The following is a 72,089-nucleotide window of genomic DNA, read 5'->3' on the forward strand; positions in this document are numbered from 1 at the left end:
CTTTGCAGGCACTCACTTAGGGTGAGGTAACGCCCATTCATTGAATAGAATTAGAGAAAGGAAAATTATCTACCAAACCAGTAAGTGAAAGAAAACAAACTGTTTCTCTATAAAACCATAAAAAGGAAAGAACTGAGAGAAAACAAAAGAAATAGTAACCTCTGAAAAAAAAAGATGGTATTTGAAGGTTTTAAAAAATGCACAGAATACCCTTTGACCCAGCAATAAATATCTCTTCTAGGACTGTATCCCAAAGAGATCATAAAAATGGGAAAAGGTCCCACATGGACAAAAAGGCCTGGAAAGACTTATATGGACTGATACTAAGTGAAATGAACAGAACCAGGAGAACATTCTACACAGTAACAGCCACAGTGTTTGAGGACTATTTCTAATAGACTTAGCCCTTCACAGCAATACAAGGATCCAAAACATTCCCAAAGGACTCTTGAGGCAAAATGCCATCCATATCCAGAGAAAGAACTATGGAATTGAAAGGCAGAACGAAGCAGACTATTTTCTCTTGTGTTGTTTTGTTTTGTTTTGGTTTTTCTCAAGGTTTCTCCCATTATTTTTAATTCTTCTATGCAACATGAGTAATGTGAAAATGTGTTTAGTAGGAATGCATGTGTAGAACCCATATAAGATTGCATGCTGTCTTGGGGAGGGAGAGAGGAGGGAAGGGCAGAAAATTTAAGATTTATGGAAGTGATCGTTGAAAACTGAAAACAAATAAATTAATTTATTAATTAAAAAATGCACAGAAGAGGACAGAAGGAAGTTCACAGGAAATTCATGTGAGTAAGAGAGCCTTCAAACTGCTGCATCTAAAAACACCCACATACACATATTTTAAAGTAAGTTGTATACAATAAGAGTCACTGTTTCAGATACAATCCTCCTTTCCTATCCTTTGTATATGGAAACATTACTGTTGGTGTTTCTCATGTTCAGAACAACAAAAAAATAAAAATTACTTAAAAACCAGACAAAGAACCAAAGAAAAAGACAGTGTTTTTTACTTTTAAAAAATGTAATTTAATTTTTTTACATTCTTTTTTTTTGTGTTCCAAATTCTCTCCATCCTCCTGGTCCCTCCCCCACCCATTGAGAAGGTAGGAAATATGACACCATTGGACATGTAAAGTCATGAAATTGTTTTCCACTCTTTCTCTTCTCCTGCCCTTATACTAGAAGATTTCAACACTTGCTGAGGCTCCCTTAGACCTCAGTCCCTCACTTTCTGAGATTCTATAGCCAACTCTTCTTTTCGATGTCACTCACATAGATACGGTCACATCCTAGATCTTGCCATCATCCACGTATTGTACTTCTATGCCCCAAAGCTCTGGACCCTCCTCTCTATAATCATCACCTTCAATCATTCCATCTCTCCTTATGATTTATCCTTATTAAGTGTTTTTCATTACAATCATAACTTCCTGTCCCTCTCTACCTGCTTAGTATTACTTTCTCAGGCCATTACCCTTGCCTCAACTTCACTTTCCTCCCTTGCTAACTTGGTCTGATTCCACAATTCTACAACTTTGCAATCATCGATTTAAAGCTGTACAGGACCTCAGAGGTCATCTAGTTTAACCCTATCACTGCTCATGCCTTGTCAAACGCCAACAATCTATAACTTCTATCATCCATCTTTTATGGTGTGACTCACAAGCTGAGCTGACACTATAAATTCATGTTATCTAGACTCAACTGGGAGTTCACTGGAGGAAGGCAATCCTTTTTCTCTAAATGGATTAAGGTATCCCACTTCGAAGAGGCTGTTCCAACTCCTCTTTCCTCATACCTCCCACACCTTCCTGTTCTTCTCATATTTTACTGTTTCATATTTTACTGAGAAAATAGAGACCACTTGCCATGAATTTTCTGTTCTCTCCTTATCTCAAAACTCCTTGGCATCATCTCTCATGTTCTCCTCCTTCACTCAGTTCTCTGATAATGAGATGGACCTTTTCTTAACCAAGATCCCTCCTTCTACATGTATACTTGATCCCATTTTCTCCAGGTGATTTTCCCCTCAATCTTCCCCCACTTAAACCTCTGTCTCTTACTATTTACTGCTTCCTTTCTTACTAACAAAAAATCAGACATACATTTTAGACCATGACCAATATGCCAACTTGTTTTGCTCACCGGCAAATCCAAAAGCTTGTTGTAAAGGATTTTTTTTTTTTCGCTTGAGTCTCTACCACCCTGAAAAAAATTCTCACCAGACCCTTTTTATCCCCTCAAGTTATCATTCTATATTTCTCCTTTTCTCAGCCAAACTGCTAGAATAGGCTATCTCCAACCATTGCCTCTGTTTTATCTCCTCTTACTCGCTGCTCAACTGAAATTACTCTCTCCAAAGTTACCAGTCTTAACTTCTCAGTCTCCTTACTTCCTGATTTCTCTGTAGCATTTGACCCAGCTGATTATCCTCTCCTCCTGGATCTCTGCGCTGCATCTTTGTGACACTGTTCTCTCCTAGGTCTCTTTTTTCCTGTCTCATCCATTTCACTGTCTTTAAATAAGACGTATCCCAGGGCTCTATCCCTACCTAGCCTTTGGCAGTTCTCTTTCTCCACCTCTTACCAGTGACCTCATTAACTATCAGATCTATCTGTCCACTCCCAGTCTCTCTCCTGAGCAGCAACTTTCTGTTAGACATTTCATACAGGATAGCTCCTAAATAGTTCAGTTTCAATAACATCCAGAACAGAACTCAATCTTTCCCCACAAACTCATCCTGATTCTGAACTTGTCTATTTCTGGCAAAGGCACTAACATTCTTTCAGTCTCCCGAGTCCATGACCTTGGCACTATCTTTTGCTCCTCATTCTCCCTCATCCCACATTTCCAATCAGTCACTGTATCTTGCCATTTCTCTCTCTACAACATCAGTCACCTCCCTCCGCTTCTCTCTACCCTACACATCACCATGTTGGTTCAGGCCCTCATCTAACTATTGCAATAAACTTGGGCTTCCTTCCTTGAGTGTCTCCTCATCGAACCCACTTTTCACAGAACTACAAAAGCGATAAGTTATTCCCTTACTAGATGAATTCCAGTGGTTCCATATTAATTACTTTTAGAATAAAATATAAGCATCTGGTTGGCTTTTAAAGTTCCTCATGACTAGCTCACTCAACCTACTATTTCATCCTCATTGTATAACACTTGCCTTCCCTCACTGTCTAGCCAAACTTTGCTTTGTACTGCTTCTCAAATAGACCACTCTTTCTCCCTTGTCTTTGCCTTTAGCCAAGTCATCCCTCCCTTCATCCCTGGAATGCTTTTTCTCCTTATCTGTGAGTATGGACTCCCCAGACTTCCTTTAAATCCTAACTAAAATGTCATCTTCTATAGAAAGGAAGCCTTTACCAATAAATGCCTCTTAATTCTGGTGTGTTCCCTCTGTTAATTATTTCCTGTTTACTTGGTATGTAGCTTATTTGTACACATTTATTCGTCTTTTGTCTCCCCGTTGTATTGTGAGCTCCTTGAGTGCTTCCTATTGCCTCTTTTGTATCCCCAATTCTTAGTGCAGTGCCTGGCACGTAGTGAGCATTTAATGAATGTCTATTGATTGACTCAGTTGAAGCCCTGACCTGTTATGTGAAGCCTTTCCTGAACCACCCCTGCCTCATCTTTGTGCCATTTGGTAATGTTCTCTCTCCCTAAGCTACCTTGTATTTCTTTTTATATTCATTATAAGCATATATATGTATATATGTGTATATGCACAAACGTATATATACACATAGGTAGTATATGTATACACATACACACACAGAACATCAGTTCTTTGAAAACAGAAACTTATACATTTTTATCTTTTTTGTCTCTCCAGGCCTAGCACACGGTAGATGTTTATTTAATGAATGCTTGTGGATTGACTGACTGATTGGCTAAGAGAACAAAGGTCACAACAGTTTGATGCAAGAGCATTAACTAGCTGAGAACCGGCAAAGAAGTATTAACAGTCTTATGCTTTAACTGTCAAATGAATGGACAGATGAGGAACCAGCATCAAGAAACGGGGATGAGGTTAGGAATGGAAGTCTAGATGGACTCATCATCAGTGCTTCTGAGCCCATCTCACCTGGATTCATAGGAACCTGCACAGATGTGTCAGACTAAGTTGGAATACACAGCTGTATTGGACGATAGATTTGAAAGGACTATGGTATTTCAGTCATTCTAATGAGAAACCTTGGTGAAAATACCTTTACAACTTTGAAAGAACTAGTGATTGATAGGCTGGATTATCAGATCATAAAGGGACTTCTGAGGTTATATGGTCTTTGGTCTTTCAATTTATTTTACAGATGAGGAAAGTTAAGGTCTAGGGAAGTTAAGTGTCTTGCCTAAGGTCATACAGGCATATAAGTATTAGGGGCAGGGTCTGAACTCAAGTACCCTAACTTGATTTTTTCCTTCCAATTTGGGACTGTCACCTACAGAGAGATCTTACTTTGTACTTATACAGATCAGGTTCAATTCTGAGGACGTTCGGTGCCAAAGAGATCAGGCTTAGGTGGCATGAACAATGATGATGATGATGATGATGATGATAATGATAGCTAGCATTTACAGGGTGCTTTGAGACAAGCATTACCTCATTTGATTCTCACCGTAACCCTGGGGTGATAGGTGCTATCCCCATTTTACACATGAGGCAGGTAGAGGTTAAATGACTCAGGATCACACATACAGCAAATGTCTGAAGCTGGATTTGAACTTGTGTTTCTGACTCCAGGAATAACAAACACTCCATCCACTACTCTATCTAGAGGCAGAAAGACCTGTGTCCAAAGCCCTTTTCAGACACTTACTAGCTGCCTGCAAGTGACAGTAATCTCCCTTTGCCTCCATTTCCTCATGTGCAAAATGGAAATGAAAAGAGTACTTAGCAACCAGGGTTATTGTGAGGATCAAACGAGATAATAATTGTAAAATGCTCAGATATAGTGAGCTTATATAAGCATTAGTTATTATCCTTACTTCCTAGAGTATTTTTTTAATAGAATGAAATATTTGTAAAGAGTTTTTCAAACTTTAAAGCCCTTTATAAACACTAGCTATGATGATGAAGTCTTCAACCTGGAGTCCCAGGGAACATCTTTTCAAATTTAAGTCTGGCTTATACCTAGGGTTTTCCCAGAAGAGATAAGTAGAGTCCCTTCCAGAAACTGTACCAAAGAGTAGATGTCAGGTATAAGACAACTACCTTTTTTTCTCTTACCACAAAATAAATGCTTAAAACACAAGAAGTCTCAAAAGCATAAACTGAAAACTGCTTAAGACATGAAACAGTAATCTATTGCAAAGGACTCACTAGAACCTATAAACATACACAGGAAGCAGAAAAAGAATTCAAAAGACTTAGAGAAGCCTATAATAAGCCACAGAAACACATGTTACCTATTCTGTTTATTATACTTTCCCGTGGGCAAAGACTCCTAGGAGACTTGGGGGACTACTGAATAGAGGGACAGATGGATAGATAGACAGACAAACAAAGCATCTATTAAGCATTTGTGTGTCAGGCCCTGCACGAAGCAAAAAAATGCAAGAAAACAAGATGGTGGTCCCTACCCTCAAGCAGCAACATAAAGAGGAGCTAGAGAGTGGGTGGGGGACACCAGTTCATATATTTCCAAACCAAATTCCCTGTTACAGCTCCATTTGGGCCAACTAACCTTTTGTACTTTATTTTGCTTTCTTGTTGGCTGGCTCGGATGAAGAGTTTCTGGGGCTTTTCCCAGTTTGCTTGAACACTTTGGAGGCCTCAGGTTTCTTTCCCTTGCCTTTGGATTGGGCTTTAGAGAAGACAGCTGGGAAGGATGTAGTATAGTCCAGATAACAGATTTCACTTTCATCTCAGCTTCTACTGTGAAAGCAACAACTGAAGACCAGGGTTTTCTGAATTCCCGGAAAGCTTTTTGGCTCTTGGATGACCCCATCACTAGTGGTTCATCTCCAAGAAGGTGAAGGAAGTAGTAATTCCTGCTGTTAGTCAGCACTGGACTTTGAAACTTGTAAGATTCTTGAGCCCATGAGGTAGTCGCCAAGGCTAGAAACATCCACGTCAGGATCTCTGCTTAGAGAGTAAACACAGTAAAACCACGAAGCAGAAGAAGGAGCCAGGTGCTAGATCAAGTCATGTGTTTGAAATAGAGGAAAAGAGAGAATGGCAGACTTTGTGCCCTTTGAAAGACTACTCAGTGGTCTACTCTTCCTTGCTCAATAGCCGGTTGTTTAAATTGAACAATGGATAGTGTGCTGGACCTGAATTCAAATCTTGCCTCAGCTACTTATTAGCTCTGGGCAAGTCATCTGCCTGACTCATTTGTAAAATGAGGATAATAATAGCACCCACCTCCGAGGGTTGTTTTGAGGATCAAATGAGAGGGTATTTATGAAGTGCTTTACAAACTTTAAAGAGCTGTATAAATCCAACTTCTTCTTGAAGTAGGGGCTAAACAATTCAGTCTAGTACCTGGAACAAAATGGAATTTCTAGTCCATTTCACATCTAGCAAACAAGTTTTCTTAACCATAGGAAGTATATGTAGTGAGAGGGTAGTTCTGATTCAGCAGAGCTCAGCTTTTCCATGACCTGGGGTTGGTCATCCAGAGGTGTGAGGGAGGAGCTGCAGTTCCTAGTGTCTCAGGATTTTTATCTACTCAGGCAACCAGGAAGTCAAGAAACTATGTCATTGGCCTGAACTTTGCCCTCAAAGCTGATTAAGTCTCCAAAACAATTTCAGTGCCTTTAAGGAAAAAGAACTAGCCCAACCCACAAGGCAAGGGACTGGGATAGACATTCAGCCAGTCAATCCACAAGTATTCATGAAGGACACATTGTGTACCAGGCATTGTGCCTGGCTATTGGGATATTCCTATTACCACATCCTTCCTCTTGGTGTCAATGTTCTTCTAGAGAGCACTCCATCACTTAAATAACTTCAGGGACATTATTATTGGACAACCCTAATCTCAGGGCTGCAAGAAGTTTGTCATAGGTAGTAACACTGGGAAAAAAAAAAACAAATCAAGACTGATTTGAAAACCAAAAGACAACAGACAATGTAATGATTCCTGAAGGGGTGACCAAGTAGGGGAGAAGGAAGACCAGAAATCCCAGGCCTTGACCCACCTTCCTAATAGATGACCAAATCCCAGATCTAAATTGGAGATCACAGTGGCTCTCCTGATATAAAGAGTACATACACCAGGAGCAGGAGAGGCCTAAGGACTGCTAAGGCCCTGATAAAGGTTATGATATCTCTTTCAGACCTTTCCATGGGACTTGCCTCAACTGTGGCGTAGATAAGTACACTAAAAGCCCCAACCCAAATATTCTGCTCAGAGAAGCTGGTAGAGATGATGGTCCTCCTTAGCATCTCCCCCTCTGCCTTAGCTCACTCCCACCAATCTTTGCTTTCTCCTTTTGGTAGCTGCCTCAAGGCTTTTGGTTCTTGCCTGTGCTCTTTTCTGTACTATCTGATTTTAGACTCTCTCTGATCCCTCCCAATCCTTTTTGATTCTGAGATATTTCCTCCCATTTATACAAATATCTGTTTGACCAAATATCTCAAGCAAGGGCTTTCATTAATTCAAGTCAACAAGCATTTATTATGTATTTCCTGTGGGCCAGGTACTGGGTTAGCTTCTGGGGGATACAGAGGCAAAAACATGTTTCCTGGGCTCCATGAGCTCCCATTCTAATGGAGAGATAACATGAGCAATTATGTTCATACAAGACATATATAAGTTAAGTGGAAAGTAATCTCAGCTAGGTGGTGAAGTGGATTGAGTGCTGAGCTTGAAGTCAGCAAGACTCATCTTCCTGGGTTCAAATCTGGATTCAGACACTAGCTGTGTGACCCTGGGCAAGTCACTTAACCCTATTTGCCTCAGTTTCCTCATCTGTAAAATGAGCTGGAGAAGGAAATGTCAAACCATACCAACATCTCTGCTAAGAAAATCCCAAATGGGAACAGGATCATGAAGGGTCCGATAAGACTGAAACAACTGAACAACCACAGAATCTCATCAGGAAGGTTCTAACAGTACAGGAAGAGCCCAAGGGAAGCACCAAGAAAAGGACTACTCTTTCTTCAACTTCCTCATTAGATGCCATCTGACTGGGCTCTCTGCCTAAATTAACATTTATAGCTATCTCAAGTTAACTCCTGATCTCTCTATGGGATAAAGCAAAATTCAGGTCCCTAAAAATGACAAAAATCTAAGCCCCCAATATCTCATTTTATTCTCACAATGATAAAATTATTATTTTTATTATATTTTATTATTATATATTTTATATATATTTTATTAAAAATATAATTATATTGTTATCCCCATTTTACAGATGAGGAAAGGTGATGAAACAGCAGCTTTGTTTATCCTGCCTGTGGATAGGCAAGGCCGATCACCTGAACCTAGATCCTTCGATTCCAAATCCAGCACTTTTTACATTGTACCAGGTGCGGCCATGTACAAAATATATTTGTGGAAGCACTTTCTGTTTATGTAAATTCCTGGAAGGAAAGAGGGTGATCCTTCCCAATTAACAAGCTTTTATTAAGTTCCTACCGGTAAGCTAGGTACCGTGTTAGGTGTTGTCAATACAAGGACAAAATGGAAGTCAAAAGAGTCATCAATCAATGAGCCGACATTTTGCCCTGGGAGAAAATTGCCACATAAACAAAATCAATACAAGGTGATAATGTTTAATATAAATTTTAGACTTTAATAAGGGTCAAAGTTTGAATTAAGAAGAGCATAGGCCTAATAGTCTTCTTTATTTAACTTAGAGGATACCTTTTGATGTCAAGCAAACAAATGGGACTTCCTTACCAGACCCTTCTTCTGGCATCTTAGTGATAAGGCCTGGGTTGTAACTTCAGCTTTGTCAACTCTGTTAAGACACCACGGTTTCAAAGGCCTGATTAGGACAAGATATCTGTTATCTGGGTGATGGGACCTTTTCCTTATCTTAAATCACAGAGATATGCTACAGAAAGAAGATGCCCATAGCTTGGGATCATAAAACCCAACTGATGCTACTTTGTTTACAATGTTTTTATCTAAGAGAACTCCTTCCCCATGGCAAAATGTACTTAAGACAGTCAATTTCTGTACTAAGTCAGCCAGTTCTGATCCTGGCTCCATAGCGCTATGTAACCGTTTTCTTTATGGGGAATTGATTAATTAATTAAATCATAAAATGTATGCATTTAGCCTGTTGCCTTTTCTTAACAAAGTTTTCAGGTCAACAAAGGTAAGGTAGGAGGGAGGTATCAGCAGGTGGGGAAATTGGGGAAGATCTCATGTAGGAGCTGGCAACCAACATAAGCTTTGAAGTTAAACTTGAGAGTTTTAGAGACAGAGGTGAGGGACAACCTGTGCAAAATCACAGAAACAAAAGAGAGGGTGCCAGGCACCAGCAGCATTAAGGAGGCCAGTTTGGCTATATTACAGAGTACATGAAGGGGGGGGGGGGGGGGAAGTTAGCCTGAAAAGGCAGGTTCAAGTCACTTTGTGAAAGGCTTTAGCCTAAACCAATTGGATCATGATAAAAATAATCACAGCTAGCACTTACATGTAGCATTCTAAGGTTTGTGAAACGTTTTACAAATACCTTATTTTGTTTTGCATGACTGCACATACATAATCTATATCAAATTGCTTGTCTTTTTAAGGAAAAGAAAGAGGAGAGGGAGAAAATAGGGAACTCAAAATAAAAAAAAATGTTCTTACAAGGAGTTGAGAAAATTAAATTAAATACAATTAAAATCTAACCCCAGTATCTCATTTTATCCTCACAATGATACTATTATTATCTCTATTTTACAGATGAGAAAAGTGAGGCAAGCAGAGGTTAAGTGACTTGTCCAGGGTCACAGGGCTGAATTTGAACTCAGGTCTTCTAGACACTAGATCCAGTGCTCCATTCGCTGTGCTCCCTAGCCTTTGGAGTTTATTGAATTGGGGAATGGCATGGTTAGACTAGGACTTTAGGAATATTTCTGCAATTTGGAATTATTTGTAAAATGACTGAAATGTTTATATACTTTGGCCTAGAGATCCCACTGCTAGGCATGAATATTAAGTAGGTCAAAGGCAGAAAGAAGGGTGGCATATACATTAAAATATTTAGTTAATCAGCGGCTTAATATGTGTCAGGCATTGTGAAGTGCTCAGGATACAAAGAAATGCAAAAAAAGCAGGGGTTACTCTCAGGGAGGTTACATTCTAATGGACAGACGGATATGTAGAGTTTGTGGGGGAGGTGATCTTCTAGGCAAGGTACTTGTCATGGGGGTGGGGGTGGTAGGTGGGACTAGGAAAACCTCCAGCAGTAGGTTGGATTTTAGTTGAGATTTGAGGGAAGTCAGAGGCAAAGGTAAGGAGGAAGAGCACTTCGGGAGACTTTGAGGACAGCCAATGAATGGGCACTGACTCAGAATGGAGGAGGCCTGAGTCACTAAAGGTAGGAAGGGGTCGGGTTGCGACAAACTTTAAATGCCAAGAAGCATTTTATATTTGGTTCTGGAGGTAACTGGGAGCCATTACATTTGATTGAGGAGTGTGGTAGCAGGGTCTGATCTACACTTTAGGAAAATTGATTTGGCAGCTGAACAGGGAATGGGTTGAGTCAGCTGTTCAACCCGGGGCCCCTGGTCACCTAATCTACCTACCCTCAGGCTTCCTACCCCACCCACCTCCCCACCCACTACTACCCCACCTACCACTCCACCTCTCTAGTCTCTGAGATACTTTTGGTGGTAGACTACCTTGAAGGATATTCCAATATTCTTGGTTTGGGGTGATGTGAACCTACCCCAGGGTGAGAGATTTTATAGCACCTTGGTAACTGATTAGATATAGGGGAGGGGGTGAGAGTGAGTGAGGAGTCAAGGATGGAACCTAGGTTGGCCTAGGAAGATCTTAGTACCCTAGACAGTAATAGTGAAATTAGGAAGCCCCCCCCCACTCCCTTCACCCCTGAAAGATAATAAGTTCAGTTTTGGACAAATTGAGTTTAAAATGCTTGTGTGGCTGTTTTTTGTTGCCTGTAGGCATTTGGAAATGTGAGACTGGAGGCCAGGTTGGGCTTGGATGAGTAGATAGGAGAATCGTCTGCATGGAGATGATAACTGAATCCATGAGAGCTGATGAGATCACCCACTAAGTAGTATAAATGGAGAAGAGGGCCCTGCACAGAGTCTATGGCTGGAGGTGCTGTGCTGAGTTTAAAGTCAGAGGTTTATCAGTGTATTGATCAGAACTCCAAAGTCTATCATAATTGCTTTTATCTATTATGTATAAATTGTTCTCCTTGTGCCAAATTTTCTCTGCATCGGTCACAGAGGTCTTTTCCAGTTTCCACTTTCCATTTCACTATTTCCTATGGCAAGATAATAATCTTACATTCATATACCATGATTTGTTTAGCCACTCCCCAACAAGTGGACACCTGAGAGCTTCTAGCCTTTGGCCACTACAGAAAGAAGTGCTGTAAATACTTTTCTACAGGTACATCTGTTTTCCTCTTTCTTGTATTTCTTTCAGGTCTAGGCCTGGGCTGGTATAGCTGGATTCCAAGGGCACATAAGAAACGTGGTAACTTTCTGGGCATGGTTCTTAACTGCCGTCCACAATGGCTAAACCCCGTCACGCTAAGAACCTCCTGGAGTGCCTGTGATACTGAAGCTTCTCCAATGTTTGTCATTTTCCTCTTGTATTTCCCAGTTTGATAGGCGTGAGGGAGTATCTCTGGGCTTTTGTTTTCCTCCCTTTGTACTTCTCTAATTATTACTGATCTAGCGAATTCTTGCACGGCTATCGATGAGCTGGGATGTCTTCCTTTGAAAACCTCTTGGTCCTATCCTTGGACCATTTTTCAACTAAGTAACGGCTCATAAAGAAATCTGAATCAGTCCCTTATGTGTTTTGGACATGGAACCTTTCCCAGAGAAACTTGCAGCAAAGATTTTCGGCAGTTACCCATCTTCCTTTTCACTGCATTAATCTGTGTGAATATTTTTACAGTGGATGTGATCCAATCTCTCCATTTTACCGGAAGTGGTCACCCTTAGACCGTTTGATCATGCACCCTATGTGAAAGGCAATCTCTTCTGGGCCCCCTTAACGAACTCGGGGTATCATCTCTGGCTTCTAAGGCCTACAGCCCTTTGGAATTTACCTTGGCACGTGTTCTGCAGGTCCATCCTTCATTGGTGTCAAACCGCTTCCCAGTGTCCCTAACAGTTCTTGTCAAATAGAGTGATTTTCTCTAGCTCCATTCCGTGGCACATGATCAGAGGCTGGGGGGGGGGGGGGGGGCAGGCTCTTCTTCCCTACTGGGCGGTGGGATCCTTTGATTTTAAATTTATTTTAAATAAAATCCTGGGTGCCCCGCCCTTAGACCAGCATTTATGGAGCACCTACTAAGTCCTGTAAGTGAAACACTCCCTGGCTTCTCTGAGGAGGTCACAGTCTGTACGAGCTGGGATCCCCCGCTCTCGGGGGGGCTCCCCCTTGGGCCCCAAGCTCTCCCGCACGCACCCCCACGCCAGGCAGGCCCTAGGCCCTCTCCGGCTCGGGCCTTGGCCGCAGCCTCCTCATGGATCCCTTCTGCTGCTTCCGCAGGCCTCACCCAGACTGTCTGCTGGGACAGAACTACAGAAAAGGAGGAGAGCCTTCGGGGTGCCCCGGCAGCTTCACTGCCTCCCCTGGCAGACGGGGTTCCTGGGCTTCCCTGAACTGTCCCCGGCCTAAGGGAGGTCCTTGATGCTTCCCCCCCTTCCTTCTTTCCTCCCTCACATCCGTGTGCATTTTACTCATCTGAGTTAATCTGGTTTTCCCTCGTTCACAGTCTTATGACCTTCAATAACGTCGATGTACTTGGTGACCTTGCGTCCCCGATTTCCGGCATAGTTTGGATTGATTAGGGTGGAAGCCGGCGGAGGGGACTTCCCCAGGCCTTGTTCTGTGGAGGTACTCGATCTGAATTTGGTTCGATGGCGGGGGAAAGAGGGAGCCCCGCGTGCCCAGAGCCTAACCAGGGGTAAAGCTGGGGTAAGCAGAAAGGAGGACGGAACACGTGCCAGGAGCGACCTCCGGCTGCCCCTCCCCCTCCCTCCTTCCCTCCTCCCTTCCCCCCCCCCCCCCCCCCCGGAGGGCCAGGCGTGGGACGCGGCGAGGGGGTGGGGGTAGTTTCCCAGAGCTCCAGTCCCCGCACGGGCCAGGGCGGAGCAGGAGCAGGGCTAGGGGGACGGAGCGAGGAGGAGGAAGGGGGCGGGTGGGCTCCCCACACTCCGCCCCCGGAGGCTAGAGCCCCGCCGCCAGCTCGCTTAAGGCTCGTGAAGACGCCTAGGTAAAAAAACAACATGGCGGCAGAGGACTATTGGCACAACCCCCCATTCCCTCCCCAGTACAAGGCGCCACTGGCCAACGCCCATTGGCCAATTTAGGGCGGTGCCCGGCTAAATCTGTTTCCTCATTGGTGGAAGGGATTCAGGGGAGGCCGATTCCGCTCTCTCAAGCTCTGACTTCCCTCACAAAACTTATTTCGTGGTTTATTGGTTGTCCTGTCACGTCAATGTAAATTTAGTCCCGTCCGCTTCTAGGAATCTTCCAATGATGGCTTGCCCAGGCACCTTTCTGGTTTGTGATTGGTCACCTTCAGATAAATCCGCCCCGTGTGCGCAAACCTGTACTTTGCGGAGCCATGTCCAAAACTCTGATTGATCCTCCCTCTCGTCATTTCTACAAAAATCACCCAATCCTTGCGCCGTAGAGAGCCCGCCTGGTTGTTGATTGGCGAATTCACAAGTCCATCTTTAAAAGGACCCACCTCTCTCTTCGAGACCCATTTCTTATTGGTCTTTCGAAATGGAGGGCCGATCCTATGAGGCAAACGCCAGCCACGCAACGCCCTTCTGCACAGCGGGTACCGCCCTAGCGAGCCAATAATCCTTCCCATTGGTCGATCGATCCGCCTCTCTTCCGTAAGTCCCTCTTTTCCCCCTCCCTCATTGGGCGGGGCAGCGGCCGATGGGCGGGGCCTAGGCCGGGCTTGTGGCGCGCTGTTCCCTCCTCCTCACCCCCCCCTCCCTGTCCGGTCCAGGTTCGCTTGCCTCGTCAGCGTCCGCGTTCTCCCCGGGCCCCCCCTAACCCCCCCCGCTGCAGGACCCCCCCTCCCAGAGCTCGTGCCCGCGCTGCCACCATGAGCGGTAAGGATCCGTGCCCTCCACGCTGGGGGCTTGGAAGCGGGTGAGGGGGCGCGCGCGCGGGCCAACCGGGCGGTCCCCGCCGAGAGGGGGGGCGGGCGGGAGGCGGCGGCGGCGGCCTTGGTCCCGCCCGGGGCGGAGGGAAGGGGAAGGGACGAGGGAGGGAGCGAGCGAGAGCCGGGGCAGTGGCGGGGCCTCCGAGGGGGAGGGGGGATGGGCTGCCCGCCCCGGGGGAGGGGGCAACGCGGCCTCGCCCGCCCCCTGCCCGCCCCGGCCACGGGGGACGGGCCTCCCCCGGCCGCCGCCCGCCCGCCGGGCGGCTCGCCCGCCCCAGGCTCCTCCGGAGGGGGCGCCGGAGCCCCGCGGGCCCCGCCCGGGCCCTCCGCCTCCCGCCCGCCCGCCTTGGGGCCGCTGCCGCCGATGCCGCCGCCGCCGCCGCCGCTGCTGCCCCCGGCCTCCTCCCCCACCCCGCCGTGGATCCCCCCCACCCCTTCGGGGGGCCCCCCCACGGGCCCGCCCTCGTCCCGCCCATCCCTCCGAAACCGCCCTGGCCCCCCTCGGCCCGCCTCCTCTCCGCCCCCGAAACCGCCTTCTCTCCTTCGGCCCAGGGACCCCCACCCCATCCCCACCTCGGGCCGCCGCCCGGGCCCCCAACCCCTCTTGTCCCCCCATCCCCCGGAGGGCTCCCGGGCCCGGCTGCCATGCCCAGCATCCCGCCTCCCGCCTCCCCGGAGCACTGGCCCCTGCTCCCCGGCCGCCTCCTCGCGGCGTGCCCGGAGACCCCGCTGCCGCCCCGAGGCCGAGATGCCCGAGAAAGGGGCCCCCGCAGGCCAGCCCGGCTCGCCCCCCTCCGCCCCCCGCCCTCGCCGCCTCTGAACGTTGTGGCCTCTTTCATCTTCTCCAGACCAAGATCATTCCGTGGATGAGATGCCCGTTGTGGTGAAGATTGAGAAAGGCGTCGGCAGCAACGGGGGCGGCGGCTTTTCCCAGACCCGCAGCAGCAGCACCGGCAGCAGCAGCAGTGGAGGAGGCGGCGGGCAGGTGAGTGCGGCCCGGACCTTGGGCCTGGCAGCGGGCCTGGGTGCGCTTGGGCAGCGAGCGGACGGGAGCCTGCCACTGGGGCGTCCATTGAGCGGTTCGGGGCATTCTCTCAAGCGCTAGCACGTCTGGAGGCCAGGGCCTTGACACGGAGCGTGAGTGGTTCTGGCCTCAGATTGTGTTCCGTGGTAGTGCCTGAGAGACCCACGCCTTGGTGTGCTTCTTCAGACCGTTCTGGACCGCGCACTGGGTCCTTTTTGGACTTGCCTGACTCCTGTGATATGTTAGTGTTTATGTTTCATGTAGTAGACCGTATTTTGTCTTGTGTTCTTGGTGTTTGTGTGACTGACACGTGACACATCGATAATCTCCTTCCTTTCCTCTCTGACCAGGAGTCCCAGCCATCCCCACTGGCTTTGCTAGCAGCCACTTGCAGCAGAATCGAGTCACCCAATGAAAACAGCAACAACTCCCAGGGCCCAAGCCAGTCAGGGGGCTCAGGTGAGCTGGATCTCACAGCAGCCACACAACTCACCCAAGGTGCCAATGGTTGGCAGATCATCTCTTCCTCTGGGGCTACCCCTACCTCAAAGGATCAGGGTGGCAGCAATAGCAATGGTAGCAGTAGTAGTGAATCCTCCAAGAACCGCCCAGTTTCTGGTGGACAATATGTTGTTACCACCACCCCCAACATACAGAACCAGCAAGTTCTGACAGGACTTCCTGGAGTGATGCCTAACATTCAGTACCAAGTAATCCCCCAGTTCCAGACTGTAGATGGGCAACAGCTGCAGTTTGCCACTACTGGGGCCCAAGTGCAGCAAGATGGTTCTGGTCAAATTCAGATAATACCTGGGGCAAACCAGCAGATTATTACAAATAGAGGGAGTGGAGGCAATATCATCGCTGCTATGCCAAACCTGCTCCAGCAGGCTGTCCCCCTCCAAGGCTTGGCCAATAACGTCCTCTCGGGACAGACTCAGTATGTGGCCAATGTCCCAGTAGCACTGAATGGGAATATCACCCTGCTGCCTGTCAATAGTGTTGCTGCGGCCACCCTGACTCCCAGTTCCCAGGCAGTCACAATCAGTAGCTCAGGCTCTCAAGAGAGTGGCTCGCAGCCGGCAACCTCAGGGACGACTATTAGCTCTGCTAGCCTGGCAACCTCACAAGCCAGTTCTGGATCCTTTTTCACTAATGCCAGCAGTTACTCGTCCACAACCACCACCAGCAACATGGGCATTATGAATTTCTCCACCAGCGGAACAGCCGGGACCAATACTCAAGTCCAGACACCACAAAGGGTCAGTGGGCTTCAGGGCTCTGACTCTCTGAATGTTCAGCAGAACCAGACACCTGGGGGTACGCTCCAGCCTACCCAACAGAAGGAGGGAGAGCAAAACCAGCAGTCACAGCAACAACAGCAGATCCTCATCCAGCCTCAGTTAGTTCAAGGGGGACAGGCTATTCAGGCCCTCCAGGCTGCCCCACTGTCAGGCCAGACCTTTACAACCCAAGCTATTTCTCAAGATGGTCTCCAGAACCTCCAGCTTCAGGCTGTTCCCAACTCAGGCCCCATTATCATCCGGACACCAACAGTGGGGCCTAATGGGCAGGTCAGTTGGCAGACTATTCAGCTGCAGAATCTTCAAGTCCAGAACCCACAGGCTCAGACAATCACCCTGGCACCAATGCAGGGTGTCTCTTTGGGACAGACTGGCAACAGCAACACCACCCTTACACCTATCGCCTCAGCTGCCTCCATCCCTGCTGGCACGGTCACTGTGAATGCTGCTCAGCTCTCCTCGATGCCAGGCCTCCAGACCATCAACCTCAGCGCACTAGGTGCTTCAGGAATCCAGGTGCACCAGCTGCCAGGCCTGCCCCTGACCATAGCAAATGCCACAGGTAAGGAATATTCAGAACAGGACTGAGATGTTTATGTTGTAGAACTGACCTTGGCACATCAGTGGAGGATCTCCAGCCTAGGGATAGGACTATTTTCCAATTGCTTGCAGAGACCTGCCTGCCTAACACTTCTGTCTAGGCAGGTCTACACTAGAGAGTGTGCAATGGTGTCTCCAGATAATTTGGAATTAAGTATTAATAATCATTCTCTACTCCCCTCAGTGCATCTAGATTCAAATTATTTATTGGTTGTCATACTTTTTATTGGACTAAAACTTCAGTTACCTGGAAACCTTAAATCATAGCATCTCAAATGAAGACATTTTGAGCTAGAAGAGACCTGAGATCGTTTACTAAAGTCTTATCTTACAGTTGCAGAGACTAAGGCAAAAATTAAGTGACTTGCTCGGGCACACAACCAGTTATGACAGAAACCAGTACCAGAACAAAAGTCTCCTGACTCAACTTTGGTGCATTTTTCTTGGTTAACTGATTTTTTGGAGGGGTAGCATTTGATGAGAGTTGCATGTCACAAAAAAGTTTATACTATGAGTTTTAAAAATTTCCAGGGAATTTTTGGGGTCAGTAGAGGTTGAGCCCATTTTCTCACACCTCATACTTTTCTGCATTTATAGTAGAATGCCACAGTTTATATTGATTATATCTCTGATGATACTGCAGTTGTCATCAAAAATTTAAATAATAGTTGATGTGCTGTACTATCAAGGGAGAAAAAAAGTGTACATTAACACCTTTTAGAGGCATTTTCAATGGGATGCTTATTAGTTAACAATTAACTAGACTATCTAGTTTAAAATTCCCACTTTCTTAGATGGTGTATATTTTTGAGTATGGGTCTTTGCCAGATGTCCTGATTAATGAAGAATTAACTAGTAAACTTTTCATCAGGGTTTCATTAGCATATTTAAGTACTTCAGGGCTTCCCAGAAAGAGACGTAGTGGGGGTAGGATGAAGTGCAGTTGTGGAGATAAGCTACAGTGTTCACTGGAACTTGATCAAAACATAAAGTTCAGTTGCCTCTCTTTCTTGGTGTCCATAATGAACATATTTTAGGAGTTAAATGATTTAAGGAGGTCAGTGGGTGAGAACATTGGTCTGTTCAGAATAGAATTCAGCAACTTGTTTTCGGTTGTATTTGTGTTGTTCCCTTTAATAGAGATAAGTGGTTTCACCCTCGATTGTATACCATTGGGAATGTTCATTTAAAAAAATTATGGGCGAAAAATATCAAAATTCCTCCAAATCATTGAACTTCATGACTCAATTTGGAATATAGTTAGGTGTTGTATGCACTAGGCAATTTACTTTAGAAGAAGAAAGGTGCCATAGGGGACAGAAATCTGGCCTTGGAGTCCTGAGGACTGGTTTCAAATCCTCCTTTGACACATCCTAGCCACATGACCCCAGGGAACCCTCAACTACTAGAAATTATGCACCAGTTGTTGATCTACATGAGGACTAGAGGGAATTTCCACATGAGGAAGTTCCCACACTAATATCAGGTCTGTACACTTTGAAATTATTTACTTTTATTGTAGACCATCATATCTCTTCTTACAGTGTGAGAACATTTCAGGAGAAAGGTATTAAAGCTTCCCAAGCTAGTAAGCCTATGTCGTTTGTTTTAAGAAATGTCTAAAGTGTGATTATTTTACTCAGGGAATTAGATATTGTGAGGGATCAAAACTCTGGTGCCATTTTCTGTTAAAAAAAATAATTGAATCCTAGGTCTATTCCAGCTCTTAAAATTCTTTGAAAGCCCATTTAATTTCCATTGCTAATGCTTCTCCAAACCAGTTTTACAGATAAGAAAATTAAGGCTTGTTGAGGCCATACTCAAAAAAGGTGGGATTAGGACCTGTACTCTAACCCCTTTGTCCGGTGGAAAAGAACTGATTTCAACTACTTTTACCTCAGAATCAAAGTATTATTTCAAATAAGGTGTTTATATTACAAAATTTGGTTTGTTGTTCAGTTGTTTCAGTTGTGTTGACTCCATGACCCCATTTGGGGTTTTCTTGTCAGAGTAGTTTGCCATTTCCTTCTCCATCTTATTTTACAGATGAGGAAACTGAGGCAAACAGGGTTAAGTGATTTACCCAGGGTCACATAGCTACCAAGTATCTGAGGCTGGATTTGAACTCAGGAAGATGAGTCTTCATAACTCCAGACCTGGCATTCTATCCGCTATACCACCCAGTGGAACTTTAGTGTTCTATTTGGCATCACACTTTTTACAAAAGAAAATATGGAAAGTTGTTATAGAAAAGTTGAGCTTAGTGTAGAAATCTATAGGTAACATCTACTTTATTTTCTCAGTTCTTAGATTTTTCTAGTGTTTTCAGGGAAAAGCATGATTATTTTTAAGTCTGAAATTTAAAGAGTTTTTGGCTTGTGCTCAGGATATTAGTAATGGAGATTTGTTATTGCTAAATTCTGCTCTAGAGGAATCTGCTGTTCCTTTTGCCACAGGACAGAGCTACTATGTTATTGAAGGTCTCTCAGCTAAAGACAGAGGTCACATTAGATATCCCTAATGAAAGGATGGAGCACCCACAGGCCATTTTGTTGGTCTTGAGATTTAGTTTGTTTCACTAATGGTTGCTTCCAAAGATATTAGTTCCTCCCCCTTCCCTTCTAGTTAGTCATAATTGTGCAACATTCTCTTTACCTCTCATTCATCTGACTTTATCCTCCATGAAGGATAATAAAGTTACTTCCTGGAAGCTTAGTGTTGTTCGGATGTTGCCTGGCTGCTGTGAATTAGGTTATTTTATCCTACTTTCCAGGGTATTTGGTAGTTTTGCTGGAAAATCAAGCTGTGTTAGCTCCCTTGTGGTATGCTGCCTACCTGGTTGGTGGGCTGTAGCTTTGCAGCTGGTTTCCCTTGGTCTGTTTACAGTCTCCCTGTGAAATCACCCCGAAGGACGAAGCTCTCCTGTTAACTTGTTGAGTTTGCTTATCTGTGTGTGTGCTAAAGAAAAGGAGAGACAGGGCACAGACCAGAACACTCCTGTCCTTGTGGTTGCTCTGCCCCCGGTGGGTGGTGGTTGAGGAAGGAAACGCCTCAGATGCATCACCCACTAAATTGGGGTTAATTTCCAGACGGTGAAGTGATCTGTGAGGCTCTCTCCTGTATTTTTTTTTCATTCAGTAACAGTGGTATTTTAGCAAGCACCCTATCTCTGTTCTTATATAGAAATTGTCATCTCTTCCTTTCACTTTGAACCTCTTGGTCTTTTTCTCAGCTGCGGCTAAATCTTAAAACTCTTGCGTGGCCCCAGGTTGGAGAGAAAGTTTACTTAGGCCTGTAGTTTCTGTATAATACACTTTGGATGGCTTCGTGGGAGTTCTGCCTTATAAAGAGTTTCAGGGCTAGGCTCTGGCAGTAAAAGAGACCGTATTTCATTAATATCTGTAAGAAGCAAATTTCAGACACTAAAAATAAAATTTTCACATTTGTTTAATTTTAACTGTAGCAAGAGAATGTTCCTTTTTCAAGGGAAGTTAAAAGAATGTGATACTAGAAGCTGGTTTGCCAATGGTGTCAATAGATTTGAGGTCATATTGCTGATAAAATTTTAAAGAAAGTTGTATTTCAGCATTTAATGACAAGTTATTTTAGATACCAAAAATAAAGCTTACATGATTGAGTCTCTTTCAAAAAAGTCACACACCCAGAAATTTTCCATAGTTAAGATTTTTGGTATTGATTTTTTTTTTTTACATTAGTTTTATTTCTCAGTATATTCCTTCCTCTATGTGGAGAGCCATTCCTTGTAGTAAAACATAAAAAAGGGTGTGTGTGTGTGTAAGCAGGTCAGTAAAATTGACTAATTTGTCAGTCATATCTGATATATATGATGTTCAGCATCCATAGGTCTTTACTCCCTCAAATAAAGGGAAAGAGGTGTATTCTTATGTAAGCTTTTACATTTTATTTTTTAAAAAATCTTTTGTATTTTTTCTTCCCCTTCTTAGCTATCACTTTTAAGTTTTTTTTTTAATTAGAGAAAAAGAGGAAGAAAAGAAAAATAAATCAGTTTTAAAACCAATTAGAATATTGAAAAAACCTGAAAATATAATCAGTGTTCCACAGTGTTGGACCTCCCACCTCTGCAAAGAGTGGTGTGGTGAGTGTCTTTTCATAAGATTTTCTATTTTAGAAGGAAAATGTTTCCTCAGTTGAACAAGTGAAGTTTACAGCTTACTTGAACAACCTCTCTCTCAATGTTGCTGAATATTTCTTTTATTATCATCTTAGTTCCCAATGAACAGGTAGCTTAAGACTTGATTTTGGTTTGTTAGTAAGAGTGACAGCTTCTTTAAACTTAGATGCCTTAATTCAGATTGAAAATGAGTTGAATAGATTAGAATTCAGCCTGTAAAATCTTTTTTATTGGCCCTGTTTACTCCCAGTGACTTTCCGGTAAGTGACATCATCTTTAAAGCATATTGCATTGTGTAATGTGACCATTTTAGTTCCTTATTAAGTGACAAGAGCACACAGTTATTTGAAGTGTGCACTGTGCTCAAGACAGGGCTCAAATCTAGAATTCTCTTTGCTTGTATCAATTTGCTTTGGTTTTGTACAGTTTTGTAGAGTTTACTTGTAGCATACAGACTCCCTGGGAGAACTCAGCTCCAACTGATTCATTAAATATGTTTTTAAATAGTAAAATTGATACCAGAGAAGTGTCTTTGCTCTCATCCTGCCACTTGATCTGAGAAAAACATCTATTTAATCATGAGGATGTTTGTTTTTAACCCTCTGGGACACTTGGAACACCTTTTCTCTCCATATTAAACAAGCTTGTCATGTCAGTGTTCCGCTCATTTTTCTCTGGAGCATTCTGGGAAAATACCATAAATATTTAGCAATAGCCTATAGAACTGAGCTTTGTTGTTTTGAAAATACACTGTACTGTGTCTCTGATGCTGTGCTATCCTTGGAGAAACTGTTTGCTTTAATAATAATGGAGGAGGAGGATGACAGTGACAATGAGGATGATGATGATGATGCTAAGAATGTTGATAATGGCAAAGACTAGCGCTTAGGGCTTTAAGGTTTGCAAAGAGCTTTATATATATATACGTATGTATATATCCAACACTGTGAGTGAAGTAGGCACCATACTTATTCTTTCCATTTTCAGCTGATAATTGATAGACCCTGAAAAAAGTGTTTGAAAAAAGCAATTGAATTTCTCTGGCAAATGGATCTTTCAGGGTTTTTTTGTAAACCTGGATTGCGTTTAAATTTCTTTTGCTCGACTGTCTTACAGAAATTCAGTTTGTATGGTTTGTATGACTTATGGGGATTGAGCAATATTACTTGTTCGACAGGTTTTGATGTGCCCTTCAAGTAGCCTGCACTATTTACTATTTCTTTTTTCCCCTCAAAATAAAACAAAATTTCCTGTAGAGAGCAAACAATACTATTAGCTTATCTGACCTAGGAGTTAGAATATGAAATGCCTTGTTCATTAAGTCCAAATGAACACTTACCCCTTTAATAGCTGAGAAACTGACTTAAAACATAGAAATTGCTGAAGAAAGATCAAATAACTGTTTTTTGTGGGAAATCACAGATGCATGTTGGCTGCAAAAAAAAATGTGCGATAAAGAATTTTGAATACTCTTGAAATAGACCTTTGCAAATTACTTAGCATGAACTTTAAGGAATGACTTGCTCAGTATATGGCCTCAAAAATTGATAAGGCGGTCTGGCATAGTGCAAAAAACAGTATTGATTTGGAGTCAGAAAACTTGGGTTTGAATTCTGGATGGCTTTTGGCACTTCACATTTCTCACTCTTTTCTCACTATTAGTTTCTATATATATGAAATGGATGAGGAGGTGGTCTTAAAGCTCTAAAAGCTTTGATCTGATGAGTGACTGTTTGGAGAGCTTGAATGCCTGTCAATAGTACTTATTTACAATGCCAAAAATATACTATTACAGCCTAAAAGAGTGATGGAGTAAGAGAAGGAGACTCTTTAGATTTGGAAGAGACCTTAGAAATTATCCTGTTCAACTCCCTGATTTTTTATTTTTATCTTTTTTTACAGATCAGTAAACAAGCTCAGAAAGGTTTTCTTTCCCAAGGTCATTCATTGAGTGGCAGAGCCAGGACTAATCTTCAGGACTCCTGGTGTTTCAAATAATGAAAGTGATGGTTTTATTTCCCTTTCTTACCTAACACTGTAGATCCTAATCATCTGATAATAATAGCTGATATTTATGGAGTGCTTTAAGGTTTGTAGAGCAGTTTACATAAATAATATCATTTGATCCGAAGGCAAGACCAATCAGAGAAACATAGAGTATGGATACTCTGCATGTTGGATTGTCTCATTGATAAAAAACCTAAATGGATTAATTTTAATTTTACCTGTGATCATACTCTCATCTACTTATGTAGATAATTTATCATCAAGATGACCCAGACATGAGGGGTGAAGGATTATGCAGAATGGTGGAAAGACAAATCTGGGGCTTAGATAAATTAAACTTCTGCAGAATTGAATTTGAGTTTTGTCACATTTTGTGTAAAGGGTTTTAGCTTTTTGCATTTAGAGGAATGTCTTCTATTAACGTGGGTTATTTTTTAGGTGCTCTTGAGACTTCGATAGCTGGCTTTGTCTGCATTGTGCATGTTGTTTTTCATGTCATTCTGTAATGACCTTTCAGATTTTTCCTTTTAAGAACTGCTCTCTTCCCTTACTAACAATGGGGATGATGGGGTTAGGGTTTAATTGCCCCAAGAGAGCATATACAAGATTCAGTTTTATCTAGACTTGTACATAATAACTGTGAAGTGTGTTGTTGATGGTAAATAGTGGTGGATATGAAAATACCATGCATAGACAGACTCCTTTGTCATTTTGTTGAATTCAAGGTACGGACATTTTGCCTAGACCAGCAGCAGCCTTGGGAAGGTAAAGAGTTTTTCTGAATTCCAGGAAAGAGTTTTCAAATATTATAAACCCATTTTTGTTGTTTTTAAGAATACTTATGGGCCTTCATACATTTCTTTTTAGTGTAATAATTTTTAGCTTTAAATGGAATCTATACCGGTGCAGGATACTCATGGTTCAATTAAACAAGCATTTTTGTATTCACCTACAATTTGGCGGTCTATCAGAGTATCATCTGAAAATATTTCAGGGAGCTAAGTAGTAGAGGTTTTAATTGCAACTCATTTCTTTAACGAAAATAATTGTTCTGTCTTGTTTCATTGTTTAATATTTTTGTATATTTAAAAAATTTTAAATCTAATTTTGATTGATTCCTTTTTAAAAGCATCACATGACAATTGTTTAAATAACTTGCCCACGGGTCACACAGCTAATAATTAATTGTCTGAGGCCTTACCTGAGCCTCAGGTCCAGGGCTGGGGCTGTATCTACTGTGCCACCTAGCTGCTCCCAGTTTAGCAAATTTACCAACATGTTAATGACAACTACTGACATTTACATAGTGCTTACTGCGTGCCATGCATTGTGCTCTAAAGCGCTTTATAGTTGTCTCATTTGAGCTTCACAGTCTTGGTGGGGTAGGTACTATTATTATTCCCGTTTTATAGGGAAATGAGGCAAACAGATATCTGAGCTTGGATTTGAACTCAGGTCTTCCTGACTCCAGGCCTGCTTCTCCATCCACTTTGCTACCTGGCTGCCCACTGTATGCAATATTGTCCCCTAGGACCGTTGAACCAATGGTAAAAAAAAGTATAAAAGCAAAGTGGTAGAAAGTTTTCATCTTAGACCTGGAATTTCTATTCCTAAGGATCATGTTCATGATTGTGAAGTAATTGAGAGGACTATGATAACCATTATTAGATTTACATTTCTGTCTGCATGTCCTTTCTTCATTGTCTGGTTAAAAATATTTCTGCCTTCAAAGTGGATATTCCTGATTGCCCTTCCCTTCCTATTCATGCGTAAATTCGAGCCAAGTCTTTATTAACAAGTGTATTCTAGTGAAAGAGAAAGGGAAATACGGCCGGCAGAGGCTGAAGGCCACCAAAACTGAATTTTCCGTTTGAAAAAAAAACTTTTCTACTTAATGGTTTAAGAGCCAGCAAGGGATTTGGGTTTTCTGGGCTCATAGGATCATAACTTTAGAGCTGAAAGAAAGAGTCCAGCTGCTTCATTTTGCTGATAAGGAATTTGAGGCTTAGAGGGTAAATAACTTGCCTGGAGTCACAGAGCTAGTAAGTGTTAGTATTAGAACCCAGGTCTTCCTGACTCCTGATCCAACTCTCTATCCACAATGCTGTGATAGCTTTTCTGTATCTTTACTACAATTCTTTTTTCAAAGTTTATTATTTTTATTTTTCAAGTAATAAAGTTTTTTAAATTATTATTTTCCCTCCCACTACTTCCTTCTCCATTTGAGCAAATTAAAAAAAAACAAACCTTTCAATACATATCTACATGATCTGACAAATCAGATTTTCACATTAGCCACATCTGAAAATATATCTCTCTGCGCATTTGAAGTTCATCACCTCTTGTCAGAAGGTGAGTGATGTGTTTCCTCTTCATTCTTTTGAATTTGTGGTCTATCATTGTGTTTGGAGTTCTTAGGTCTTTTAAAGTTGTTTTTCTCTATAATGTGGTTATTGTATAAATTGTTCTCCTACTTCTCACTCTGAATGACTTTATAAAGGTGTTAGCAGTTTCCTGAAACTGTCTATTTCATCATCTCCTAGAGCACAGTAATATTCCACTACATTCAGCTTGTTCAGTTATTTCCCAATAGAGGACAACCAGCCTCCTTAGTTTCTGGGGGTGTTTTTTGACTATCCCCCAAAAGTTGCTATAAATATTTCTGTACACAGATTCTTTTCCTTTTTCTTTGATTTCTTTGGGGTTTAAGCCCAAGAGTAGTATAGCTGGGTCAAAGGGTATGAACAGTTGGGTCACACTCTCTGGGCATAGTTCCAATTGTTGTCTGGTGACCAGACCATTCCACAGCTCTGTCAACAAGGAGTTTGTATACCTGTTTTGCCACTTCCCTTCTGGCTTTTCTCATTTTCTCGTTTGTCATCTGATAGATGTTAGGTGGAACTTCAAAGTTGTTTTTTCATTTCTCTAATTTATTATTGTTTTTGGAGCATTTTTTTTTTTTGGTGACTAATTGAAAACTCCCTATTCCTATCCTTTGGCCTTTCATCTGTTGGAGAATGACACTTAGTCTTATAAAATTGAATCAGTTCCTTACGTATCTTCAAAATGAGACCTTTTTCAGAGAAACTTGTTGCAAAGATATTTTCCCCCCAGGTACCTGTTTCCCTTCTAATTTTTATAACCTTAGTTTTTTTAAAATTTTGTTTAATCAAAACTATCCATTTTATCTTATGTGATCCTCTCTGTCACTTGTGTAGTCATGAACTCTTCTCCCAGGCATAGTTCTGAAACGCAATTTCTTCTTTGCTCCTTCTAATTTGTTTATGATGTGACCTTCTATGTTTAGGTGATTTATCCATTTGGCTTATCTTGGTGCATGGTTTGAGGTTTTGGTCTAAATCTAATTTTTGTCAGACTGCTATCCAGTTTTCCCAGCTGTTTTTGACAAATAGTGAGTTTTTCCCCCAGTAACTGATGTCTTTGGAGTTTGTTACCACTGTGTTTGTTGTATACTTATCTGTACTGCTCTTTTACCTCCTTTAAACCTATACCAAATCATTTTAATGATTACTATTTTGTACAGTTTGTGATCTGGTACTGATAGACCACTTATTTTCATTATTACCCTTGAGATTCTTGATCTGTTTGTTCATCTATATGAATTTTATTTTTTTTTCTAACTTTATAAAATATTCTTTGGGGAGTTTAGTACAGCATTGAATAAGTAAATTAGGAGTGGGTAGTATTACAATTAGGTAGTATCATTTTTATTATATTAGTTCAGCCCACGCTTGAACAATTAAATGTTGTCTCCAATTATTTAGGTCTTTATTTTTCAAAGAGTATTTTATAAATTAGATTTACCTAATAGTCTTCAGATAAATCTTGGCAGATGCCTCTCCTGAATCTTTAATCCTTCTAAAAACAATTTTATGGTGAACAAAATTGCATCTTAAAAATTGCTGAACAAAATTGTTATCTTAATACATTAGATTGATTTGGAGACATGAATATTTCTTAGCCTGATTAAGGAAGATATCAGATACTGGTGAAATTTGGCGTATAGCTTTAAAAGATTTTTTAAAAAAATTCTAAATATAAGTAAAGTGTTTAATGTAGCACAAAGTTTGGGATAAGGATTGTTACAGGCCTGAATTATACAAGAATACTTGTGATGGATGATGTGTGTTCAGCATGCTTTCAAAGTAAATCATTCTTCCATAACTGGTAATTGCTTTTTGCCTTGTTTTAATTACTGAGGCATAAAACAACCAAAGAAAGCAAAGATGGATTGTTCTTGGAAAGCATTTCCCCTTGTTGGGATTTATTCAGTGACCCCCTGAGGCCCACAGAATTTCATCCTCCTGTCATCCCAGACAATGGATACCTCTCATCTCTAGATTGTTTAGATGCTTAGGGAGCTACATTGTGGCCTAGCATCTTGGCACTGATGGTGAAGCTTTTTACTCAAATGTAGGCAAGTCATATCCATCTTAATAAAATCATTAATGTGCTATCACAGAGTATTTTGAAATGGTCTGGTAAGCAAATTCAGATGCAACAAGATTTTAGATTATTCTTATCTGACCTTTTTCTGATTATGTTGGTTCATCAGCTAGTCTTAAAAATATATAAAATGGAAAGACATTAACCTCACAGTGAGTGTTTAGTTGCAGATTGCCATAATAACTTAAAACTCAAGCACCTAAATGACCTTAAATACCATTCTGTCTTTTTGCCATAAAAAGCCAAACTACATTGCTTTGTTCACAGAAGACTCAACCAATTCTGTAGCTGAAAATAATATTCAGGCCTCCCATTATGCTTCAGTTATTATGGTTTATTTTAGTCCTTACAGAGCCCCTGAACTAGGGGTTCTTGGCTTTTTTTGTTTCCTAGACCCTTTTGGCAGTCTGGTGAAACAAACGGATTCCTTTTTATATAACGTTTTTAAATGCATACAGTAAAACATGTGGGGTTACACAGGAAGTTATATTAAAATATATTTCTCAAACTATTGAGGATAAAAAAGTTCAGGGAATCCCAGGTTAAGAACCCCTGCCCAAAAGCTGTAGGTAGTAAAAGACAGGACTATTAAGTCTTTCCTAGGAAAGTCATTTGGATGACTGACTTGATGTTCTACCAGCCCCCCATAAGTAACAACTAAAACAACTAAAAACAAGCCTGTGAAGGGGATATGGAAAACTCAGCTTGGATGCCTTGTTCAGCACTTTTTACATGACTGTACGTGTAGAAAACATGAAGATATAAAGGTTCTGCTTGAAAAGAAAAGCTTGCTGTTTGAGTCAGGAAGTCAAGAGTTCAGAGACTTTTCTGGCCCTATTTGTGCAAACCCCCACCAGGCCTATCTGTGCAGCTGTTTTCTAAGGGCTGAGATAGAAGCAGATGATGAAACCTAGAAACTGTATGAACAGTTCTATTTATAAATGAATCAAAACTGTTTCTGTCTACTCCCCTCTGCCATTCTCCATCCTGTTATATGAGACAGGCTATTACTAACAGAATCAGGAGCTGGTAAAAATTTTCTGTGGACCTCTCCTACTCCTAACCTGTCAGTTGTAAAGAAAGGTTGTTCTGTAAGCGTGTAATATAAGACTGATAAACGCTGCTGTTTTTTTTTTTTTAATGGCTACTGCCTATTTGTTCGGCATCGTCCTAGATGTGAAGTCACACATGAACATGAATCTTGTGCTCACGATCCTCTTTTTGCATACTTTTTGTTCTGAATTATTTTCATAATCTCTATTCTTTAAATGAGTGACTGAGCTGTGAATATAATGTTTTCTGTGATGAAATTGAAGAATGAGGTAGCTCAGAGCCTGGCAGTGACTGGTAGGCAAACCTCTATGGGGAGGAGGTCTTGAATTGGGTTAGGTTTTATTTGGTGTCTAGCAACGGAGGTTTTTGTTTATTTCAAGGAGAAATAAAATGTTCAGCTTTCTTGATTTTGGACTGATGTTCCCGTTTGTAAATTATGTGCATCCCTTTTCTCCTCCTTGTCTGCCCTTATGCTTGCCCCTTTTCCAGTAATTCTCCCCAGTAGTCAGGGTATATAGAAAGAAGGGTTTTGAATGTTGTATTTACAGTTGAGTAGAAGAGGCTGGATAGACAATGTGATGTTTAATTCTCAATCAAGAGACTTGTTGGTGACCTGGCTTGGAGTTTCTGGGCTTTAGTTTCCCTATGAGTAAAATAAGAATAATGATACGTTACTCTATTACTCATGGGGATGTATAATGTCTGTTAAAATATTTAAAATGTCTCATGTGTTTGTACGATTGTAGGTCCGTCTGTCAGTGCTTTAGATCCTAAATGTGGACTGATCAGGGAATTCTCAGCCTGACCTCAGACATATACAGCACAATACCACATATGAAGTAAATATTTTTTAATAGGAAGGAATTTGAAATGTTTTGGTCCTTCTGGTCCTCTGAAAAAAAACAGGCTTATATTTTTCCCCCTTGGAGCAAATTAAGAAAAATAAAGCTAAATAAGTTATTTTATAGTCTTAGATTTTTCTGGGGATCCATGTCCCTTAAAGGTTGTCCACCCTAAATTGGGAACTTAAATTCTAATCAGTATGGCAACATATGTTTCAGTTCTCTATCATGGTAAGATAAGAAATAGACAAAGGGAGAAATAGACAACACAGACGTGACACTAAAAAAAGTCAGAAAGCAGGTATAGGACAGATAACTCGGAATTCTTTGACTTCTAGTGACTTTGTGACCTTCTGCCACTACTTGATTCTCTATTGTCTTTTTGTAACTCTAGGCATCAATTGTCATTTAATTCTCAGGCCACAAACTGGATGAAAATAAACTAAGGGGCAGACTCTAGCTAGGAGCAAAAAGTTCCCTGCTTCTGCCTTAGAGTTACTTTGCTGATATGTTCTAAAGTTCCCTTTAGATTGTTGATTCCATTCTGGTATTTTAAGTGTGTCTGGTGCATTTGAAGCCCTGGAGGAAGTTAGTAGTTGAGGTAAAGTAGTTGTACTCCAGCTATCCAGAGCTGTGTGCTGAATTTTGAGTTTAAGTTTAAGCAAAGGATTTATGTCTTTAAAACCTAAGCTCAGGCAGTGATTGGTCAGAGTTTGGATTTAGGAAAGGCAGTCAGCTGTATGCAGAGTAGTTTGGAATGGGAGAGAAAGCTGGAAGGCAATTGCATCATGATGAGCTTAGCGAGAGCTAGAACAGGAGGGAGCAGTGGATCCATAGGCAAGGTAGTTACGTGTGAAATCAAGGCCTGATTTCAAATCCTGTGTCTTCTATTTATTGCCTGAGTGACTTTGGGCTAGGTATGTTACCTCTGAACTTCAGTTTCCTCCTCTGTAAAATGAGGGGGGCTGAATATGACAGTACTGTGAGAAGCAACAGTTATGAATAATTTAGTGAAATTTGGGAAGGCTTGCATGAACTGATGTAGAGCAGAGTGAGCAGAACCAGAATAGAGTGAACATTGATCGCAGTAACATAAAGGGAAAAGACACTGAAAGGCTTCAGAACTTGACCCAACACAGTAACAACTCATGACTTGAGGATGAAAATGAAGCATGGTCCCTTCCTCTTGGTAGAGAAGTTGTGAACTGTAGGTATAGAATCAGCCTATGTTGTCAGATTTGGCTAATATATTGACTTGTTTTACATAACTAATTTTTTTTTTGTTATTACAAGATAGAAGTGTCTGTTGGGTGTAATAGTCTTGAGAAAAGATAGTAAGGTTAAAAAAAAAAACATGGATAAAACACTTAAGAAGTAAAAGGAGATAAAAATAAAGAGGTTGGACTAGCTGACCACCATGGTTCCTTCCAGGAGTGTAGTATAGTGGAAAGAGTCCTGATTTTGGAGTTCAGAGGGTGATATGGGTTCAAATACCAGTTCAGCTAATAGGGATTCACTGTCTGGGTCTCACTTTCCTTATCTGTAAAATGAGAGGCTGGACTAGATGACCTTTAAAGTTCTTTCCAGTTCTTAAATATATACATTGTCATGACTTTCTAAGGACCTTTCAAATTAGAAATCCTTTGGTCTTGTGAATCCTTTATCTGAATTAGTGTAGTAGAAGAGGGAATGAAAAGGAGTTGGAGGTGTAGGATTCAGAGAATTTGGATTTGGAGGGTGGGGGAAGATGGGACAAGAAGAGAGAAATGGCTCCACAGTTTTTAGCATGATTGAAAGAATAGTGAGGCCTTGTAATAGAAATGGGGAAGTCAGGAGGAGGAGGAGGAGTTGGTTGGATAGTAGAAGATAATGAGTTTGGATGACTGACAGGAACCTAAGCATATAGAGATCCTGAAGCTACTTAATGCTTCTGTTGCGACTAGAGATACAAATATAGTAATAATTTAATTAGATATGATTGTTGAAATCATGGAAATGGGTGAAGATCTGAAAAGAGAGGACATAGAAGGGGTCTGATAACAAAACCTTTATGGGACTTCCACATTTAGGGAGCAGGAAAGGTAGGAGGACAGAGATAGGAGAAGAACAAGGATAATGCAGTGTCAGTACGTGGAGAAGGATAAATCAGAACTCTCTATTTCTTCTGGGCCTTCTTAGGGCATACAACTCAGTCTCAAGTAGTATCTCTCATTTCTCTTCCCTCTATCCAACCGAACTTGTATTATCCAATTTCTTGATAGTTGAGTAGAAAAGGAAAGTTGGGAGAAAATAGTAGACTAGGAGTTTATTGTGTCCTGTGTGACTATACCAAGTGTTAAGGTAGTTGATTTGTTAAGGAGTTACACTTCAAATATATTTTAGTTAAATGTTTTGTAACTATATTTTGTTTCTTCTAAATGAAATGGAAGGAACTTTAGCAATAATTTAGTCCCTTTGCATATTACTAATCATATTCGTTTCTCCTAAGCCAGGATGCTGAGGAAATTCAGGAGAACTTCTCTCCCTCACTTTGGCCATATAGCATGAAAAGAACTGGATTTTCCATAGACTTACTAGTCTGTATTTTTTTTAGCTCAATAGGTTTTCCTTTCTTGAAGCTATTGTCACTTAACCATTGCTATGATTCTATTGGGCCCTCTGGTTATAGGGTGTTAATATTGCAAGAGAACCTTGTCTAGTACAGCCTCTTTATTTTCAGTTTAGGAAACTGAGTCCCAGAGAGGAAGAATAATTTGCCTAGTGTTACAAAGCTAGTATGTCATAGAACTGAGATTCAAACCCCTGGTCTCCTTACTCCAAGTACCATTTTTATATTATTAGACACTTTACCTTAATGTGGAAAGGAACTTTCTGGTCTATACCCTGAAAACATTTCACTCTTAACTTACATTGCAAGGATAAGCAGAAACCGTCATCTTCTTACAATATTAGAGTAACTTTTTTTCCTATTCTTATATGTTGTAATGTATCTGCTTTATAGATATTATTTATAGTCAATTATAAATTATGATCAGTGAAGCTGAATAGTCCAGAAATTTATGTGGATGTAAAGTAATAACAATTTGAGTATTAAACTCCTATCTCAGTTCCCTAGGGAGAAATTGAGGTGTTTCACACTTTTACAACCTAGTAAGTGATGGAAATGTGAATACAAAATCAAAGATGAATTTGATTTTTTTTCCTGAAGATATTGTCACCAAGCCAGACTATACCATCTACCATACAGGTGTTTAATATAAATCACTTAAACAGTAATAATTATAGCTAGTTGGAGGAATGTTAACCTGAGGAGATTTGAAGAAATCTCTAAATCTCTCTAAAGACAAGTCTTTAGATATATGGTTATACAGAAAGAAAGGCTAGATAGAATGTGGATAAGGAATTTTTAGGATGAAGCAAATGCCAGGAAATGGAGGAAACTGAAAATCTTGGTATTTATTTGATTTTTTGAACATTAAACTTAATGTTTTACAGGACAGGTAAAATGGAGGAATCTATTCCTCTTTGGGCTTATGATTAATTAACACAAGGCACAGTCTTAGAATAGCTAACTTAAGTTCCTTGTTTTCCAAAGATAAAGTACAATTCAGACTCATAAGGTTTGTTTTTAATCTGGACCTGATTTTGTCGTTAGCCACTTCTCAAACCTTTTTATTGGAATGAACTTTTTAAAATGTCTCAAACTTTCTGCTAAAACTTTGAGTTGATCATTCCAAACCGCTGCTCATCTATCCCTTGGTGACACTGACACCTGCTGGAGAAAGCCAGTTTGACCAACTCATTGCCAGTCACCTGATTCTTACTGAAAACTTCCCATTCCATGAGAGAGAAGCACAGTCAGTTTTAGATCTGTAAAACAGAGGGAGAAAAGGGATATGTGAAGGGTTATTTCTCTTTTTGAACTTCACTTTTCCTCTCTCCTGTGTATTAAAAAATGTCATTAATATTTTCTTTTATCTCACTGTAACAATATTTTTTTTTCTTTCTGGATAAATAGTATTTTATTTTTCCATTTACAGGTAAAGCTAGTTTTCAACATTCATTTTTTATAAGGTTTGGAAGTTCAAATTTGTTCTCCTTCCTATATTCACCCCTAAGATGTCAGGCAATCTGATCTAGGTTATACCTATGCAATCATGTAAATATATTTCCACATTAGTCATGTTGTGCAAGAAGAATCAGAACAAAAGGAAAAGCCACAAAAAAAAAGTGATAATAGTATGTTTCAATCTGTATTCAGACTCCATAGTTCTTTCTCTGGATGTGGATAGCATTTTCCATCATAAGTCTTTTGGAATTCTAAGTCAGTCATGATTGTCCGTTGCACAGTGTTGCTGTCACTGTGCATGATGTTCTTCTAGTTCTGCTCACTTCACTCAGCATCAGTTCGTTAAAGTTTTTCTGAAATCATCCTGCTCATCAATTTTTGTAGCACAGTAGTATTCCATTACATTCATATACCACAACTTGTTCAGCTTTTCCCCATTTGATGGGCATTTCTTCATCTTCTAATTGTTTGCCACCAAAAAAAGCTGCTGTGATCTCTTTGGGATACAGACCTAGAAATGGTATGGCTGGATCGGAGGGTATGCATAGTTTGGTTGTCCTTTGGGCATAGTTCTAAATTTCTGTAACTACCTCTCTTAATTCACCAGCTTCCCATCCCACCCTCACTACTACCAGAAAATAAAAAATAAAAGCCCTCCCATAACAAATAATTATAGTCACACAAAACAAGTCTGCTGGGTCTCTGCCATGAAATGGAAAAAATGATTCATTATCACTGTTCTGGGGTTGTGGTTGGTCACTGCATTGATCATCATTGATCATTGTTCCTAAGTCTTTCACTATTTTTCTTTACAGTTTTGTGGCCATTATGTAATTTTTTTCCTCTTTTTTCATTTCACTCTGCATCAGTTCATACATGTTTTCCTAGGTTTCTCTGAATCTGTTCCATTTATAATTTCTTACAGTGCAATTGTAATATGTTCATATCTTAATTTGTTCAGTCATTTCCTAGTTGTTGGGCCCCCACTGTTTTTCACAATATTTTTGCTGCAATAAAAAGTGCTACTATGAATATTTTTGTACAAATGGGTCCTGTGCTCTCTTTGAGGTATATGTGCCTAGTAGTGGTATCCCTTGGTCAAAGGGTATGCAGTTTAGTGTCTTTGGATACATCAAAAAACATTTTTCAAAATTATTGGACTGTTTCACATCTCCACTGGCAGTGTATCAGTGTATTTGTCCTCTTAGAAGTCTCTTCACAGGTCCCAATCTGATGCGACTAAGGTAAAACTTTATAGTTGAATTTCTCTTATTAGTGATTTATAATCTTTTAACATATAGTTTTTGATAGCTTGGATTTCTTCCTTTAAGAGCTACCAGTTCTTTTCCTTTTGGCTCTTCATCTATTGGGGAATGAGGATCAACATTCTTATACATTTAAATACATTTCCTATATATCCTGGAAAGTAGACCGTGATTAGAGAAATAAACTGTAAAGATTTTTTCCCAGTTAACTTTTCCTAATTCTCACTGTATTGATGTTATTCATACAAAGCGTCTTCAGTTTTATATCATCAAAATTGGCCATTTCCTATATTTCTTGCTATTCTTTGTTTGGTCAAGAACTTTTTCCCTATTTATTAATAGTTGCTAAAGATATCTCCTGATTTATATATGATATGGCCTTTTATAATTAGCTCATTTATCCATTTAGATCTTATCATGGTGAATATTGTGAAATATTGGCCTAAACCTAATTTCTTCTAGACTGCTTGTTTTCCTAGAAGCTTTTGTGTAATGGCGAGCAAGGACTTGGGTGATTATTTTGTAGTACAATTTTGAGATCTGGTTCTCTGCTAGGTCCCCTAACTTTTTTTGTTTTCATTATTTACTTTGTGTTTCTTGACTTTTTTTTACTCCAGATGAATTTTGTCATTTGATACTGAATCTGCAAATTTAAATGGTATTGTTTATTGTCAAGGTGTAGCCATGCAATTCAATAACTTAGATTTCACAGTTATATTCATATACCTCATGTGTCTTGGTAGGTGGACTCCCAGATATTTTGTGTGTTGTCTAGTTATCTTGAATGGAATTTTATTTTTCTGCCTCTTTTTTCTGCCTGGGTTTTGTTGGTATTATATAGAAAGGCCAGCAATTTATACAGGTTATTTTACGTACTGCTATTTTACTAAAGTTATTGTTAAAAGTGGGTATTTTTAGTTGAATTTGTTAGTAAGCCATGATATCTGTAAGAAGTGGTAATTTTTTTGTGTGTTTGTTCTTATTTCCTTAATTTCTTTTATTTGTCTTATTGCCATGACTAGTATTTCTAGAATTATATCAAATAGTGGCGATAATGGACATTCTTCATTGGATGAGCCTCAGGTATTTCTCCATTGCAGATAATTCTAATCCTTTGTTTTACCAAATTTAATTCTAATTTACCAAATTTAATCTAATTCTTTGATTTACCAAATTAAGAACCATGTCTCTCCTCCCCCCTCCCCTTTTTTTAAACATAAAGTGTGGTATATTTTGTTGAAAGGATTTTTTTGTGTCTCTTGATGTAATCATGATTTTATTTTTGTTAAGATCGGCTGTTATATATGTAGTTCTAATACTGAACCATCCCTACATTTGTGGTATAAATCCTCTCTGGTCATGATGTATGTAATATTTTAAATGTATTGTTATAGCCTTGTTGCTATTATTTTGCTCAATAGTTTTTCATCAATATTCATTGGAAATACTGGTTTAGGTTTTTCTGTTTTATCCTCCTCTTTAGTTATCTGGACTTTATTTGTCTTATAAAAGGAATTTGAGAGGATCCTGCCTTTCCCTAATTTTGCAGTTTTGGAGTTTCTGTGTTTCTATGTTTGATAGAATTCACTTGTAATCCCATTTGTAAACCTGTTTTTTTCCATCTTTCACCAGTTTTCTTTCAGTTAAGGGAAATGGTAAGTGCCCTTCTTTATTTCTTCCTTAACATAGTCTTTTTCTCCCAGTCCTTTTCTTTACTCTCTTAAACAAAACAGAACTTAAACCACAGCCGATTTTTGTGTTTGCTTGTTACTTAACTCTTTGTATCCTTTGAAGACATACAGTGGAGTTCTGAAAAGATCCTTCTCTCTTTGGAGCTGAGAAGCATTATCTTTCTTTGGACCTTCATTTAATCACATATCTAGGATTCTCTTTATTCCTCTTTTTCTTTTCAGAATTTCTACTCAATCCTAGTCTTTTTATCAGGAATGCTTACAAATCTTGTACACGAAGGTCCATTTTTTCCTCTGTAAGATACTATTGTGGAGGGTAAGTTGGTGGTAAGCCATAATTTTTTTTTTTAGGAGAATATTGTATTCCTAGATTTTCTTAACTTTATAGTACTCAGCTGTTGTGTCTTTCTATAACCCATATTTCTTGGTGCTGGGACTTTTTTTTTCCTGTTGTGGGTGGCCTTTTTTTAATGCAGCTTTGGACACTGACTCTGACAATCATGGGTGTTTTCTTTCTGGGGTTTCTTTTAGGAGGTTATTGGTGGTTTTCTTCTGTTTAAGAATAGAGGTCAGCAGTTTTCTTTCATGATTTCTTAAAATACAGTATCCAAGTCTTTGGGTCATGATTTTTAGGGGCTCCAATGATTCTTGAATATTTTTCAACCTATTTTACAGGTCATTTGTTGTTTATATTAGATTGACATTTTCCTTTTTCCCCAGTGTTTTGTTTTTGTTATAATATTTCTTACTGTTCTCCTGGAATCATTGAGTTGTGATTGTTTTGAGTCTATTTTTTAGCTTATCCACTCCTTGGATAAGCTTTTCCATCTCTGGTCTGAGCTCTGTTTAGTTTTTTTCCCTTCAGAATTCTTATTTTCACGTCAAATTTAATTTTTTTTTTAATCTCCAGTTTCATTTCTTCCATCCATTTTTATAAACTTGTGGCCAATCCATTTTTACTTCTGAGACTGTCAGTATTTGCTGTAGAGGTACTCTTTCCATGGGTGTTTTTCTCTTGGGCTTCTGTTATTATTTCACAATATTTCTGGGGTTCCTTCTGTTTACTCATAATTTCCTTGGTGTGGTCTTCAGGTCTGGTCATTGGGGCTTATCCTGGCGCAGGCCCCTCTTAGTCTTCACTCACTTCTGGCAGTCTCTTTCTTTGCACTGTTCTGGACTGTATAGTACAACTTAACCTCAGTTTTCTTTGTCATTGTTCTAGCTGGGGTCCATTTCAGATACTTGCTGGAGTATGTGTGGGGAAAGCTGGGCTCCTCTATAATTTTTTTAGATGCTATCTTAACAGAAAATGCAGGATGACTTTTATTCGCTTTTTTCACTGGCTGATATTATTGGAGGGCAAAGACCAGAGGTGTTGTACCTTGGTCATCTGACCACTCTCCAGGCCAGATGGTGAATGGGTTAGGAGTGGAGAGTACCACAAAAGGAAGAGCGTCCACTGTATATTGGTTTTCCTAGGGCTGGCTGGGTAGTGAGAGAGCAGGCTCTTTCCAAGTTGCTGAGGAACAACCATTTTAGAGCTATCAGCTTTCTTAGAGTATGTGGGCTTTTTGGGAGTGTGTTGCACTGCTTTTTTATTAAATAGCCCTTTGCTGCTAGGTTTTTTTTTTGTCTCCTTGCTCTCATCCTGAATTGTTTTATGATGTCAGTGTACTTGCCTCTGGCAGAACGCTATTCTTTTTTGGTTCTCCTAATACCCCCTTTCTTTCCTTCTTCCTCCACCCCCTAACTGCTGTCCTAGCCCTTTTTCTAATGAGAACTATTGAAGAACATTGATAGCTAACAGTAGGCCTATAGGTCAGCAACTGCACTTAGTAATAAATAAGCTTAAGTACAAGCTTCTGTGCTTAGATGCTGGGACTTTGCAACATCTGTTTTGGTTTTTCACTTCTCACTTTTTTTGCTTTTGTTTTTGACTACATTTTGTATAGGTGAGATTGAGTGGTGGTGTAATATTTTTGTCCTCCACAGTGCTACACGAGGGTTGAGCAGGTTGCATCCAGTGAATGACTGCTACTCCTCAGGAATACTTCCTTGAAATGAGATACAGTACTTACAAAATGATAGAACTAGTATAGTGCTGTGTGTATTTATAAGTGTGGTATGTGGTTTAATTCATTCTTTGTTGAAATAGTACTCATTAAACGTTCATAAGTGTTCCTGATGATGCCTGTGAATAGTTGTAATGGGCTGTTGGGTAGGAAGGTAGGATGCTAGAGCTGCCAGTGACTTTAGAAGTGTATGGGGATGACTTGGATCTTAACCAAACTTGGTAGCTGTTTACTGTTTTCCCTGTAGCCTTCCTGTATATCCTTCCCTTATCTGTGGTGTTTTGGGTTTTTTTTTGTGGTGTTCTTTACAAATGTCCCAGAACAATACATGCTTTGCTCTGCTTGGCCCAGTCTAGTCTTTCTTAGAAGTTCATGGCCTTGGCACATTTTGTCATCTCAAGTAGCCTGATGCTAGAGGTGGACCAGTGGGCTAAGCAAAGCTGTCATTAAATTGTGCCTTTGGTTTACTAGCTTTTTTCATCATGGAAAAAAAAATCTTTAATCTTTTTCTGTCTTTAACCAATACCGCATTTAAAGATGCAACAATTCTCTTTCTAAAAGAGTTATTAAAGGGAGTTGGAAACAGTTCATTTGGTGCTTTGCTGGCATTTCACCCCATCTATTTTTAATTAAATGGCAATTTAGTGCTCTCCAAGACAAAAAAAAAGTTAAATTATTGTAAGGGGCAATTAATTGACCTAATCAACTGATTGCTTGTCTGTTTGAAAAAGAAAGGGGAGGGGAGGAGAGAAGGGGTATAAGTCATATTCTGCACTGGGTCCATAATTACATTTAAATAAAACAGGGGAAGGTTATTTCACAGGTCGGGCATGAGGTGAGGTAGAGGAAACTGAGGAAAAAGGAATTATTTGCCCAGCTTCTCAGATTGAAAGTATTGGAATTTTGGAATGATATGTAGAAGAAGTTGGTTTACTTATATTCTTCATTTCTCCTGCCTGAAGATTCAAAGTAGACAGAGTTCTGCAAACACATGGAAAATTTCTCTTCCAAAGTTAACTTTGCTTGTTTATCCATGACTTGTGCTAGCAGTAGATCTCTTGAGCCACGTATACTTATTTCAAGGACTAAGTCTGCATCACCACGAGGGGGAGCCATTATTCATTAGCAAAACAATCTCGAGCTATTTTAGAAGGCTAATTAATAACATGTTATTTATTTACCTGGTACATTGACTTCCAACTCTGTTTTCTAATGTGGTGGTGGGGGTGTTTTCATTTGTTCATAGGTATGTTATTAAGTTTTCAATTCCAAAAGCAAAATTCATTTAAATTCATTTTTTAAAATCTGCCCTACAGCACTTACAAAACTGGTTAGTGTTGGACTTAGTGGCGGTTTGCTCACAAAAATCAAATAAATATTGGGCATTGTATCTCAGAAGTCTAGCAATGCTAGGGCAGACTTCAAGATACTGATCACAGAAAGAAGGGCAGATTGGTTTTGAAAACGACTCAAGATCAGAACTAAAATAGGCCTCACTTTCCTGGTTCCATTTTTTGAAAAACAGGGAGAGCAGGATAGTAGTTGTTGTTGTTTCTTTATAGAATTATCACTTTGGGTCCCTTATTTGTCCCTAAGCTATTTTGTGGATGAATACAGTGTTGGAAAAAGCCTAATTTAGGGGAAAGAATACTGAACTGGAAAAAAAGGCCTGGGCTCTGTCCTCCTCCTGCCACTCATTTAGTAACCTTGGGGCAAGTTACTTAGTTTTAGAATTCTAATGTTAGTAAAAGGTTTCCCAGGTTATCTACTCTAACCTCTGCCTGAAGCATGAATGCCTTCTGATGAGTCCCCTTCAAGTTCTGATCTAATTTCTGCCAGAGCTATAGTGTGCCAGAAGTCATCTGCATTTATTTCAATTTGAGTTATTCGTAACACACTAGGCACTGTGCTGAGCAACATGAAATGACTATATGCCTCTCAGAGTAGGACATGAATTGACCTTTCTGGGCCTCAGTTTCTGTGTCTATAAAGTGAGTGGTTGGACCAAAGGATCTCTTAGGTTCTCTTAGTATTAACATTCTGTGATTTTTTTTTTCTCTCTTTAGAGAGAAATGCCTCAGAAAATGCAAGGTATTTCATTGGTTTAGGAGCCCTATGGTCTTTTTGATCAAGTGTTTCAGAAATTGTAATGAGTTCTCACAAATTTGGTTTTTAATTGTAAGTAGTACTAAGTACTATAATATTGTATTTGTTACATTCACATATCTTGGATATTTCTTCTCTGCCGTGGTACATTGCGTATAATGAAAACTTAGTAAGTATGTGTTGAACTGACTTGAATTTCCATGTTATCAACAAAAGTAGTTGGCCCTAAATTGTAACCTTTTAGATGTATGCAGCTCTAAGGTATTGTCACTAATACCATCTCTTTCCATTCACTGGGCCAGGATATTTTCTCTTACCTGTATAACCACAGCATTGCTTTTGTTCTGAGAGTACAGTGTCAGTTTTTTCTTAAAATCTCCCAACTCTAAATGCTTCCTAAGTTTAATGAGTTTTCTGGTAATAAGGTTCCTGGAAATTTCATTTTAGTTATTCAAGATACCATTGCTTTTGTTGGAACCCAGCTTTGGAGAAGTATTAGAAGTACACAAGTGGCCCCCGTGGCTTTAAAGGTGAAAGACAAATTTGAGTTAAAAGAAGTATTAGAAGCAGGAACTATGGTTCTTAGAATGACATCTCATTCTCTTTCTGTAAGAAAGCTTTTGTTCAGTTTCTGACTAGATAAGTCATGTGTATCCTGTAATCTTGTTCAATAAGTATTCAGCCAGCTTCTGCCATGAGAGAGTAGATTCTTTGGGTTTACAAAGATAAATAAGTATAAGACATAAATACTTGAACTTGCAAGTTCTGTAAAGCAGTTTGGGCTTATAAAGTATCCTAGAAGAGAAAGTATCATTAGAGGAATTTATTGTGGTGGTCATTTGAGGAACATTGTCTATATTGCTTTTAAGGATTCTCTCCAATTGACTTAACTATGGAATTTTAATAGGAGACACATGTGTAGCTGTCACCTGAGTAGCCTTTGCAGTATTTTGGAACCTTATAAAAAGGAAGGCCTCAGGATACTTTAGATGGAATTACTATTCAGGTGTGGACTGACCTCCACCTGGGATTTTTAACTTTTTGTGTGTGTGCTTGGACTCCTGGGGCAGTCAGTCCGGTGAAGCCTATGAAGCCTGACTCACAATTATGTTTTTAAATTCATAGGATGTAATACACAGGATTACAAAGAAAACAAATCGTATTGAGATACCGTGATCAAAATATTAAAAGAGGAAGTGAAACAAGTTCAAAGATACCAGGTTAAGAATATCTAGCCTTGAGGATGTTTGGGGTGAATTAGGAAGAGATGAATAAGTTTCTTGCTCAGGGCAGATGTTGTGATATTATCAGATCACACTTAAGTAGACCTTCTTAGGAGGATATTCACACAGAACAGAGAAGAATAAATGTGTGACAGTCAACAGTTAAGTCCAGGATGAATGAGGGTGACAAGAGCAGTCATTTTAGATGAACTCAAATCCTATACCAATCAAAGAACAGGATCCAAAAAGGTCCTCAGAGGTGGCAGGGTTTTCTGAAATTAACAAAGTAAACGTTTATTAAGGGTAAATCTAAAAGTTTTAAATTCAGATTTTAAAAGTTAGTTGGGGTTTGGATGAGATCTGTCTAAGCGCCAGTTCAGGGTAAAGAGGCAGGGGCCCTTAAGAGTTCAGAAAGAACTCTTGTGGAGAAAGGACATAACTCTGAGACTTGAAAAACTAGGCTGCCTCAGGCTGCTTTTTTAGATGTAGGGATCAGGAACCAGGGGAGTAGGAGTTCACCTTCAATGAAGAAGCATTTAATAAATGCCTACTGTTTGCCAGCACTGTGCTAGGCACTAAGAATACAGAGACCAAAAAAAAAAGCAAACCAGAAAGACCTGAATTCAAATCCAGCCTCATACATATAATTGCTGTGTTACCCTGGGGAAGTCATTTCTGTTCACATCAGCTTCCTCTGCTGTAAAACAGAGATGATAATAACACCTCCCAGGGTTGTTGTGAGGCTCACATAATGTCATTGTAAAGTGCTTAGGACAATGCCTGGCCCCTACTAAGCATTATGTAAATTGTAGCCCTTAGCTGTTAAATAAGCATGTACAAAATAATGTCTTCTCCTCCACCCACCCCAGCACAAAGAAGAAAGAAGTTTGGGAGGAGATCCTGGCAGGTGGGAGTGGGGTGGGGGAAATCATGACATTTTTAGTACATAGAGCTCACTTTAAGGAAGAATTGGAGCAGTCCAAAAATTGAATGGGCTGCTTGTGCTGTGACAAATTTCTTCATTACCACCAATCAGAGCTTGGACTAAATGATCACCCAAGTTTGTTTCTCATTCAGTGAATATGAGGTGTCAAACCTGGGTAATTACGCGAATTTTGAATAATAGAATTATGAAGCAAGGGATGTGTCATGAATTCAGGGAGTTAAAATGTTGCTAAGGTGGTAGCTAATGTGGTGGCTAACAGGAATAAGAGGCTTTTTTCATTCTCTTCCAGGAGACCATGGGGCTCAACTTGGCCTTCACGGGGCTAGTGGTGATGGAATACATGATGACACGGCCGGTGGGGTGGAAGGAGAGTCCAGCTCAGACCCCCAACCCCAGACTGGCCGGAGGACACGTCGGGAGGCTTGCACCTGCCCCTATTGCAAAGACAGCGAAGGGAGGTGAGTCGTCTTCTCAAAAGTTCAAAATAAATTTCATTCGTTTTAGAGGAGAGAAAGATAGGAAGGCAACCTGAAGTGTTGTTGGGAACAGTTATATATTGGGAAGGGGCTAAAATGAGAAATACATTCAGAACTTTTCCACATATCTAGAATGTGAATCAAGGGCTATATTCTCTTCATCTTTTCATCCTTCAGAAAATTATTTCTTTGTTTAGTTCCTTCTTTAATCAGTTCCTCCAGCTTTTAGTTTTCCCTAGCTGTATCTTCATCCTAGGAGAGTACTTATGCATACATTATAGAATATTCCAAAAGCTTAAGGAGAGGAGACTCCTTTTCCCTGCATAAATAACCAACCAAAAATCAGTGATCAAGTCACAGTGTTTTCCATGAGTAATATCTAGAGTTGGGTATTATAAACATCCTTTAAGATGACCGATAAATGATGCTTAAACTGCACAGTTTACTTTTATCCATGATCATTTATTGATGATATTAATAACTTTTATATAGCACTTATTATATGCTAAGCTCTTCACAGTTTTTATCTCATCTGATCTCACAACAGCCCTGGGAGATAAGTGCTATTATCATCCTCATTTTACAGCTGAGGAAACTGAGGCAGACAGCGGTTAAATGACTTGCTCAGGATCACACAGCTCACAGGGGTCTGAGGGTGAATTTGAGCTCAGGTCTTCTTGATTCCAGGCCCAGTGCTCTCTCTGCCTGATGGCATCCCTTTGCTGCCTCACTGAAACTGAGTAAGGAGCATAAGACAGCAGAGGGCTGGTATCCAAAGAAAAATACAGGAGAAGCAGCAAGCACTGGTTATTTTGAATCTCCCTTGTTTCTTAGTGGTAAAGATAGTAGGAAAAGCCCCAGTGCTGCCTTGGTTGTGTGATTTCTCAGGTCCCCTTGTGTCTAAGGGTTTGCATTATTGAGAGAGAGAAAAAGAAAGAGAGAGAGTAGGTCATCTTGTTCATACCTCAAAAGATGACAGATGGTGGCTATGTTCTCTGTGACAGGGGCTCTGGGGACCCTGGTAAAAAGAAGCAACATATCTGCCACATGCCAGGTTGTGGCAAAGTTTATGGCAAGACTTCCCACCTTCGGGCACACCTACGATGGCATACAGGCGAGAGGCCCTTTGTCTGTTCCTGGCTGTACTGTGGGAAGCGCTTTACCCGCTCAGATGAACTCCAGCGGCACAAACGCACACACACTGGTGAGTGAGGGGTCAAAATCATATCCTGAAAGAGACATCTGCTGTTCCAAGACCCCCTTCTGCCCCAGTGTAAGAGTCTTTGGTGAATTACAGTCTAGTTAGGAATACAGAAAATATGCATAAACTGATAAACCTCATAAAAAACTTAACAATTTTAGTTATAGAACCAGGACCAGTGGCTGAAAACAACAGATTTTGAGTCATTGAAGACCTTCCTAACAATTAAGTTGTTCAAAAGTGGAATAGGTGACTTTTGGAGGGAATGGCTTCCCTTGACTCCAGAGGTCTTCAAGTAGATTCACCAACCTAGAGTGTTATAGAGGAGAGAGGTTTGACTAGAGGACCAAAGTTTTGACCTATTTTGGAAATAAGGGGAGTATCTTTGAACCGTTTTTTCCCCCTATGTTCCCATTCCTCTCTCAATAGAACAACTACATCACTGCTCTGCCTCTCCCCTCCTGCCCCGCAATAAATAAATAAACAAAAGACTTGTTTTGGTGTCTCCTGCTCCTCATCTCCCCCAACAGTACTTACTCTACTAGAATGATTCCCTCAGGGATTGCTGATTACCTTTATCTCACAGAAGGGCTTAATATCAGGGTGTACTGAGTAGAAACTTCAGGGATTTACCCTTCTTTGAGGGTTGGAGTAAAATAGAGATGCCTCCTGTAGAAAAACACAGGCCTACCCTACAAATATGACATGACCTTCAGGGATAGTCTCACTCGGTGCTTCTAACATGATATATTTTAAGATAGAGGCTTAGGCAAGGTCCCTAGTCTTTCAACCACCTCTTCCTCTTTACCTCCTTTTCAGTTAGATCTCCTCACCTTTCCTCTCTCTGTTTATCCAGGTGAGAAGAAATTTGCCTGCCCTGAGTGCCCCAAACGCTTCATGAGGAGTGACCATTTGTCGAAGCACATCAAGACCCACCAGAATAAAAAAGGAGGTCCAGGAGTGGCCCTGAATGTAGGCACCATGCCCCTGGACAGTGGGGCAGGCTCAGAGGGCAGTGGCGCTCCTACTCCTTCTGCCCTCATTACCACCAACATGGTAGCTATGGAAGCTATCTGCCCGGAGGGTATTGCCCGACTTGCCAACAGTGGCATCAACGTCATGCAGGTAGCTGACCTGCAGTCTATCAATATCAGTGGCAATGGCTTCTGAGATCAGGTGCCCAGTGCCAGAGACACGGGCTGTACCCACAAACCCTGGGGTACAAGGTAGCATGGGTCCAAGAGACATGTGGGAGAGGGAGCCATGAGGCATTAAAGATGCACAATGATGGGAAGTGTGTGTGGGGGCCCAGGAGTTGAGTTGGGGCCCTAGAACCCTACCTGGAATGGGGCACGTGAGTGGAAGCTATTGATGTGACCCCGCTACCCTACATGGAGCATTTGACCCCAGACGGTTTCCTTTTAAATTTTTTTCCCCAACCCCTTTCTGCTTTACTTATCTTACCTCCCCCATGATGGATCCTTCCCTCTTGCCCCTTCCTTAAAGCCATCATGCCTTGATAAATATATATATGATCATTGAAATACTTTTTAACAAAAGACAGATTCTATATTATATATATGTGTATATATAAAGTATATAAAAGACATTCACAATGGGGAGCAGGCTCAGAGGGAGGAGAAAGAACATCCTGTGACCAAAATACCGTGGTCAGTTTTATAATAATGCCTTATCTCCTTGTGGCTGGGCTTTGGCCTGGCGTACCAGGCCTTTCTGCAGATGCTGTCCTGACCTCCCATGAGATTAAGCATTCATATACTCTGCTTTTAGGTTTTATATATATATGGTTTTTTCTTCATTTTGTCATTTTAATTGAGAGCAGCTTTCTGTACTACCTTTCTCAATCACACCCTTTCAGTCTCCTCTCAGCCCCCAACCCCTTTTTCCTCTTTCCACCTAATCATTTAGTGTTTATCTTTTAGATGACATTCTTTGGTCCAGGGCTCCCAGTATTTTTGAGTCATCTTTGGTCCTGACAGTAGAATGGGAAAAGAAACCCAGAGCCCTGGGCCAGTGCTTAAAGTGGCAGGGTCAGAGAACCATTCAGAGAAACTACTGATGGAGGCGTTCCTCTCACTTCCTCCCACCCTGGAGCCAGAGAGTCAGAGGCAGTGCCTTTTTGTCATGTTTAAGCATCCAGGATCACAGGTGGTTCTATGAGAAAGGACAGTAGGCCATGGAGAGACAATGGGATTGTGCATGCCATATGAAACATTGGAAGATGGTGGTAGAGGAGTGAGCTAGGAGGGGAATGAAAGATGTGCCTAGACCAGTAGGGTATGCAGAGTAGCTGGCCTCAGGTTAGTTGGAGACTTAGTTGAATTTGTTTCACCTGCTTCCAGGTTAGTTCTAGGTTGATTTTTCTTAGAGCCTGGACTTCATACTGCCTGAAAAGCAGTACTGCTCTTTATTTAGAACATCCCTAGAAATTTCCTTCTGACTCCATTATTAAGGATTATCACAATTTGATGTTTTTCCCCTAATTTTAATCCTTCAGAATTATTTGGGGACAAAAGTAGGATTGTTATGGGGTGCAATAAGTTAATGGGAGGTCAGAAGAACTTTTTCTCCTCACCTGTTACCTGCTTTGGGAGATTGTAGGGATGACATCTCAGGAGAGGAGTGACTCCTGTGCTTCAGTGAAGGCACTCGTGTCTTTAGAAATAAAATCTTCCCCATTTCCTTTAGACCCTAGTCTAGAGGAGAGTCCAGGAATGACAGTGACAGGAAGCTCTTGGGTCATTTGTCACTGAGAGATCCAAAAGCAGCTAGAAGTGGCCTCAAGGCCCGGCCACTGAAGCCTTGTATGTTTGGACCATTTGGTTTCTCATCAGGGAGCTTTTCACTCACTGTGAGCAAGGTGTAGAAATGGATGTGTCCGTGTGGATCTGTTGGGTTGGGGGATGTTTCTGTTAGCCACTATTAAAGAAGACCTGCAATAAATGAAAATTACCCTGAGCTGATAGAGCTAGTGAAGTGTGTGTGTGTGTGTGCGCGCATGCGTGCGTGTCTGTATGTGTTCGTGTCTACATACACGTAAACGAAATTATATTTGAAATTGTTGAAAAGAGTCAAAAAGCTCTAGAATCAAAACACCTCCAGACCCCTTTCATAGAAATCCATTTTTCTATACACTTGAGTGTGTCCCTGAGGTCACATTTTTGCTTATAACAGTCACACTTTGAAACAAGGCAAGTTAAGGGGTCATAAAACATACTAAACTCCTGCACTTTTTGAGGGGAAATGATTATATATGTGTGTGTGAAAACAGTGTTCCAGTCCATAAGCAGAGGCCTAGACTTTTTTCATAAATTGTCTTTTTACTGTTGCTACAAATAGATGATGCTGTGATTCTGCCTTATATTTTATATAAAATCCAGCAAAGTTAGGGTTTTGGTGTTTTTTTTTAACCTGAAACTCAATGACTGTTAATATCTTAAAGATTAACTTGAAGCATGTTCAGCTCCATTCTGTGAGGACTTATGCTGTTTTCAAAACTCAGGAATCATTTGCAAGGATCTTTGGTAACCTAAGATTGTTTCCCAGACCAAATCCTGTTTATGCTGAAACAAAAGAATTTGTGCCCCAGCCTATCATCCTACCATCCCCTCCCATTTTCCTCTCCCCACCTCCCCTCAGCTCCAGGAGAGGACTCAGCAGATTCTTTCAATGTAGATTTATAATCATGTACTTTTGGATCCGTTAAAGGAAGGGGGCAGGACACCCCAATGAATATTTGAATATTTTATTGGTTCAACTCAACAAGGCACAGTCTCCTCCTCTAGCAATGTGGGATTATGGGGAAAACCAGTTCAGTGCTGCTACTGGGGGCAATGGAGCCTTTGGGAAAGGTATTTGAGGTTGGTTCTTTATTGAGTGGAGGGCTATATGGGTTTACTCCTTCTTGAAAAGCATATGTTGTCTTTGCTTTGGATCAATTTATAGCAGATCCATCTTTCCCTTTGTTCTGCCTTCTACCCACCAGGGAAGTTCCAGTGCAGGGGTGTTGTTTGGCCGTTAAACTTTGGAGAGTTGACCTTTGGCAGCTTGAGTCCCCAGGACTCCACAGTAGGGAGTAGGGGTCCTGTGCCTAGTTAGGAGCTGTGGCTCTTTTCTGAAAGTCCTTTTTCCCTAAGGTTTTTGCCATCAGAGATTTATCCAGCTGTCAGGTAGACTGATCCTAAGACTTATTTCCCCTCCTTCATGAGATGTATGATCATTTTTTTGTTATGACCAATCCTGTTTTGTTGTGGGGTTTTTTGTTGTTGTTTTTTCTTTTGGTGTAGAGGTTAGGATAGGAGAGGTGATGTTAAAGCATTCATTCCCTTGCCTGGCCTTTATATCTTTTGGCTTCCTCCCTTGTTTCCCAAATTAGTAAGATATCTCACTATCTTTTCAGGGACCTTCTAGCTGTCCTATTCCACCCTGACCTGTGGGTTCTGAACAGAATGCAGTTTAATGGGTAATTCCTGAGCCCAGCCCAAACCTGAATAAACAGCCCGTTTTCCTCCCCACCCCTCCCAACTTCAGGAAATAGAGAAGTAATGGATATGGGGCTTAGGAGTTGGGGAGGGTTGGGTACAAAAGCTGTAAATTAATATGGCTGATTTATTTCTACTATATATATATATTTTTTGCTTTTGTATATCTTATATAGGAAACTTTAAGCATTGTATTTTTTAACAAATCTGAGAAAGCACTATAAACTGCAGGTATTTGACTTTCAGAATATATTTTGTATTGTTAATATCTTCACATTGTGAATACTGGAAGCTGCAGATCTTTGCTGAAATGCAATAAATTTATATACCTTTTGGTGGGGTACAGGTGTTGGAGGGACCTTGTTGGGGGTGCTATCCAGGTCCCTGTCATGCTCTGGGGGAGCCTAGGTGCTACTTGATTAAAGTTTCCACCCAGCTACAATCATCCCTTGTGCCTGTCAAGCCTTGGGGTGAAGTTAAAAAGCACTTGGAGATGCAGGTGCCAAAAAGAAGAGTGAGGATGGTCTAACTGCCTAGAGTGGGACCCCTTCAATTAGACCCCTACACCACCCTGGGCTGGCAGGCCTCTGGGAATGAAGGTAGAAAGTGAAATCTGGTTCATCTCTCTTGGAAAGAGAGGGGTTAGTTTGTCAGGGGATGAAAGGTGGCAGCAGTAGCCTTGAGAAGAGGGAGGAGGATGTGGCATTCATCCAATCCCGGAAAAGGTTGCTTTTGAAAACTGCTGATAAAACATGGGCAGGTTATTACTTTTTGTTTGGGAGCCCAGACTCTCCCTGGTGCCTCTTTTGGCTCTACTCCCAGGCCACAGACCTTCCAAGGAGGATGAGCAGACCAGTTTTGAGGTTGATTCACTTTCTTTTCTCTGTTCTCCTCTGAACACCAGCACCCAGACATTAGCTGAGGTCACAGGGCAGAAGTAAGTTGCCTTAAGCTTCAATTCTTTTCCTTTTCCTTACTCTAGCTTTAATTCCTTTTCCTGAGATCCTGGGCTTTAAGGATTCTCTGGTTTATCTTCCTCAATCTGAGGTGAACATTGACCCAGTTTTTCAACCCCAAACCAGTTTCCCCAAGCCCCATCACTCTATACAGAACTGGTTGAGAAGGGTATTGCAACAGCCTGGTCAGCCCAGGGAGGGAGGGCATATTGCTTTGTAGCTGAAGTCTTAGTATTTTGTGGGGTGACCTAACACTTTTCTTTTTCCCTACCCCCAAAACAGCCTTAGCCTTCAACTATTAGGGATTCTAGAGATTATAGGCTATTGGTGGTCTGTTTGACTTTTCCCTACACTTTTCTTGGTCTCATCTCAGGATTAGAGAGAGATCAGTCACAGGCAAGGCTGGGTCTAGGGCTGTGGTTGCTGAGGAAGAACAAGAAATTGAATTTATTTTGCTTGTTCCCCTTGGTGTGAGGGAAAAAGGGGTATGTTTGCCTGTGTTTGTCCTGATGCTCAGAAATGCTACTGTGCCTTCTTCCTCCTGGGGAGCAGGAAGCAGGTTTCAGCTACCTAGCTCTTCTCCCATGCAATACCTGGTGTTCTCCCCAGGGAAGGGTTGGCATAGGTAAGCCTCAATCCTACTGCTTAGCCCCTCTCCCTATGGCTTCCCCTGCCTTCACTAAGGATTGGGGAAAGATGGGGGGGCCTTGCCGAGATAGGCTTGTGGTAGTTGTCCCAGGATGACCTGCTTCTTCATGAGTCTCAGCCATCCCTTGGGAAGGCTGCGACCCAACTTCTTGTGCCTAAAACTTTAGATGATATTTTTTTAATCTCCTAACACTGGTAATAACCAGTCACCACACAACTGCCTTTAAAAAAAAATCTCAATATCATGCTGTTTCTGTTGGTTTCCAACAGAATACCACCAGAGCTCTATGGGGAAATACGGTTTTCTGTCTCTGTATTTCATCTTAGAACTCCTGCCCTTTTTTTACTCGTTATTTCCTCTTCTCTTGCCTCTTATCTCTTGTCCATCAATCTTTTCTCCCTTTTGCTCATATGTCTCTTGTCTCATTTTCTTGTCTCTTTTCCCCTTATTCTTGTCTGGGTTGGGTAGGGTGGGGGAGGGAACTTTTTTTTTGCCTTTTTGTACAAAGATTAGTTTCAATGTAGTCTGTAGCTCCTTTGTAAACCAATTAAAAATTTTTTAATAAAAAGCCATGTCTCTGTGTGTGGAGGAGTGAGTTGAATGGGGTATTGAGTGGATTTTTCTCATCCAAAAGCTTATGAACAAGAGTTTATTGCACATTAACTAATCTAGCTGACTTGCTCTTTCTCTCCCCTAATTTTATTTGGCCAGACTTTAACTGCAATCATGTGCCTATTTCAGGATTCCATAAGTTAATGGAAATAAGCAAAGGAAGAAAAATTCTGTTTTGGCCATATAAACAATGAAGCCAAATGTAAGTTGGTCCATTGTAGACTTAGACCAATGAGAGATCCTTATTATCCTCAAAGAGAGGAAGTGATGTACAGTTTATGGGCCTTTGTTTTCTGCTCAAAATAATTGGTTCTTCCCTCCCAAAGATTTGCCAACCTTGTCTTCTTGCTGGGGTCAGAAAACTTGGGTCCTTGTAGATTTTCTGTTAAGCTGGGGTCCTAACCCTGGCCAGGCCCTCATTTTAAATTCATTGCTCCACCACTCAACTCTGAACTCTGACCCACCAGCAGAGATTGCCAGTTCCCATACTGTTTGAGGAGGTTCAAGGCCATGGAGTGGAATTATTTTCCAGCTTTATCCTGATCCTTACTGCCCCATGGAGGCAGTAAGTTCCCTACTCAGTCTGTTTTCCTTTCATCCATCACAACCTAGGTATATCTGACCTGGTCTCTTAGCTGTTAAAAAAAAATAATAGAGTGAATGTTTTCTATTCCCCCTGGTCTCAATTGGTAGGACCTCTCCACATTCTTAGAAGGGATCCGAGAAGGAAGGACAGCTGTCCCTGGCCTTGGTGTGTGATCCCTGTGACAGCTTTTCTCACCTAATAACTGTAGCATTTATCCTCACTCTACATTGATGCCATAATATTCCCCTGCCTACTACTGTATTTCACCATACCAGATCAATTCCCCCAAGAATAAGGAATAAAGTTTTGTGGTTATATGATGCTTGTTGATTAGGAGGCAGAACTGTCAGTCCTCATTTCCAATTACCATAAAAACTTACTTTCCCCAGGTTGAAGAAATTGCCACACCCCATAACCTAATCATTAGGAAGTATAAATTTGCCCTTTGGCAACATCTGCCCACTATTGGACCTGTACCTTTGGGGCTAAGCAAAAGTCTAATCCCTTTTTCACTAGACCTTCAAATATTTGGAAGACTTAGGGTACCCTTTAAGTCATCTATGTGCTAAACATCCGTAATTCCATCTACAATTTACTCATGGGACCTTAAAGCTTGCTGTCCTGTGGGCACTCCAGATTCTTACTCCTGTGGCTTCCAGAATTGAAATCAGATGTGATCCGACTGGAATAAGAGACCATCACGTCCTGTGTTTTGGATGTTATACCTAAGATTCCGTTAGTTTTGTTTGTTTGTTTTTTTTTTACTCAACATTGAATTCACTAAACTTTTTTATATTAACTGTTGGCCTTAGCCACACTCCTCATCTTGTATGTGAAGTTGATTTTTAGAAGACTTTATATTTCTCTCTTATAATTGTCTTATTCAGTCCAGTACTTGAGATTTTTTTGGACCCTGCCATCTAGAATGTTAATTTTTCATCATTTGAAAATTTGAAAAGCATGCTATTGCTGGAGGGGAGTCTTAGAGATCATACAGCCCAATCCCCCTCTGCCCAATTTTACAAATTCAACAAATATCGACTACCTGCTATGGGAGGATACAAACATTTTTTTAAAAATCCAAATTGGGGGATTGGAAAGGAGGGTGGCATAAGACAACCAAATGGGTATGAGAGGAGGTTAGAATGGGATGAAGAAGGAAGGGTCTAGGAATTTGAGTTAATTTCTCAGCTTTATCCTGATCCTTACTGCCCCATGGAGGTGATAAGTTCCCCACTCAGTCTTTTCCTCTCATCCATCACAACCTAGGTATATCTGACCTGGTCTCTTAGCTATTAAAAAAATAATAGAGTGAATGTTTTCTATTCCCCCTGGCCTCAATTGGTACGACCTCTCCACATTCTTAGAAGGGATCCGAGAAGGAAGGACAGTTGTCCCTGGCCTTGGTGTATGATCCCTGTGACAGCTTTTCTAGATAGTGTTAAGAAATATAAGGGAAAAATTACTTTCAGCTAGGGAATTTAGGGAAGGGGATCAGAAGGGGACAAACATTGAGCTCCTACTAGTTACTTATTAGGCAGCCAGGTGGTATAGTGCATAGTGCACTAGGCTTGGAATCAGAGAGTCAACTTCTTGAGTTCAAATCCTGCCTCAGACAATTGCTAGCTGTGTGACCTAGGCAAGCCACTTAACCCTGTTTGCCTCAGTTCCTCCTCTCTAAAATGAGCTGGAGAAGGAAAAGGCAAACCACTTCAGTGTCTTTGCCAAGAAAACCCCAAAATGGGGTCACCGAAAAGCAGATGCAACTGAAATAGCATAACAACAGGCACCACTTCTTAGCCTCATTTTACAGTTTAGGAAACAGGCAAACAGGTGAAGTGACTTACCCAGGGTCACACAGCTAGGAAGTAGCCGAAGTTGAATTTGAGCTCAGGTGTTCCAGAATCCAGACCCAGTGCTCTAGTACACCACCTAGCTGCCTGAAGAAGGTGGCACCTGAAATGGAACTTGAAGAGAAATATTTCAACAAGTACATATAAAAGTTATTGTGGGTGTTACATGCAAATAGAAAATACCAGGATAAAATAGGAGTATCTTTAGTAATACGATTTGTCTTCCACGATAAGGAAGGGGAATAGAGTGAAATTAGGCTGGAAATGGTAAGTTGGAGTCAAATTATGAAAGCACCACCTAATGACTGTATTTTTCCTCCAGTGGACAATTAGGGTGCTAATGATTTTTTTGAGCAAAGGAATAAATACAGTCAGGCATTTGCTATGCGTTAGGTAGGATGTTTTGGCAGATACATAAAGAGAAACTAGAGAAGGGACAGACTAGAAGAAGAAAGACTCTTACCATAGTATGGAAGAATTAACAAAAATCTGAGTTAGAATCATGGAGGGATGACTGACTTGTTGGGGAAGGGAAGCAAGAGGCACTGTGGAGGGAAAATCAACAGTAACCACCAATTGATTTAGTTTGAAGTGCTGGTGGGACAGCAAGGTGAAGATGTCCAGTAGGTGTTTGGAGATGTAGAACTGTAGCTCCAAGGGGATGTTGGTTCTGGATAAATAGTCTTGGGAGTCATGTAAGAATTGGTGATAATTGAATCTGTGGAAGTAGAGATCACACAAGGGGAAGCCTTAAGAAGAAGAGAAAGATGAGACCTAAGCTTGGGACCTTACTTCGAACATCCTGGAGAAAGGACATGAAGCAGTAAAACAGACCTAGGAGTGGTCAGTCAGTAATCTTTCAACAAAGAATCATCTTTGAGGATCTTAAGGAGGAACACATACCCAGAAGATGACATTCCACAGTATCAAAAGCTGCCAAAAAGTCAAGAACTCTCAGTAGAGTGGTTACAGATAGAAGCCAAATTGCAGAAGAGTAAGGAGTGAGTGGGTGGTGAGGAAATGAAATGTAGATGAGTCTTGATAGAAATTTAGTGGAGAAAGTAAAAAACAATCCTTAACAGTAACTTGAAATGATAGTGGTGTCAAAAGAAGGTTTTTGATGATCCTGAAGATCTGAATATATTTGTAGCCAGGTGGAGGGAGTTGTTAAAGAAGGTAAGGTTAAAGAAAGAGGAAGAGGAAATGACAAATGTGACAAGGGGCCTAGTAAAGAGGCAGAAGGGAAAGAAATCAAGGGCAGAAATAGTCTCATGAAAAAATAAGAACCAAGGAATAGCTAGGTGGTGCCATAGTGCATAGAGCCCTGGATCTGGAGTCAGGAAGACTCATCTTCCTGAGTTCAAATCCTGCCTCAGATATTTATTAGCTGTGTGACCCTGAGAAGGTCACCTATCCCTGTTTGTCTCAGTTTCCTCGTCTGTAAAATGAGCAGAAGGGAATGGCAGACCACTCCAGTATCCTTGCCAAGAAAACCCCAAATGGAGTCACGAAGTCGGACACAGCTGAAATGACTGAACAGCTCTAAGATCATACTGTTAATATGGCAGATAAGATATGTATCTGGAAGGCCCATGTCTGGCATCACTTGGTCAACTAGTCAGTTGACCTGGTAGTGGCAAATTGAGTCCTCAGAAGGGGGGCTGCTTCTAACACTAGTTCATGAGCCCCCACTAGTGTGTTTCCCTTTATCAGCCAATAGACTTGATTGTTTAACAAATGGCATAGCAGGAACAGTGCTTTCCCCCACAATTCCAGGGAATAAAACTTTCCCCAATTCCAGGGCACAGTCTCCTCCAAATATATACAGAGCCCATGGGAGGAGGAAGGTGCATGAATTTAAAGTACAATGGTAGTAAGGCATTATGTGCAGGGATCACACATAGCTAAAGCAACTCACCCCTGAACAACATACCCTCTATGCCCTTTCTTCAGAGGGTCCTTCATGTCTAACAGTTTGCCCTGGGGTGTGAACTGGGCAGTGGCTGCTAGACAGTGTTGGGTAGGTGTGTTGCCACTGGATAATGACTATTACATGAGGCCTAGTTGGCCAATTTGCTGCTGGCCAATGAGCAGCTGTTGCTGGACATTTCTGGGTAGGTTGCTTTTGCTGGCCCAGAGGCAGACAGTGGACAGTGACTACTGGGCTCTTCTTGGAGTAAAATGTCTCTGCTAAGGCAGGTGTAGATCAGGACTTCTTGAATGTGCTCTTTGTGAGCATCTAATGTCTCTTTTTCCACCTTCAGCCACTTGCTTGCCTTCTTTAGCTAGGGTGCCAGAGGTAAGACCAGGACCCTTAATTTTGTATCCCCAGAGGCCTTTCCCTTTAAGTCCAAGGGATTTAAGTTTTTTTGTCACCTCTAAGTAGGAGAAGCAAGAGTTCCTTCCTAGCTCAAAAGCTGCTTTTTTTTTTTTTTTTTATGAATCCAAAGGGCTGCACTTGAGGTCCTAGAGGGCCATGTGTGACCTCAAGGCTCCAGGTTCCCCACTCTTGTCCTCAATATTAGTTCATGTCTCTTTGACCTCTTCAAATGCAATTGAGCTGTTTAAGCCTTAAACTTTTTTTAGGATGAGTCCTGAAATTTTTTATTGTTCAGTCCTTTCAATTAAGTCCAACTCTCCCTGACCCCATTTTGGGGTTTTCTTGGCAAAGATACTGCAGTGGTTTGCCATTCCTTCTTCAGCTCATTTTACAGATGAGGAATTGAGGCCAACAGGGTTAAGTGACTTGCCCAGGGTGACACAGCTAGTAAGTGTCTGAGGTCAGATTTGAACTCAGGAAGATGAGTCTTCTTGATTCAAAGCCCGGTGTTGTGCCCACCATGCCACTTAGCTGTCCTGAGTCCTGAAGACCTGGGTCCAAATTTGATCTCCAAAACTTATTGTGTGTGTCTGTATGTTTATGACCCAGCAAATTACTTCACTTCAGTTTCCTCAACTGTAAAATGGGGATAATTGCAGCATCTACCTCCCAGGGTTGTTGTGAGGATCAAATGAGATCATATTGGGAGGTGCTCAGCACAGTGGCCAGCACATAGTAGGGGCTATGTAAATGTTAGGTAGGCAGATAGGTGGAACAGTGGATAGATTACCAGAACTGAAGCCAAATCCAGCTTCAGACACTTACCAGCTGTGTGACCCTGGACAAGTCACTTAATCCTATTTGTCTCAGTTTCCGCATCTGTAAAATGAGCTGGAGAAGTAAATGGCAAACCACTCCAATGTCTTTGCCAAGGAAACCCCAAATGAGGTCACAGGGAGTCGGACATGACTGAAACTACTCAACCACCATAACAAAAGAGCAGGGAAAACCTCTTGGAGAAAGGGTCATTTGATTTGGACATTGAAGGGTAGGAATTTGGGAAGAAAGTGGAAAGAAGACTCTAGGGATGGAACAGAAGCAGAGAGTCAGGAAACAACATTCCATTCCCTATCTCCAAGCATTTGCCCCATGCACCTCCTCTCTGTTCTTCTAATTCTTTATCTTCCTTCAAGGCTCAGCTCAATTACTACCTCTTCTGGTCCTAACTCTCCCCACCTATTAGCGATCTCTTTCCTTCTTCAAATTCTCTTGCTTTTACGTATAAGTATACACATGTATACACTTTCAGCTGACAGCCTTTCTTCTTAATTTACTGAGAAAATTGAAATGCCTTGATATCATTTCTCCACTCTCATCTCCTTTCCCTCCCCTGCCTCCTCTACCCCCAAGTGGCACTTCTTATCAAGGCTAACCCTTGAACAGAACAAGCTTATCCTAGATCCAAACCCTTGTCATCTTCTCTAACAGTTTATAACCTTAATCAACCTCTCTAATATTGACCTCTTCTTATATTCCCTACTACCTTCAAGAATGCTCGTCTCCCTCATCTTTAAACAGATATTACTAAAGCTTACATCTATTACACATAATATGATATAAGATATAACATTTTAATACAATGTCATGTCATGTTATAACATGTTGCATCATATTATATTATATGGTATATCATATCATATTATATTACTGAATTATTATACTTAACTTCCATTTTTCTGCCATACTCCTAGGAAAAGCTGTCTACACTCACAGCCTTTAATTTTTTCCTCTTACTCACTCTTCAACACTTTGCAATCAGACTTCTAATCTCACCACCCAACTGAAATGACTCTCTCAGTCTCTTAATTGCCAAATCTGATGCTCTTTCCTAAATCTTCATATTTCTTGACTTCTCTGTTACTTTTGACACCATAGACCACCCTCTTCTCCTAGATCCTCTTTCTTTTCTGGGTTTCCATGATGCTATTTTCTCTTGCTTCTCCTCCTACCTGTCTAATGTTTCTTCTCATAATTCATATCATGCCCCTTGTAAATGTTCCCCAAGGCTCTGATGTCTTCTCTCTATATTCTCTTTTACTCTCATGGTGATCACATCAACTTTAATTTTCATCCATGCAGATGAATCATAGATTTGTATATCTAGCCACAGTCTTTCCCCTGAATTTCAATCCATCATGAAATATCTATAGGACATTTTAAATTGGATGTCTTGGAGACATCTCAAACTCAATATCCCTGAAATAGAACCTTTCATAGTCATTATCTTTCCCTCCAAATCCACCCCTCTTCCAAATTTCCCTATTTCTGTCAAAGGCACCACCATCATACCAGTCTACTGGGTTTATAACCTTGGCTTTTATCCTGAATATCCTTTCCTTCATTCCATATATCTAGCCGAATGCCACACTTATCATTTGTGTCTTGTATCTGACCTTTTCTCTCTTCACACAATCCTCACCCTAGTTCAGGTACTCAACACTTCTTAGCTTGCTTATTTCAGTGGTGTCCCATATGGTCTCCTTGACTCAGACCACATCCTATTCCACATTGCTGCCAAAGTGATTTTTCTTTAGCACAGATGTGTCCATGTCACTCCTCAATTATCTTCAGTGGCTCTCTATTACCTCTAGGATAAAATAATGCTTCTTTGTAGGGCTTTTAGAGTTCTTCCCAATTTGGCCCCCTTCTTGAACTCTGCAGTCTATACAAACTGACCTTTTCTCTGTTCCTCAGAGTGGAGACTGGAAAAAGGAAATGTTTCACACTTGTTCTGGGCTGGACCTAACTCATATCACTCCCCTGGTAGTTTATGTTTGACATTGGAATGGATGCCCTTGTATCCACAGTCAACAAAAGGCTTTCTTACTTATCCATAGAAAGATACATTGAAGAGACCCTAAGTTGATTCAGCTGGGTGAAGCTTTTTTGCCTCTGTCTATCAGTTGCCAGGTATCAGAGAGCTCCTGGATCCAGAGCCTGTTTGTATTTAGCAAAGATACTAATTAAGACAATTAATGGCTTCAAAAAGCTTCAGGCTCCAAAAAACCTTTAAAAATCAACTGCATTTTTTAGATAACAATAACAAAATCCAAGAAGCAGTAAGAGAAAGCAAAATTCCATTCCAAAAAACTACAAAGCTCCTAACTAATTAAGACTTTTCCCCTCTCTGTTGGACTTGAACTTTCCCCAAGGAATCTCTCCACTCCACCTCCCTTACAGGGGAAAGCTTTTAGGCTCAGTAGAAAATTTCCTAAGCCTTCAGTAGAGACCATGTTCCCATGAGACCTACCTAATCACCTTTAGTCTTATAGGAACCTGGTTGAGACACTATTGATTAGGGGAAAATACGTGGGAGTCCCTAGACAGTCAACTCTTTCCCTTCTGGTGTCTTTCCTTTGGGGCTATACATTAATAACAGCTAGATTTACATAGTTCCTATTATTGTGCCAGGCACTGTGCTAAGCACTTTACCAAAATTAACTGATTTGATCAAAAATATGTTTGTATAAATTCAATTACAAAGTGCTCTTAAAGAAATAAAGAACAGCTTTAGTAGTCAGAGGAATATTCAGCCAATATAATAATAATGACAATACTATTAAAGTTAATTTGCACCTACTATACCAATCAGATAGTTAAGGGGATACTTTACAGAACTCAATAAAATAATATCCAAATTCATTTAGAAAATAAAGATCTAAAATATTAAGGAAAATTATGATGAGAAGTAGAGATGAAAGGGGAATAGTACATTCAGAACTCAGACTATATGATAAAACATCAGTCTTTAAAACTACCTGGTATTGGCTAAAAGATAGAATGGATCGATGGAATAGACTGGGATAAGGGAGAAGCAGGAAAAAAAATGGATTCAATATCTCCTAGCATTCAGTGAACCAGAAAATGAATTATGTGGGAAAGAATTCCCTATATGGGGGGAAAAAAACCTGATGGGAAAACTAGAAAGCAATCTAGAAGAAATTAGGTTTAGATTAATACCTTATTCCACTTCATAAAATATTCTTTTAAAAAATATATCTAATTTTTCTCCAATTACGTGTAAAAACAATTAACATTCATTTTTTAAAATTTCAAGTACCAAATTCTCTCCCTCCCCTAGGTTATATATGTGCAATCACACAAAGCATATTTCCATAGTAGTCATGTTGTAGAAGAAGACACAGACAAAAAAGAAAAAAAAACATGAAAAAAAGGGAAAAATAATGTGCTTTCATTTGCATTCATATTCCATCAGTTCTTTCTTTGGATGTGGATAACATTGTTCATCATGAGTCCTTTGGAATTGTCTTGGATCATTGGATTGCTGAGGATCACAGTTGATCATCATATAGTATTGCTGTTACCATGTACAACATTCTGCTCATTTCACTTTGTGTTAGTTTGTGTCTTTCCATGTTTTTCAAAAAATATCCTGCTCATCCTTTATTGTAGCACAATAGTATACCATTATAAGCATATAACCACAACTTGTTTAGCTATTCCTCAATTGACGGACATCCCTTCAATTTCCAATTCTTTGCCACCACAAAATCAGAAAATATTCTAAATAATACATGACCTTCATATTAAAGATAACATTACAAAAAAAAAAGAAGAGAAACAGATCCTATACCTCTCATAGCTACAAGTAAATGTCTTCTTAACCAAACCAGGGATGAAGGCAATGACAAAAGATAAAAGATAATTTTAACTACATGAAACTGGAAAGGTTCTGCCCAAATAAAAAAAGCAATGCATCTGGGATAAAAAGGGAAGTGGTCCAATGGAGGGAAAAATCTTTCTATCGAATGTTTTTGATAAGGGTTTGATATCCAAGACATATATAAATACACAAGGTTATATAACATACATATGTATGTACATTTATGCATACCTATATGTGTGCATATGTCAAACATATTTTTTATATATCTACAAATAGATATATAGACACACATATACTGAAAGCCATTTCCCAATAGATAAAATTGTCGAAGGATATGAACAAACATCTCAAAAGAAAAATTGCAAATTATTCACAGCCACATGAAAGAATGCTCTGAATCACTTCTTGTTGTTTGTTCACTGTTTTGGAAGAACACACATGACAACAGGATGGTCATGTCTTCACTTACAAGTGAATTGGATTCTAGTGAGGCAGAGCTGTGCAAAGTCATCAGCCTCACTCTTTCCTACAGGTTCCTCAGAGTCCAGTGGCAAGACGTAAGTCAAGACGACTGGCGATGGCCTCTGAATCAGTAAAAATAAGAGAAGTATACATCAAAACAAACCTGAAGTTTTATTTCACACCCTGCAAATTGGCAAGGATGACAAAAGATAGGAATGGACAATGTTGGAGGAAATCATGAGAAGACAGGCATTATTGGTGGAGCTATGAATCAGTGCAACCATTTTGGAAAGCAATTTGGAGTCATGCATATAAAGCAACTAAAATGTCCATACTCTTTGACCTAGAGATTCTATTACTAGGCTTACACACTCCAAAAAAATTTCTACATGCACCAAAATATTTATAGCAACATCTTTTGTGACATCAAAGAATTGGTTAAAAAAAAAAAAAGAGCAGATGTCCATCAATTGGGGAATGGCTAAAGAAATGGTGGTATGTGAACACAAAGAAGTAGTACTGTGCTATAAAAGATGGGGAATGGCAAATTCACAGAAGCATAGGAAGTTCAGCATGAACTGATGCAGAATGAAAAAGAGAGAAGAAATCAATGTACACAATGAAAATAACAATGCAAACAAAGAATAACTGCAAAATAAAGTCAAAAGTGTAAAATTAAAAAGAACAAGCATGGCTCAAAGAAAAGATATAAGAAGAAACCACTTACCCCTTCCTTTTGCCAAAGTGGGAGGTTCACAAGTGTTATCTGTTGCACATATTTTCAGACTTTGCCCATGCATTAATCGGTTATACTGGTTTTCTTCCTATTCTTTTTTTAATTTTTTATCTCTAAAAAAAATGCAGTGTTACATGGGATGGCTCTCCAAGAGGAGTGAAGAAACTTTGGTGATACCAAAAAACTCCAAGATACATAAATAAGAATTTACTTTAAAAAAGTCTCAGATAATTCACAAGTATGGCTCCCTTAAAGCTGGGAGGAAGCCTTCTTTTAGTAAGTTTCCTCAGAGACAGATCAAGGCCATTATATACAATGACATCTGGGGTTTATTCTTCCTTTTCTACTGGGGTAGGGGTAGAACCACTTTCAGTTTCCCCAAATTCAATTTTTCCTGTGTGTTTTGAAGGTAAATTTTCCTCTGAGGAAAGCTGCCAGACTAGAAAGCCCAGGGACAATATAGCTGGTAGGCCTAAAAGACAATTTGATCCATTCATTTACAAGGTACAAATCTTAAGAATATTGTATCTTGAATTTAAAGACTTCAAATTTATTTGTGTTTAGGCTGTTTGTCTTTATTTTGTATGTAGTTCTAGATAGTTTTCTCTCCCAATACAATGTAAACTCTTTGAGAGTAGAGATTGTTTCATTCTTTGTACTTGAGATGGCTCATGTTGAGAGATGAGAGTTGCCCTGTGGGTGTGAGTGGCATACCCAGCAATCTTGGACTCCCACCCCCCAATGAATTTCCCAGTTTAACTAGGGGGTTATCTGGATCCCATCATCTGTATTCCCAGCCACACACACGATGCCTGGAACATAATAGGCCCCTAGTAAATGCTTATTGATGAGTTGATTCTCCCAGTAGGATGCAAGCCCTCTTAAAGCAGGTTGCCTGGGTTTTATCTCTGTATCCCCAGGACCTGGAACATTACCTTGAACGCAGGCTTTTAATAATAAATGTTTGTTAAATCAAAACATCTATATACAAGGTCATCAGAGAGGTATAAGTCAAGTGTAATGTAATGCCTTAGCTGGAAAAGATTATTACTAATTGGAAAGATAGGAGCATACTTCATGGAGCAGATGGCACCTGAGTTGGCCTTTAGAGAATGGGTAGGCCAGGTGAGATGAGGGAGAAGGCATTTGAGGCATGGAGAAAGTGTGAGCAAAAGTATGGAGGCAGGAAATTGCAGAATATGTCCAGGATATACAGGAATGTTTGAGTTACAATAGAGTATGTGGAAGGAGGTAATATTTGAAGATAAACTGTGGATGGCCTGTTAACCAAACTCTTCATAGTAATATTGCCTCCCCTCCACTTAGATTGACCCGAGGACCCACCTTTCTCCACCCTGCCAGTAACCAAGGTGGTGTCATTCGCATCTCCTCACTTTCTCATGTCCAGTTGCTTGCCAAATACTGTAGTTTGTATCTTTCCACAATCTTTCATATACCTTCCACTTCTCTCCTTTGACTCAGCCACCACCAGTGAAGATTAAGAAAGCCAGGTTAAGACATTTGAACTTGTAGTTGGCAGCAGAGAGCCAGTAAGTTTTTGTGCAGAGAAATCACACAATGAGCTTTATGCATAAGAAAGTTGAATCTGGCACTGTTATTAATGAAAAAAGATTTACATTTATACTGCACTTTGTGTTTTTAGGCTCAGGTCTGCCAAAAACAGTTTTAATCAGTCAGTCAACAAGCATTTTGTTGTTGTTCAGTTGTTTTAGTCACAGCTAGCTCTTTGTGACCCCATTTGGAATTTTCTTGGCAGAGCTATCGGAGTGGTTTGTCATTTTCTTCTCCAGCTCATATTATTGCAGTGTAGGGGTGCTGGCAACCCCAAGATGCAAGAGTAAAGGGCACAGGGTCTGCCTCGAAAGGATTAGACCACTCAAACCTTCCAGTTCAAGCAATGAGTTTTGTCAAAAACAAGTGGCCTGGACTCCTAGTGATTCTATGCATTTGATGAGGATAAAATGGATATTTTTATAGGCAAAAAGATTATGGGAAGATTTGTATGGAATTAAGGAGTGACAAATAGCCTGGGGTGGTCCAAAGGTTATAGTTCTGGGTAACTTTAATGCTAGAGTAGGCTCAGACTACCAGACTTGGCAGGGAGTCCTAGGGGGGAATGGAGTTGGAAATAGCAATGGCAATGGTCATTTACTGCTGAAGACTTGTGCATCACATGACCTCATCACCAACACTGTCTTCCATTTACCTAAACGCAACAAAACTTCATGGATGCAGCCTCGCAACAAACATTGGAATCTAATAGACCATGTGATTGTAAGAAGAGACAGACAAGATGTGACAGTGACAAGGGCAATATGTGGTGCATAGTGCTGGACTGATCATAGACTTATCCTTTCCAAGCTAAATATTCATATTCATCAAAAGTGCCGCCCCTAAGGCAAAATGACTACCAGAAGAATTAATGTCAACAAATTAGAGCTCTTCTCTGAGCGTGAACAGTTTGCTGCTGACATACAAGGAAAGTTGAGCCAACACACAGTTGGCAGCAGTGGAGCAGAAAAGGAGTGGGCACCTCTCAGAAATTTGGTGCATAGCATTGCATTTGCTCATCTGGGTCAGAACACTCACAAACACCAAGGCTGGTTTGATGAAAATGATGGAGAAATTCAGAAGCTGCTAAATGAAAAAAGTGAACTCCACAGGATTTACCAGCAGGATAGTTCATCCACCTCCAAGAAGACAGCATTTAATTCCATCAAAAGCAAAGTACAAGCAAAGTTTAGAGAGATGCAGGGTTCCTGACTCAATATGAAGGCAGATGATATTCAGTTTTATGCTGACAGTAACAATCCAAACTGCTTTTTTGACTCCCTGAAAGCTATTTATGGATCAAAAACCTATGGTGCATCACAACTACTCAGTGCTGATGGAGCCACGTTGATTAGTGATAAGAACATGATTCTAGAGAGATGGGCTGAATACTTCCATAGTATTTTCAACAGACCTTCAAAAAAATCAATGCTGAAGCTATTCTTTAGACCTGACTTACCATCCACCTTCTCAAGGACTCTTCCCTCAGACTCTTAATATTTCTAAAGAAAACTTAAAAGGTTTTTAATAAGCTTCCACAGTGTGAAGAATGAATTGGATGGGAGAAAGCATAAACAGAAGCAAAAGACCTTTTAGTAAGTTAATTCAGGAACCTTTTTTTGTGGTAGCAAAAAAGTAGGAAACAAAATAGGTGCTCAACAACTGGAGAATAGCTAAATACATTGAAATCCATGGATGTTACTGTGCCATGAGAAATGATGAATGCAGGTAATTCAGAGAAGTATAGAAAAACTTACATGAACTGATGTAGAGGAGAGCAAGGGGAACCAGAAAAACAACAACACACAAAGGCTACAATGATGAAAAAAGAATGAACAAAACAAAATAGAACTTGTAACTCTAATATCCATACTGGACCAGGAGGATAGTCAAGGAAAAAATACCTCCATTTTCTCTTTTCAGAGGTAAGGGATTATGGGTTTGGAACAGTCAGGTTCATTTGAACTTTTGGTTGATTTTGTTGAACTGATTTTTATTTTTTAGAAGGAAATATTAGGAAATGAACAGTGAAATAAAAACCAAAATCAAGCCAATGAAAGGGGCAATTTTTATTCTTTGTTTCTATATCTCCAGTGCACAGTTACAAAAACATAATAGGTACACTTAATAAATACTTGTTGGATTATTGGGGGGGGGGGGAGGAAGCAAAGCAATGGCTGTAGTCAGGGTGTGAGAAAATTCCATCAATCGATCACTCCACAGGCACTCATTAAGCTCCTACTGTGTGCCACATACCAGTCCCTGCCTTCCAGGACAGTTATATTTTAAGTTTACATTCTGCTAAAGAGGCAACTGTGAGAACAGAGAGGAGGGGATGGATTTAGAAGATAACATAGAAGCTGGAGATCTGACCAAACTCCAGAGAGTGAAAGGAAATGAAAGGCAAGGGAGAGCAGTAGTCCAAAATAAGATTTTGAACTTGGGAGATGAGATGCTACTGACCTTTAATGTACTGTTGAAATTTGCAAGTGAAGGAGATTTGAGAGGAAAGATAATGAGGCAGATTTTAAATATGTCGAGTTTTAGGTGCAAATAGAATGTCTAGTAGATATCCTGTAGATATTTGGAAGATGAAGAGACTATCTACCTAGGCAGCTGGGTGACTGTCTATCCACTAGATAGCGCTGGACCTGTGGTCAGGACACATTAGTTCTAAAAGAAAATAAAAGAAAGAGACAAAAGAAACATGAGTTCTAATCCAACCTTGGACACTTACTAGCTAGATGACGCTGGGCAAATCACTTAACCTCTGCCTCAGTTTCTTCAACTGGAAAATAGGGATAAGAATAGTCCCTGTCTCCCAGGGTTGTTGTGAAGATTAAATGAGAAAATATTTAAAATGCTTTGTTGACTCTAAAGCAACATATAAATGCTATCTATTTGTTATTATCATGTGGTTCTAGAGGTCAGGACTGGAAATAATTATTTGGGTATCGTCATCTGCATAATGAATGTTATTGCTGAGGAAGAAAGTGTAGCAAGAAGCAGGAAGAAGAAAAATAGAATAAGCCAGAACATCGGCAAACACCAAAGTTAAGGGGCTGGAAAGATTCCAGCAAAAAGAGAAGAATCAGAAGAAAGTAGAATCTCTTACGCCAAAGAAAAAGAGTATCCAGGAAAAGGGGAATGGTCCTCGATATAAAATGCTGTAGAGAAAGCAAAGAAAGTAAAGGTGGTGAGGTACCGTGAGAAGAGGACTTGAGATGATACCCCAGTGATGGAGTCCTAATAGATCTGCCCCCAGTCCCAATAGTCTAACTTCAATACAGGCCCACTGTACCTACCTAGCGCCACTGCCAATGTTCTATTGACTCAGTGACTCACTAGAACAACAGGTGTGTCCCTGAGACTCATTGTTCTCACAGAAACAGCAGGCATGAGAACCTAGCCACTGCCTCTACCCAGCCATGACCCCCAGACCCATTCCCACAGAAACAGGGGTGTTCTTGTGGTCAATTACAATAGCATGATCCATCTAGCCCAAGACAGGACCACAATACCTAATTATCTCTCTTGACCAGACAGGACCACAATAGCTGGCTAATTGGAAGGCAGCATGGCCAGAATGTTTAACCACCAAACCATAGATGGGACCCCTCCTCCATTACCTAATCCTTTAACAAGGTCCTCCTGCCTTTTAAATATTAATCAGATTCCTATATTCTATGTAAATTTCTGTTATGTAATTGTATCTTTACCCTATAAAAATCCATCTTATTTTCTCTGAAGTTGCTGGTTCCTCTTGGAACTTAGCCTGCTTCATGAGAGGCATCAATCTCAATAAATGCCTATACTTGGATTGGAGGTGGTCTGACTGAATTCTTGAGACAGTTCCACCACAACAGTTTTTGGTGTCCCTGGTTGGGCTTGAGTCTCGAACTCTGACCTCTGGAGGAGCAGAGCCTCTGAATCGTACCCCCTCTAATCCAAAGGTAAGGCTATCTTTTTCCCTTCTCTTAGCTGGGAGGTCCTTTAAGCACCTAGGAAGGCATGACTGCATCGCTTGAGTGTTATTGCCTAAGGCCCTCCAGGTGGCAAATCTCTTCTAGACAGAGGATGCTCTGGGAATTTTGAATTTTTTTTCTCTTCATCCCTCAGTGAGATGAACTCGGCTATAGAGAGAATTTCCTTAGGCTTACTGGCATTCAGTCCCAACTCCCATCCTATGGGACTGTAATAGATCCTGCTCTCTGTATAATCTGGAAGATCAAGAAAAGTCATCATTATCTCTGCTTTTTGTTTGTATTTGTCTGCTCTGTGTCTGTGTAAAAATTTCTGAGTCTACCACCTTCTAAAATTCAAAATGCAGTCAGCCAAGGGAAAAAAAAAACTGTATCTGAACTGGAAAGATTGATTGTTTCTTAAAGAAAGGTTGTTGACAAAAAATCTCTCTCTCTCTCTCTCTCTCTCTCTCTCTCTCTCCACCCCCCTCCCTCCCTCTCCACCCCCCTCCCTCCCTCTCTCTGTCTCTGTCTCTGTCTCTGTCTCTCTGTCTATCTGTCTCTCTCTAATTCCTTGGTCTCTGGCCAAGTTCTAGAAGTAGAGGGGATAGATGGCAAAAAGAGGAAGGGGGAAACTTCTGGAATAGGACTAGCATTTAACCCTTTCCTAGGTCACAGAAAGAAAATTGTGTAATATCATTTGGAATATAGATCCAGGTAATTGAATTCATTCTCGCTACTATTTGGCACTAAGATAAATTTGGAAAATGCATAGAACTGAAAAAGAGGCACTTCAGAGATGAAATTTTGAGCTCTCCAGTAGGAGGAAGAGGGGACCTAGGCACCACTGGATCTTTTCCAGAGTCCCATACAACTTGACTGGCAGGTTCAAAGCTCTCATTTTCAAAGAAGTTTTAAAGAGTGAACACAGAGGTGAAGATAATTTGAATAAAAACCAAAGAAACCCACTAAGATTCTCCTCCCTGTGGTCCTACCTCTGACGAGGCTAGGGCCATGGTGCCTTCTCCCTGTGGTCTAGCTCTGACCAGATCAAGTAAGTCACAGTGAAAAGTAGAATCGCTAAGATTCTCCTCCCCATGGTTCTAGCTCTTCCCAGGATAGGGCTACAGTGCCTTCTCCCTGTCATTCTGGCTCTGATGGAGTTGAGGATACAGTGAAAGGTTAGAACCTTTACCTTGTCGTCCTGGCTCTGACTGAGCTAAGGCTGCAGTGGAAAAGTTAGAAGAATTGGTAGGGAGCTTGAGTTAACCTCCCGCACCTGGCAAAAGGAATGAGAGGGAAGGCACAGCAGCTACAGCGGGGATCCCTCTTGCAACAGCTTTGGGCCCCTGGGTACCCTGAAGCCCACCCCTCTAGGCAAGCAGATGAATCTCTCCTCTCAAACCCCCAAAATCTTGGCCCACACCACCAGAACAGGAGCTTCTGCTGAAGCCATGCAACCCCTATCAGGAAGCTTGTACATTCCTCAGGGACCCTCCTACTTATCCACCAAATCCCCTCCTCAGTGGCCCCTGGACCTTTAATTCAGGTGCTGGACTCAACAACCTTCCTACACTCCTGGTCCTTAGTTCCTCCCACAAAAGGAACTCCCTCCTTCTCACATCAAGCCACAATCAGACTGTAACTGTAGGGAGAGGGGAAAAGAAGAGGAGAAAATGGGGTCAGAAGTCAGTCAGCCAACCAGTCAAGCCCAGTCTTCTATCAACAATTTTTATATGTGATGATTTGGAATTGCAATCAATGTCATCTCAAGTTTACTGCTTGTGTTATTATTGTATTTCTAAATTGTAATAAAATTCTCTTGAACTCAAAGACTGGAAAAATTGTTTAAAACCAGTTATGTTATTTTATTAAGCACTGCTAACTCTGTCTTACAGCTAAAAGAAGTTGGCTCTCACTTTTGAAAATTTTAAGATTATTAACTAAGTTATTTGGAATTTTTTTATTTATTTAACATTATTTATAATGTTAAAACCTAAAATTGATCCCACAGCAGCTCTGAGGATAGACGGGGTAGACAATCCCTACTTCCCTCCCTTAGGAAGATGGCTGGGGTTACCTTGGATGTAGGGTTGGAGGGGGTGACTGGAGGCCACATGGGCTGGCTACCATAAACTGGGATCCTAAAAATAAAATATGGGAACCCTGAAAGACGTCCTGATGAGGAAAAAGAAAAATCAGTCAGGGTTAAGCAAATTAAATTAAAATTGAAAATAAGGGACTTGCCCTGCAGAAAGTACGTGGCTTTCACCAGTCCAGAGGAAGAATATCTATCATAGGGTGGATAGGCAGATCAGCCCCTTCTTTGGGGTCCCTACTGATTTCTCCTTATTTGCAAACTTGCCAGATTTTCAGAAACCATCTGGTAGGCGAGGTTATCAGCCCCAGGAAAAATAAAAGCTTGTTTGGGTTATGGAGTTCCTAAACAATGAACTTGGCTTACTAAGAAATGAAATCTATTACATAGGTAAGTCATGGTAAATTCTTATTGCTTATTACAACTCCGTAAGAGTAAAAACAATTGTATCTAGCCCTAAACCATGATTGGTGAGACTTGCCATTTGAGATAAAAGCCCTTGGGATCACAAATAATTTTATTTTGAGTTTGAATTTAGATATAGTTGATTGCATTAAATCAATATCTGAGAGAAATGCCACAAACTACTCAGAGGGAATTCTGCTACAGGTGGAGGTTTTTCTGGAAAAAGCTGAGAGGGCAATTTTAGCCTCAGTTTAAGATGGCACCCTCCTGGCTCAGTTTCCCCATTGTCTTCCTTTGTAAAGGAATGTTTCCCACCTGACTATTTCTGAGTCTGGCTGTGAGATGGAATTAAAGTGACTCTTATCTGAATTCAAACAGAGTTAAGGATGTTTTATCCTGTCATATCTGGCATGTCTCTGCTTTTTCCTTTTATAGCAAATTTTTCTAATTAGAGCAAGTCAGTAAAAGATACGAGTGCAGTGCAGGTATATGAAATCTTGCTGTTTTCAATCTGAATGTGTAGTCATTCCATATTCCAAACAATTGGGTAATTTAATACACAGGTTTGCCATCTGCCTGCCTGCTTAGTCAAGTGAAAAGAAGTTGGTGAAACAAAGGTACAAACACAGTGTTATTCATTATCCCATATACTAAGGCTGGGATATATCTGATCTACTGAAATGTTTGTTAGATCTGAGATATTCAGCATAAAATTATGTTCCTTTATTCAGCCTAAATAATTTAGTAATTGGGTACTTGGTCTAGTCAACATATCTATCACTCTCCTTACATCTGGAGCCCTGCATATTGAACTTGCCTGTCAGATTTGTATCTCTCAGAGGGCGGAGCCAAGATGGCGGAGTAGAAAGACGCACATACACATAGCTCCGAACCCACAACCCACAGAACGGCTAGAGGGGACCAACCCACAGTGAATTCTGCACCCAGAGGCCACGGAATATTGGAGCGAGGGAGATTTCTGTTCCGGAGAGACCTGCAAACCTCTCGCGGGGAGTCCTTCACGCTGTGGACTGGGCGCCAGGACTGGGAGCTGAGTGCAGCCCTGCAGCGGCCGCGACACCGTGAGGAAAAGATCCAAGCGGGCTACGGGGACGAGATATCCTGCGGCCACGCGGGTCCCTCCACCCACAGAGAGACCTGCAAACCTCTCGCAAAAGGTCCGTCGCGCTGAAGACGCGGAGCCCAGCCCAGAACTGAGGCGGCCGCGGCTCCGAGAAGTACAGATCCGAGCAGGCTTTAGGGACGGGATATCCAGCGGCGGCACAAGCCCCCCCACCCACAGGTGACGAGGGTCAGTGAGAGAGTCTCTTTGGCGGGTCGAGAGGGGAGTGGGGTGCCCCCATGGCTCGGGCCCCCCCGGGAGATAGAAGCTGAGAGGCGGCTGCAGACAGGGGCTCCCCAAGTGGGTGGGAGCCTGGATCCATTGTGGAAGGTCTGTGCATAAACCCCTTGAGGGAACTGGGCCTGAGAGGCGGCCCTGCCCCGACCTGACCATCTGAACTTAATTTTCACACTGAATAGCTGCCCTGCCCCCACCAAAAGCCCTAAGGCGGGAAGCAGCATTTGAATCTCAGTCCCCAAACGCTGGCTGGGAGGATCAGGAGGTGAGGTGGGTGTGAGGAGAATATTCAGAGGTCAAGCCACTGGCTGGGGAGAATGCCCAGAAAAGGGAAAAGAAATAAAACTATTGAAGGGTACTTTCTCGGAGAAAAAACACTTCCTCCCTTCCTTTCTGACGAGGAAGAACATTGCTTACCATCAGGCAAAGACACAGAAATCAAGTATTCTGTGTCCCAGCCCACCCAATGGGCTCAGGCCATGGAAGAGCTCAAAAAGAATTTTGAAAATCAAGTTAGAGA

At 40.9% G+C, this 72,089-nt stretch overlaps 1 protein-coding gene across 1 annotated transcript; it reads left to right on the forward strand.

Annotated features, from left to right (window-relative positions):
- Positions 1-14,108: 14,108 nt before the first annotated feature.
- On the forward strand, positions 14,109-48,218 carry SP1 (Sp1 transcription factor). Its single transcript, XM_072654815.1, has 6 exons — positions 14,109-14,257; positions 15,159-15,295; positions 15,685-17,200; positions 43,422-43,590; positions 44,613-44,812; positions 45,666-48,218. The coding sequence occupies exons 1-6, from the start codon at positions 14,251-14,253 to the stop codon at positions 45,977-45,979; spliced, it is 2,343 nt and encodes a 780-aa protein (XP_072510916.1). The 5' UTR covers positions 14,109-14,250; the 3' UTR covers positions 45,980-48,218.
- Positions 48,219-72,089: the final 23,871 nt, after the last annotated feature.

Source organism: Notamacropus eugenii, chromosome 3 (genome assembly GCF_028372415.1).
Source record: "Notamacropus eugenii isolate mMacEug1 chromosome 3, mMacEug1.pri_v2, whole genome shotgun sequence".
Taxonomy (NCBI): domain Eukaryota; kingdom Metazoa; phylum Chordata; class Mammalia; order Diprotodontia; family Macropodidae; genus Notamacropus; species Notamacropus eugenii.

Excerpts from the sequence above, each read along its gene's own strand:
- SP1 (XM_072654815.1), top strand. Across the intron at positions 15,296-15,684 it reads GTGGAGGAGGCGGCGGGCAG|GAGTCCCAGCCATCCCCACT; the intron begins GTGAGTGCGGCC and ends CTCTCTGACCAG. Across the intron at positions 44,813-45,665 it reads GCACAAACGCACACACACTG|GTGAGAAGAAATTTGCCTGC; the intron begins GTGAGTGAGGGG and ends CTGTTTATCCAG.